General features: G+C 29.6%; 6 protein-coding genes and 1 pseudogene across 6 annotated transcripts; 4 read left to right on the top strand and 3 right to left on the bottom strand.

Moving 5' to 3' along the window:
- Positions 1-1,811: 1,811 nt before the first annotated feature.
- LOC148200860 (protein NUCLEAR FUSION DEFECTIVE 2-like) lies at positions 1,812-2,716 on the bottom strand. The gene is made up of 2 exons (XM_088112135.1): positions 2,519-2,716; positions 1,812-2,446 (listed from the first exon to the last, which is right to left on the bottom strand). Exons 1-2 carry the CDS (start codon positions 2,650-2,652, stop codon positions 2,041-2,043), a joined length of 540 nt encoding a protein of 179 aa, XP_087968261.1. The 5' UTR covers positions 2,653-2,716; the 3' UTR covers positions 1,812-2,040.
- Positions 2,717-11,286: 8,570 nt separating this feature from the next.
- On the top strand, positions 11,287-14,303 carry LOC124839473 (uncharacterized). Its single transcript, XM_088111998.1, has 4 exons — positions 11,287-11,657; positions 11,728-11,808; positions 13,617-13,756; positions 13,850-14,303. Exons 1-4 carry the CDS (start codon positions 11,340-11,342, stop codon positions 14,097-14,099), a joined length of 789 nt encoding a protein of 262 aa, XP_087968124.1. The 5' UTR covers positions 11,287-11,339; the 3' UTR covers positions 14,100-14,303.
- A 1,938-nt stretch (positions 14,304-16,241) lies between these two features.
- On the bottom strand, positions 16,242-19,035 carry LOC148200859 (spermidine synthase-like). The gene is made up of 9 exons (XM_088113298.1): positions 18,861-19,035; positions 18,248-18,324; positions 17,879-18,001; positions 17,645-17,749; positions 17,419-17,491; positions 17,119-17,190; positions 16,788-16,986; positions 16,563-16,689; positions 16,242-16,458 (listed from the first exon to the last, which is right to left on the bottom strand). The coding sequence occupies exons 1-9, from the start codon at positions 19,033-19,035 to the stop codon at positions 16,393-16,395; spliced, it is 1,017 nt and encodes a 338-aa protein (XP_087969424.1). The 3' UTR covers positions 16,242-16,392.
- Positions 19,036-28,790: 9,755 nt separating this feature from the next.
- Positions 28,791-32,884, top strand: LOC148200858 (aldehyde dehydrogenase family 2 member B4, mitochondrial-like). Its single transcript, XM_088112469.1, has 11 exons — positions 28,791-28,950; positions 29,247-29,381; positions 29,688-29,830; positions 29,911-30,064; positions 30,171-30,400; positions 31,020-31,109; positions 31,412-31,585; positions 31,674-31,811; positions 31,989-32,126; positions 32,216-32,277; positions 32,514-32,884. The coding sequence occupies exons 1-11, from the start codon at positions 28,863-28,865 to the stop codon at positions 32,785-32,787; spliced, it is 1,626 nt and encodes a 541-aa protein (XP_087968595.1). The 5' UTR covers positions 28,791-28,862; the 3' UTR covers positions 32,788-32,884.
- Positions 32,885-39,647: 6,763 nt separating this feature from the next.
- LOC148200857 (U-box domain-containing protein 19 pseudogene) lies at positions 39,648-42,089 on the top strand (annotated as a pseudogene).
- Positions 42,090-50,478: 8,389 nt separating this feature from the next.
- Positions 50,479-51,726, top strand: LOC124842145 (bidirectional sugar transporter SWEET5-like). The gene is made up of 6 exons (XM_047318571.2): positions 50,479-50,521; positions 50,691-50,727; positions 50,809-51,025; positions 51,108-51,269; positions 51,413-51,532; positions 51,616-51,726. Exons 1-6 carry the CDS (start codon positions 50,479-50,481, stop codon positions 51,724-51,726), a joined length of 690 nt encoding a protein of 229 aa, XP_047174527.2.
- A 3,543-nt stretch (positions 51,727-55,269) lies between these two features.
- On the bottom strand, positions 55,270-59,741 carry LOC148200856 (serine/threonine-protein kinase 52-like). The gene is made up of 6 exons (XM_088112944.1): positions 59,222-59,741; positions 58,568-58,689; positions 56,692-56,888; positions 56,423-56,597; positions 55,931-56,065; positions 55,270-55,820 (listed from the first exon to the last, which is right to left on the bottom strand). The coding sequence occupies exons 1-6, from the start codon at positions 59,544-59,546 to the stop codon at positions 55,614-55,616; spliced, it is 1,161 nt and encodes a 386-aa protein (XP_087969070.1). The 5' UTR covers positions 59,547-59,741; the 3' UTR covers positions 55,270-55,613.
- Positions 59,742-72,089: the final 12,348 nt, after the last annotated feature.

Genomic DNA, 72,089 nt, shown 5'->3' with positions numbered 1-72,089 from the left:
GATATAAGCTGAAACCATTTTTAACATTTTAGACTTAGAAACTTTTAACATATTTACACTATACTAAACACATGACGTAAACCTCAAAAGAACAAATTATAAATTAAGTAGCTTGATTAGCTTACTAATATCCATTCTCAAGACTTACTAATTATTATAACATATATTGAAGACCTATAACTATTTTTTCTGATTCTTGACTAGTTCTTTCTGGTACATGACATCCTTAATTATTATTTAATATGTTTTAGAATATAGTTTATGAGATTCTCTCAAAAATTTATAACTAACACGCATGTAAAACTAATGATGTGATATTTTTAGAATTGTGATTTCTTGCTGCTATATCTGTCAAGTATATATTAACTTTATAATCTGTTTTGAATAGCAATGAATACTAATGTGCAACATTCCAATTTTTATTAGTTTTGTCATGCACACTAATCATTATTGAATAAACTTTATATGGGTCTCACTAAATATTAATTGAATTTGTATGAAAATAACACGTGTATGATATGAATTTGGCAACAAACTATTTTGTTTAAAAATGTTATTTTAGAAAATATAGATTAATCCAATTATTTAGATCTGAATTAATGGGCACCCATGCTTTTTCAGATTTTATGTATCCTTCACATTAACTTATTTTCTCGAGCACCCTGTTAGTCATTATTCTTTCGTGTCATTATACAAATTTGTTTAAACTTAAAAAAGTATTTTTAAAATAATCACTTATTTAAGAAGAAGATGGACTTTACTTATTAAAATTTGACAAACACTTAAAAAATACTTTAAAAAAAGAACAAATAAAGTCATCCATTATCAAACTCATCTAATGACAGTTAACAAACCATAGTGGCGAGAACAATTTCAATTTCATGCAACGATTCTAATATGAAGGCATTGTCATCATATAATGTTACATTGGTATTTGAAAATAATCCACATCATTCCAAAAGCCATGAGGATCACACAGTCTTACTTCCCTTCTCCAACATTTAGCAGGTTTTAAGAGAGCTTTAACAAGCTTTAGTTCAACTTACATTAACATTTAAAATGAAAATTGAGGTTCGGCTATAACTACAGGCCTATTTTTAAGTTTATTTCAGTAAGATTCAAAGAGTAACTTACTGAATAATGCCTTATCGTATTCAACGCTTGTGACTTGAACTTTCTTGCATAATCACCTAATTATGTTATTTACCTTAACACACCCCTCAGAAGGTATTATTCAAAGATAAAAGGATAAGTAAGAAACATCGGTTCTGCACCACCTGCAGTTAGGTATCAGCTCCCAGAAAACGAGTTTAAAAACGGTGAAATGAAACAAGCATCAGCTTTTAGTGATAAATTTCACACATTACTCCTCCCAGCTTCATGAGAATTTACCGGATGTAAAAACTAAGGAAGATTTACCCAAAACAGACCAAGGCAATGATTAGGAAAAGAGACAATAACCTGGTTAAAATACTTAAACCAGTAACCCCAACTTTACATCAGAGTAGGTCCTGCAAACATTTCAAGCAACATTTTTGTCTTTCATGATGTAAAGAAAACATAAACATCAACTAAAAGACCAAATAGGTATTCAACTTCAAGGGTATTTCGAGGAAAAAAAGTAGATTGACACTCGAGAAAACTGACTTAAAACACCCTTTATTAGAGGACCAAATTCATGTCTTCACCCTTATCGCAGACCGATTTAATATCCTATGTGTAAGTCAATTTAAGCATTGAGTTTTACAATAACAGCATAAATGATTGACATTTGACCATAGCCAGACGACATGACAATTTCATAACAAAAAAAAAAAAAAAGCTACATAGCTTGCTTCATAACTCATTCTGTTAGCAAACAAGTAGTTATAGATCACACTAGATTATCATTCGCTGCTTCACAGCATAACTAGTGGTCCAACACTAATAACAGTAACTAGATTGTCTTAAAAAGAAGCTATAAACAACCAACACACAAGTCACTATGAAGTATCTTGAGCAGCAAACACAAACATAAGAAACTTAAAAACTAAACTTAGTTCAAAGAGCCACGGCAGATCCTAGGTCGCCGCCATGAAGGTTCCAGAAGACGTTACCTGCATCATCGGACTTGCCGGTGTCAATAGAAATGGCAGCGAAGATTGCTCGAAATGCGCCGCAAACGACGGCAGGGGCGGAGGAATTGGTTTTGGGCGAGACGCGAACGATCTTTTGCAAACCTAATCGAGTTCCGTCGACGGCGCAGGAAGAGTCGACGCTGGTGATTTGGGACAATCGACGGTTAAGCTCTTTAGGAGAAATATCAACGTCTTTAGATAGTAAGTGAAAAGAGACGGAAGTTTCGATGACGGCGGCGCCCAGAATGGCGAAAGCTTTGTTGTTTTCTTCGGAGAAGGAGGCGTGGGTCATGGCGCGACGGAGAAGATCAATGCTCTTAAAGGTGTAGCTGACGCAGAAAAAACAAAAACTTTGAGCAATGCTTGAACACAGAAAATGAGAGAAAAGGGAAAGGGTTTACCCGAGTTGTTTTTGGAGGGTTTCGAGGGCGGTTGAAAATGGAGAAGAGAGAAGCTTATGGGACGCTGCGTGTCCCTGAGAAAGGAGAAGTACCAGGGTGAATATGGTGAAGCATCGCATAGTAGAGGATCGCATTTTGGTAAAGAAACTATGGTGAAGACGGTTGCTTGTGCAGGACTTTCTACTTCTACTTAATCACAACCAACTTTACTTAGCTAGCAAGGACTTTCATCTTTTTTTCTCTACTAATAAAATAATTCTAAAATGATTTTTCTTTGAAAAATTAATACTTTCTTCATTATTTATAAGAATATATTATTATTATTATATTTATGATATATGTAAATTATTATAAAATGCTTATTAATTAGTTATAAAAAAAAGTTATCAAACTATTATTCAGTGTTCATATGAGGTGATTTGTGGGAGATGATTTGGGGAAGAGTAATTAAATGAATTTGAGAGTAATATTTTTGTTTTTTTAGTGGATTTGTGGATAATTGAGAATGAATTTGGAAGTAAAGTTTGTGAGAATTAGTGCATGATTTGATTGATGTAACAGATAAAAAAATGTGTTTAATTGGTAAAAATTGAAGATTACCCTAGTTATTAAAGTAATATAAAATTATAATTGTTAATGTTATATTTAATATTAAAAATATTTATAAAAAGTTAAAAATTAACATTAATTATTAAAATTAATTTTAATATTGTACAAAAATTATTTTAGTAAAATTAATTTATTTTTAATTTTAAAAATGTTTATAAAGAAAAAAAAATAAATTTAATTATTAAAATTAATTTTAAAAGTTTATAATTTAGTAAAATGAAATAAGAGAACAAAATTGATAAGCATAGAAGGAGACAGATGCTTGCTCTACAGGAGAAAAAACAATAATGATTCAGTAATGAATTATGTATGGTAAGATATCTGAATCGATAGACTGGCAACCCAAGCAATCACCAAGGATAAAATAACGAGCTGTCATATGACTGTTGTTGTAATAATGTTAGATTATTGCAAAAGAAAACGTTGGATTATAACGGTCAAAACTTTAATTGCCAACAACGTTCGTATTAATTTTATTAAGTGCTCCAACGGCAAAATATTTAATGGCTTTTATTGATTTTATTCTTTCCTAACTCTATAAATAGAGAGTTTTTCTCCCATTCCAAAATGATCCCAAGTCAGTCTTCTCTCCTTTTCCTTTCTTCTTTTCCTCTTCTAAAATTATTCTGGGTTTATCCTTATACTCTCTTTAGAGTTTCTTGCTAGTTCTGAGATCCTCAGATATTCTGAGAAGTTCCTGTTGTATCCTGGGGGACTTGCGCAATACACCGCGGATAAGTCCTTAAGGACAGTGACTCTACACGCCTCAGGAAATTTTGTTCGTGATTATATCAGTTTTTCCAACAATCTTAAGGACTTATGGCTGACATCAACAATTCAATCTTGGAGGTTCAAAACTTTGCTTCTAAACTGAAAGGTATTTGAGAAACCACTTTCATATATACAAGCTACTGTCAAAAGTAAAAAAGGTATGAAAGTTTACTTTTGTTTATTGTATGATGATGTTTGAATTTTTGAATGATACTTCTAATCAAAAATAAATGGAATTGATTATTGCGTATTAATATGTTAATATCATTTTGGATGATTGAATTCTATAATGAATTCTACAATTAAATTCACATAATTAAATTCTCGTAATTGAATTCCATAGTTGAATTCACGTGATTGAATTCACGTAATTGAACTCTGCAGCAGAATTTTGTAAATTGAGACTTCTTTATTTAGGATATAATAAAGTTAGGGTTTTGTTCAAATTAGAAAAAGGAAAAGAAAAAGAGAATTACGTTTGAAAGAGGTTGCAGCGTTTTAAGATAACCTTAGGTTATCTTCTTTTTGGGGCTTCAGATTGGGTTTGAAATGTGGAAATTTTTTTTCCTTTTTCCACTTGGTTTCTTTGCTTCTCTCACGATGGACCCGGCTTTGGGGGAGTCAGACCTAGCTATGAGGGGTCATTTTCTTTTTCTGGTATCGTACAAGTCTCGCGCAAGGAGAACTTTCTCCTCTCCTATGGTAACGCGGCGTCTCTTCGTGGCGGTAGGTGTGACCGCCACAGCATCGGGATCGTGGAGGCATGCTTCTTCAGAGAAAATCACGATGGTGATCGTGGCGTGTCGAGCGAATTGCGTGTTCCTCTTGCAAGCTTAGGTTTTCGATTTGTGGTTACATTTCGGGTTTCATTGTGGATTTTGGGTTTTCTCTGTTTTCATGTTCGATTCTGATCTTGGGGGTTTCGATTCCTGTGTGAAGAGCTCATGTTTTTGAATGCATGAAGATGGCGACGGCAGCGGCCCCCTGATAGGCGAAAGCAGCGGCGACGTCGAGTTTTGGGTTCATTTTCGTTCTCTGATCTTGGGGTTTCCTTCTTGGAATTTTTCATGGAGGAAAGACCAGGTTTGGTGGCACAGGTGCGACGTTCTCTCCGTAGCAGTGTGCGCCGCAATGGCGGCCCTCCGCGGGTTTGAGGACGCTCTTGTAACGGTGGGAATCGCGGAAACCCCTTGGTCCAGAACTGACGACGGGTTGAGTGCGTCAGTGTGGCGGCAACGACGTGAATCTCAGTTTCTGGGAATCTCGTGTTCTTGATCGTTTTGGGGGTTTCGTAACTTTGTGTATTTTGATTCGCGATTGGGGGTAAATTCTTTCCTGTTGATTCCTAGCGTGTTTTGGGGTCTGCGTTGATTAGCAGAGGGTCTTCCTTTCCTTACGGCGGTGAGAGTCCATGATGGCCACTGGCAACGTGAGGACTTTGGGTTGCTATAGGTTACACCTATCGGACTTAAAGGTCCAGTATCGAATTGGAACTACAAATTAATTTGGTTTAAAAGGGAAGGAATAAGAGTTTAAAGGAAAGTAATGAGATGATTAATTAAAGTAATAAATGATTTATTATTTTGAATTAATATTGAATTATATTTATTTATATTTTCTCATTATTGTTTGAGTATAATCTATTCATGATGTTATATTTTTGAATGAGATAACGGTGAATGAATAATGTTAGATAGAGAATGATAGAGAATGAGAATGATTCTTGTTAGAACTAAATAAACTTTGAAATGAAAGACATGGGTGAAGCCAATGTGTTTTTAGGTATTAGAATCATAAGGAATGAAGATAGTATATTACTATCCCAAGAATAATATATTGAGAAACTTCTTAAGAAGTTTAGGTTTTATGACCTCACCAGTGAGTACCCCTTATGATGCTAATGCTAAGTTAATGAAAAAAATAAAGGAGAATCATTATCTCAGCCTCAGTATGCCCAGATAATTGGGAGCTTACTGCACTTGATGAACTTTTCTAGACTTGATATTTCTTATGCAGTAGGTAGACTGAGTAGGTACACTCAATGTCGAAATCAGAACATTGGGATGCACTTGCTAGGCTTATGAGATACTTAAGAGGTTCAATGGATTATGCCATTGAATATAGTGGATTTCCCGCTGTACTAGAAGGGTATAGTGATGCTAACTGGATCTCTGATTCAGATGAGACAAAATCCACTAGTGGTTATGTATTCACTCTTGGGGGTGGTACGATTACATGGAGATCAGCCAGACAAACAATTATTGCAAGATCAATAATGGAATCTGAGTTTGTCGCTCTTGAGATGGTTGGTAGTGAGGCTGAGTGGTTGAAAAACTTCTTAGCAAACATTCCACTAGGAATGAAACCAACCCCATCTGTGTCAATACACTGTGATTGTCAATCGGCAATAGCTATAGCTAAAAACAAGAATTATAATGGAAAGAATAGAGACACAATTTGGTGAAGCAGCTGCTAAAGAGTGGAACTATTTCCATTGACTATGTGAAGTCAGAACGGGATCTAGCAGATCCTCTGACAAAACCCTGGGAAGACAAATGATATTAGAAACATCGAGGGGAATGAGACTTAAGCCACTTGCAAACAAACAAGTGATGGTAACCCAACCTTTGTGATTGGAGATCCCATGAATAAGGTTCATATGGGTAAAAACAAGTCACTTGTTAGTTCTGATAGCACTAAATTGATTTTAATCAATTATGTCCCTTCCTATGGTGTGTGTGAAAGTGCTAGAGACTGCAATATTGAGAGGTTAAACTTTGTCATTAAAATTCTATACGGTGATAGAATTTTGTCTTAAACAAAGTTTTTAATGATTTTTCATATCCCTTACGGGTGGTGTATGATTTGCAGCATACACTTGATGAAATCACCTATATGAGTGTCGAGTGGGGCCGCTTGCATGAGATCTTGGCATGATCTCTAGAGCACTCATGAATACCGGGCACGCGCATGGCCTAGTTAGCGCAACACAGCGATAACAGCAAGGATTGTGGGGGTGTATTGTGATTGATAAACCTCTAACACACGTCAAGTGTCTTTGGTTCATATAGCTTGCTATACCAACTACACTGTGTGTTAAGTATTTCAATCTAAGACTGGTTCATATAGCTTGCTATACCAGGTCTGATGCATTACATCCTATGAGACCCAGAATAAAAGTTTCTTGTTTTTTTCTTTCTTTTGCAATAAGTGGGGGATTGTTGTAATAATGTTAGATTATTGCAAAAGAAAACGTTGGATTATAACGGTCAAAACTTTAATTGCCAACAACGTTCGTATTAATTTTATTAAGTGCTCCAACGGCAAAATATTTAATGGCTTTTATTGATTTTATTCTTTCCTAACTCTATAAATAGAGAGTTTTTCTCCCATTCCAAAATGATCCCAAGTCAGTCTTCTCTCCTTTTCCTTTCTTCTTTTCCTCTTCTAAAATTATTCTGGGTTTATCCTTATACTCTCTTTAGAGTTTCTTGCTAGTTCTGAGATCCTCAGATATTCTGAGAAGTTCCTGTTGTATCCTGGGGGACTTGCGCAATACACCGCGGATAAGTCCTTAAGGACAGTGACTCTACACGCCTCAGGAAATTTTGTTCGTGATTATATCAGTTTTTCCAACAACTGTTACCGAACTATCGTTCACCCGCCAAAGCGAGCGATCGTTATATCCCATTTACCGATCGTCTTTTAGCGATCGTTTGTTAAACCCAGTCAAAGATAAAAGTCAACAAATGTTCGGTCAATTTTAGTCAAAACGGTTATAGACAAATGGCCATGACGTCGCAAATCATGGAACCAACTAACCCAATATCAAGTACGACTAAGCGGTTATATTTTCCAAGCAGTTAAGATCTCTAACCAACCGAATTTTCAGGTAAACAGTTTTATCTTACTGCTAGGTTAAATATGAAAAACCAGAAGGAAAAAAGGTATGTTTTTTCTGAATTAGAAGAGAGAGAAAAGATTATTTCTTTTATTATTTGAACTGAAAGAGTTTTACGATTTTCCTTTTTTCTGACTTGAGCGTCGGAGTGTCTTCGCAGGTACCCACCCCATTCTCCCTGGAGCGTTCTGAATAGGAAGAAGACGTGAAGATAACGACATTCTAAGAGGAAAGGACGTGACTCTTTGGATTCGCATCTCGGCCTCAACTATTGTACTGAAACAAATTACATAAACATAAAACTGGACAAAATATCTACAAGTTGAAATATTAGAAATGAATATATTAAAACACAATACGAAAATGAAAGTCCAATGATGAGATTCACACATTGGAACCGAATAAATGGCTTGAGAGACTTCCTGCATAATGGAGGAACTAGATATAGGGACATTGGAACCGAATACGAGTTCCTTTGCTTTTGTTCAGAAGCTTGGAACCAAATACATGCATTTTTTTAACCGAATATGTGAGTCAAATTTTATTTTTCTTCGTCTTCTTGAGTTTCAAACACTCGAATAACGCTAATATTATCGTGATATTTTACAAACAGGTGAGAACACATATGACATTTCAACTGTAAATCCGAACAACATAGCGAGATGGATAAAATCAGAATATCTCACAAATCAGTGCAATTCAGTCTTCACAAATCAATCCAAAGAAACAGAAATTAATCAACAATTCATCTACACAAACAATTGTAAATAAGTAAACACGGCCTTATTATTTCCTTTTTATGTAGTCTTCAACACTTTGCTAATCAACTTTATAAAAGTGTTAGAAATTATTAAGATAATTTTGTATAAGATATTAGTATTATGAAAATAAAAAAATATTTGCTATCTTAAAATATATATTTTTACCAATAATTAAATAAAACATGTCTTAACAATTAAAAAAAATCTTAAAAGTAATAAATGACATTAACATAAAAATTGAAGAAGAAAAACTGTAAAAGTGATAAATGACATAACACAAAGAAACTTACGAAAATAAGATTAAAATATTGTAGAATAACTTTGTAATTGATTAGTTGTTATTTGTTAAAATGTATTAAAAAAACTCAATACTTCCTTACTGTTTCCCTTTAATCAAACAAAGAATTAACTTATGTAAGAACAAAGTTAGAACTATATTTGTAATGAGACAGATAGAAAGTGTTTAAAAGATGCATTTATGTCGTTTACCTATTATTATGTGGAAAATGCAAAGCTACTCCTCGCAAAATAATGTTTTTTATTAAAAATCAAAAGAAATATTTAAGATGTTATGAAACGATTTCACCAATGTTTTATTATCATAAAAGGTTCAGTGGTTAATAAAATTTCAACTAATAAACATACATTAAGTGGTTAAAAATTCAATAGATATATTTATTTTCATAGAAAAATAGTAAATATGTTATTTATCTAATTTTCAATAAATTAGATGTCTAAAAACATATTAAATGAAGTGAATCCATATATTTAATTAGAAAACATATTTGCATTGTTTTTCTCATTAGACAATCAAAATAGTACAAAATTATTAAAATAATAATAATAATTAATATCTTAAAAACAAGTGTTAAAAGATGTATTATTTAGCAATTATTTTCTCTTAAAAAGACAATTTTCTATGTATAATGTATCACTCTTGATATGATAGTTTAAATGATGGTGCATGTAATATTCTAAAATTTTCTTATTTTTAACCAAAAACAAAATAAGGTCTTTATAAAAATTGAAACTAAGCTTTCTAGTATACGCTTTAGCTCCATTATTTTCTAGCACATGCTTACCCTTTGACTTTTTCTTAAACTCACACCATAAAGATGATTATTGAAAAAAAAAACAAGTGAAAAACCTTTCCATGACTCGACATTTGTACTAGATTGTAAAGAGTTGGTCAAATCTGAGTTTTTGATGTGATTGAGAAATATGTTATACTATTGTGTGATTAATCTTGTATGTTATATTTGATCTTACCATATGTAATTGTTTTACAATTAGTTTATCATTTTTATATGTTTCTTAGTTGTGTTGTTCTATGTGTTCTTTTCTTATGAAGATGATAATCTGGAGGGTGCGAGAGTTTAAGGAGGTGACGATTAAACAAACTTTAGGCGACAAGGGTTCCCGATGTTTAGTAGATATAATATTTTATTTTCTTTGGTTTTTATCTTTTATAGGTTGTTTTGGAGACACTATTTTGTAAAAGGTTCTGATATTTGTACTTGTTGAATATAAAGTTAGTTTTATAAATGGTTTATATTTTTTTTTCAACATGTTAACAAATCTATCTTATTGACTGTGTGATGTTTCTATTATGATTTCAATATTGTTTGTGGATGTTACAAATTCTATTTAAGTTAAACTTAATTTTTCTCTAGTTGTACCGTGTAATACCTTTTCAATATTTTTTTCTCTTTTAAATTTGTTTATCTATATGTATTTCTATTTAACAAATTTAACATTAGTTTTGTAATATACTTATTTTATATAAAATCACATTACGTAATATATTTATATTTTATTCTAACAACTATAGATAGATACGTATTTGAGTTTAATATAATATATAATTAAAAAATTTAATTATATATTTTAATCATACAACAAAATTGTTTACCACACGGTATTAAATAATCGTTGTATCAATTTTATAATTTAAATATACAAATTCATATTCAAATATTATTATTATTTGTGTTATTATTATTAGTATCGGTATTGTTATTATTTTTATTATTAAGTACTATTATTAGTATAATCCATTTAGTATTGATATTATTAATGGTACTTTCTATAATCTATTACATTACCTTAGAAAAATCAATGTTAAAATATTATTTATTTTTAATTAATGTCATAGAAAAATAAATACCTGTAATTAATTATTAATTTTTTTGTTATCAAACTCTATTTAATTATATATTTATGATTATATAATTATAACACTTAAATTTAATTATATAAATAAACTATTTTTTAAATATAATAATAATAAATTAATTTTCTTAACATAAATTAAAAAAAAACGAGTCTAACACTAGTTGTTATGATAGTGAATTAAAAGATAAAAAAGAAAAGTGTAAAAATACTTCATGGTCATTTAAAGATAGAATCTAATACATGAGAAGAAAAAATTAATTTCTTTTCAGAAACTTAAACTAAAATTTTGATGATTTATAAGATATTTAATTTAAAAAGATTTGGTTAGATATTTAAAATAAAATAATAACAGAATGGTAGTTAAAAGTTATTTAAAGTTAAATTATTTGAAAATGTTTGTATTATAAACAGAGACCTAGGTGGTTGGACTAATTGAGAAGCTTTGATGGTGTGGCTGATGTGGAAGCTGCAGGGTAAAAGTGGCAAAAAAAGAAACGGTATCAGTATCCAACATAACTAACAAAATGGGATTAGATTACTTATTGAAGCGGTTAGTTTTGTGGAATAACCAAAACCTGAACTAACAAAGTAAAACTAGGTTGCAATGCCAGGCCCTGGCCCTCACCTCATGTATGCCATGGCCTCTGCTTTAGCTCTCACTACCATCACCAATGGAAGGTTTAGTCCTCACCACACACTTACCTACACAGTAAACGCCTTCTTTGGCCCTGATATTGGTTCTTTCTCAGAGTGGCTTGCTTCACTTTCTGATGGCCCTGCTCAGTCTCTGGGATCCGCTCTTGCAAATCTCATCCATCATCCTTTCTACTACATACTTATTTTGGGTCTTCCTCTCTCTTTTCTCTATTCTCGGATATCCACCTATCTTCTTCGCACACACCTTCTTGATTCCGTCTCCAGGGTCAGTCTCACTCCTTTTCTTTCCTCCTTCAAAATTCATCATTTTCTACTTTATTAACCTCCGATTGCAGGTCCCCCTTACCAGGATGCAATGTTTTTTCTTGATATCTGCTGGCTCTTTTACCCACTTCTTTCTTGATCATCTGTTTGAGGTAACATGTCGGCACCTTTTATGTTGCCGGCCTTTTTGTGTTTGCTTTCCTACATCTCTGGTTTTCTATTATCTAATAAATTGGTAAGTTAACCCAAAAGCTTTAGTTCAAGCGGTATCAAGTCTTTAAGGATATTACTACGTCTTATACATCTTATGAAATCCATCCATCTTGCATAATCAGTGACTAGGGATGACTGAATCAGCGTCTCATGTTTTTGTTTCTTCTATGTGAAAAGGAATCGTTGTCTAAAGGGTTAGTGCTTGTTTATTGTATAAATATGATACATCCATTTTCCCTTTGATTTTTATGTTTTTGTAGTTGTGATGGTTTGTTTGAGCTTTTAGGTTCAAATTGTATAAAATCAAATGGGTTACATCAGTCATTCACAGACTCTTTAGATGCATTTGATGGAGATGAATTTAAGTGCATATTAACTCTGACTCTTTATCGTCTGTTTTTTACTACAATAGGTCCATGAGATTTATCATGAAACTTAAACAGATGAACTGCAAAATGTGGGAAAAATAAATAAAAGTTTTCCATCACATGTTAGACAATGTGGAATATAAATTCAATAACAAAGTGTATATTTATGTGTGTGTATATATATGTATCAGTTTTTCTTTTCTATCTCTCTTATTTCTAATAAGGTAAGCTTTCAATCAAGCCTTTAAACACTAAATTTTGTAATCAATCACACAAGGATGAATAATGTTTGGAATTCAATTACTTTCGCTTTAAATTATTAATATGGACATTTAAAGTAAAGAAACTAGATTTTCAGATTATAAATCCATAAAGAGCCTAACATCCCTCACGCTCTGCCGGTGTGGGATCATTGTGCACTTACCCTGATTGATACCAAATGATAACGAACAAACCTCAGTTCAACTCAAACAATGGAAACGCTGAGGAATTTGTTGAAATATCATTTAAGTAGGACTAAGGGTAATTTAAGATTAATATAAAAGTATAATATACAAGTTAATTACATTTCTTTGAATTACACCTTTCTGCTCTCCCACGGTAGAAGTAACCCCTAATTAGTCTTTGAAAGTGTATGAATTATACATTTCAATACCTGAGATATTATAAACTCTTGAACAGACCTGGACTTTACATTTTAGCCTTTTTCGGTACAAAATTGCTATAGATATTAAATATGTATAAATGATTTAAATTAATTGCCTTGAACTAACTTAGGAGATTTTAAAATCTTTATATTAGATATGTTAAGAAGTGAACTTTAACTCTAATTTAATTCCACAAAATCAGTTTGTAAAAATAGGTTTTAATACACATATATTCTAAATTGATTTTATCTATAGTCAATGTAGTTCTTTCAACACTCCTCACACATGATATATATAAATTTCATGCGTGAGACTAGATATTAATGAGTGGTTCAATAGCGAGTAGAATGATATGCCTAATAAATAACAAATTTCATTGGAGAGATTCTAAACTATACGAAAAATTGGACTTTATGTCTAACTAAATGTCTTATCTATTTAGTCTAAATTCTAAAAGGGTAATTTGAAAGTTTTGATTCCCGTGGCTGACTCTACTGAACTACTATTTGTCTTTTCTATTTATGATAGCATTTACAAATATAACGGTGTTAGCTATTTTTTTATATGGAAACAAAGGCAAACCTGGAATTGAGCTGAATTTGACAGTACTGCAAATTATGTAATGGTGTGCATAGAAAAGAAAAATGCTGCAATTTGACATAATTTGTCCTGAACCATTACTCTTGTACTACAATTGATTGACAAACATATATTATCTCCCAAATCATTCAGGAGAATGGGAAAACAACCACGTACACTTGGATTTTGAGCACGGGCTGGTGGCAAAGCAGAGCACCAGTCACCCCAGATGCTGTTCTTGTAGTTGGCTTCTTATGTGCTTGCTTAATCATCGGCTTTTTTTACATCAACAGGTTTCTAGTTTTTGCTACTTAGAACGTTAATCATCAACGTATATCATAAACACACAATGGTTTTAACTTTTGCTCTCCTAAATTTCCATGCAGAGCAAGTTCTTCAAACTCCATAAAGAAAAAGTCATATCAGTCGATGCTACTTATGATATGCATAGCTTTGTTGTACTGTTTTTGGTGTGCAGTCCAGATATACTGGATCAGTCCGCGTCGTCCAGCAGTTGGTGAAGAGGCTGATCTTGGTGTTCTTGTGTTTTTAGCTCTATACTTTTTCCTACCTTACGGTTTGTGCATAATGTCTATGTCCCCAAAAGATCCTGATACAAATCAAATTCCCCTTTAACAGTATTTATAGTACAATCAATCACCAGCAATATGTAAAATTCCCCATTCATTCCTTGTTTGGATCAGGATTCTTTTGACCCTGCGGTTTTTATTCCACTTACTTGTATAGAGTGTTCATTGTTATCTGTATCTTATTCCACTCTTCAACATGAACCTGTTGCAAAGTGATGGAATGTACAAGTTCCATTTTTTATTACTCTCATTATGAGTGATTCAGCTGTTCGAATAAAGGTTCTTGAAGGTGTTAACGTTAAATTTGTTTGGATGATTAAGAAATTCTACAATAAATATATACACACACACACTACACAAAGTCATGTTGACAGCTTTTTCGTGTTTAATCTGTATTCATGTTAAAATGAAGCAAATGTGGTTTTCTATATGGAACATGTTATAATAGGAAGTACAGGTTAAAAATCTAACTCAATTTAAAAGATGGGAATTTATATATTATCATTTAATTTTAACTTTAGTACGTAAGTAAAACACAAAATAATTAGTTCAGGCAGTTTCTAGTCTTAATTAAGTTGCTTCCTACTCCAATAAACTCCTCTCTCCATAAGTATTGTTCAAACTGAAACAATTTTCTTTGTCTATGATCCTAATAATTATAGTGTTGTAAAAATGAGTTATAACCTACGAGTCAACCCAATCCGACTCACCATGGGTTTGAGGTGAGTTGGGTTTAAAAAAAATCTAATTGTTTTATGTGGGTTAGTTTTCAACCCGGCTCATTTAGAACCCGGCTCACCGGGTTGAACCTGTGGTGAGTCGGGTTAGACCCACATAATTTAATTTAATTATTTATTATTTTTGTGTTTCAATATTATTAGTTAGCCTTTTTTTATTATATTGTAGACGATGACAAAGAAGATGTTTCAAGAAAGAAAAATATTATAAATTTATCTATTCAAGACTCTAATATTATAAATGAGAGTGATACAAAAATTATCAATATTCAACACGTGATGGGTCGGGTCATGTTCGAATTTTTTCAGCTTGCTAATAATTGAGCCGGGTTGGGTTAAGTGATCAACTCGTGGTGAACCAGACCGAATTACCCGTTTTGACAACTCTACATGTAGTCTTGTTTAAATTATCAAAGTACCCATGTTTTTACATTTATAACTATTCTTTTTTTTCTAGACATTTTAATTTTCTTTTTTTATTGTTTTGATTTATTTTATATTCATAAAATTAAATTTACTCATATCACTTTTTATTTTATCATAATTTTTATATTGTTATGTTTAAATAGTGTATTATTAATAATATTGAATCAAATAATTTTTATGTTTTACATTTAAATATTTATACTTTTTTTAATATTTTTATTTATTATCTTTTTTTCATCGTAAAATCTTATGTCTCTAAACACGTGGTGAAGCAAGATAACATGTACCCAATTAGAAACAATCAGTTAAAAAATATAAAAAATGAAAATTGAGTATATAGTATACAGAAACAATTGGAACTGACACTCAATTGAAAATAAAATAAAAATTACGAGTAAGTTAATATTGAAAATAATGAAACTCTTTACATTCTTTCACCTATTTTTATATATTTCTCAATTTTTTATTTTGATTTTCATTTCTCGTTTGTTAAATCAAACATTATTAATTTCTACTTTATCTCTTCTCGCATTCCAATCTACGAACTTATTTACATTTTATCTGTTTTTACTCATGATTGTAGATCTGATACTTCTACGCGTAGCTCAAAAGTTAAACTTTATATACATTCTTCAATTTTGCCTCACTTGTTCAGAGGGTTCTTTCTTGTCCATTCCCCCATTAACAAATGTCATTGTGCGACTTTTTAGCGGGTGGTGGTAGATGAATGTAGAGGATTAGTACAATTGACGGATAGATTCTTTGTTTTACAATTGTGTTTTGAATTCAGTTGTCTTTTTAGTGTTTTCATTACCGGACACTACGACCAGTGGCGGAGTTGCGGAGAAGCCTGTGACACTGACGGTGGTTTGTTGTTGCTTTTGGTGGAGGCTATAGAGTTGTGTTCAAGCATCAAACTACGTGATATTTGGTAGCGTGGGACTCGGCACAACTTGTCGCTAGAATCATAAATATCTAAGTTGAAGTAAGTGCATGAGTTGCATTATTCATCAATTGTATTTCTACTGATTGGAATCAGGAGTAATAATTAAGAAATAACACGGCGGCAAGTTATCAACTTCTCATTTTTATAAACTTTATGGTAGTTTTGCATGTGAAACCTACACAGTAGAAAGGGTTAACAACAATTCCTTATTTTTACTTTTGAGATTTTTATCAATATGTTTTTGGATCAACATCCTTGTCCACAAAAGAAGGAAGACAGAATGCAGCAGAATGGATCTGTCGTAAGAAAAATAAAAGGCCAAAGAGGAGTTAATTCTTAACTTGGAAAGAAAGAGAAAAAAAGCAAAGGAAATTGAACCGAAACCGTTTCAATGGACTACCTCTGAGTTATAGAACTTAGGAGGTCCCTTTGCGACCCCATTTTGCTTCGTGTTCAATGGATTTATTGGGTGTTTGAAGTTGACTGGGGGACCCTCTGTGGAGCAAAGCATGAACCCAATCACCCCACTGTGAAACAGAAACAAATAAATAAACACTTCTCACCAAAAGCTTCTCTTATAATATTAGAGTTCAGAGATGTAAATATGTAGTTATATAAGAAATGCCTTGCATATGTAGGAACTGTGGTCCAAGCATAGTTAACCGAGCCTTTGAATACATTCTTGCATTTTGCTATGGTATCTGCAACTACGAAATTCTTATGCCACAAGCTGTCTGCTGGAGCAGACAACACTCCACCAGGTCGAAGAGCCTTTGCTACTGAATCTAAGAAGCAGTTAGAAGCAAGAACTTCCGCTATAGGTCCTGCATCACATTGCGTTCCTTCAAGCCTTTAAACTACTTTCTGTTTGTTTTTAAGGTAACAAAGTCTATGTTCTTTTCTCACTTCAGCTCCAATTTTAAGTAAAAGAATTGAATGAAAGAAAGGTTTTATACCCATTGGTTGAAAAGCATCCAATATAATGACATCGTACGTGCCCTCAGGAACAGAATTGATGAATGCAATTCCTGCATATGTTTGTTACAAAATTCGTACAAGTATATTGAGTAATGTAGCTCATACAGCAATTTCTGTTGTTTCTGTTTCTCCCCAAGCAACTATCTTATTACACTTTTCTCTTCTCTCTTTTCCTGTTTTTCTTCCGTGTGCAGAAATTATTACAACATTTGTTCTATAAATAACAACATATATCATGTTTGTTCTGAAAGATTAAAACAAGTGGTTTAAATTTTTACCATCTCTGATGTGAACATGCACTCGGGGATCCTCGTAACCAACGGCTATATCTGGGAAAAACTTCTTATAAACCTATATAGGGTATAATAAAAAAGCATCAGAAATTAGCACGGTTGTAAGAATATTCAACAGAAGCAATGTCTTTGAGAGGGGTGTTTTTTATTTGTAGTTCATTTCAGTGAAAGTTCATTCAGAGTGGATCCAAGGAATGTTAAGAAGACTTACGTCAATCACCATTTTGTCTATTTCACATATATCAATGTGTTCGACAGATGCATGACGTGATATTTCCCTAAGAATTCCACCATCTCCCCCTCCAACTAACAGTACCTGTAATGTTCATCAACCCTTGTTTAACAAATTTGGTAATCACATCACGTTTTCCATTACACAGGCTTGAGGGATATTGAGTAATTGAAAGTTGATTTAAAAAGCAATAGTGGATGAAGAACAGAAAACCTTCTTTGGATTTGGAACGGAACAGAGTGCAAGGTGAGTGAGCATCTCTTGGTAAGCAAATTCGTCATTCTCTGTCAGCTGGATATACCCATCCAGAATTGCAACCTTGCCATGCCTGGATGACTACACAATTCACAACATCCCGTCAGTATTTTATTTTGTTCATAAGAAATACAGAAAAGTATGTTAAAGAAATTTGCAGAGCAAACTTTCAACATGCATCAGTGTGATGATATGGAAATCCCTACACTGTAGAGATGAGAACAAAATGGATTACGAAAAGTTGCATTAAAATCAAATAGTAACAAAGTTATAAAAAACAAATCGAACGATTATAAAGTATGGGACATGCTCACAAAGAATAGGTACCTCAAATACAAGAAGCTCTTGGAATTCTGATTTCCCTTGGAATATGATTTTCTCCATTTTATATATGTGTGCTTCTCCTGTACAGTTGTTGGTGTGGTTAATAGTTGAAAATGTTGCTAGTACAGATAGTAATGCCTCATTCTTGCTACACTTTTTACACAGTTCCTTCTTTTATAAAAAGTACCAAAAAATCATTCCAACACTTTTTATATTATTGTAAAAATTTGAAAACGACATGTCAGCATAGATACAAACACAAATCAATAATACATTTTTTCTGGTTTTGAAACTTATTTATACCTTTTAAACAACTTCACAAAATTAAGAAACTCAGTAAATTTTTTATCAATATGTGTGTTCTTTTAATATTATTAAGATACCATTTTTTACTTCTTTCCTCTCAGGAAACTACTTGTGCCAATTGATAGGTGTGACAAAGGCCCACTGAAAACTCAAAAAGTTAAACACCAAATTTAGAGCATTGACCAAAAAAAGGCAGCGAATTAAAATCTAGAATAAAGCATATATGAAATTATATGATATGATATATAAATAAATGAGTGAAGTAATTGAATTTGAAGGGTCATTAGAGATAGTAGGAAAGAAACAGTACCTGGCCAAGATACGTCAGCATACCACCCAGGAAGCGTAGGAGATGTGTCTTTAGGTGCTACATTACACTCCTTCTTTCCATTATTAGGTTCTGGTGTTACAACGTTTTCATCATCGAAATTCTTAACCTGAAGTTGTGTTTTGGTCGGATATTGACAGACAACGCTAGATGCCATGGGACTTTGCTTTCTATCTAAACTTGTTAGCTTCCCCTTTCAGTTTGGTATTCAATTCTATATTTTTATTTTCTCTGCCTTATAAAGTTTATGCAATATTCGTAGGGAAAACAAAGAAGGGAAAAGAGAGTGAATGTTCTAATGCGTTTCCTAGCCTTCACCTGGTTTAATATATATAGGTGGAAAACTATGGTGGATATGAAATCAAAAAGTGGGACATGTCATAACTAAAGGTATATACTTTTAAAACCATACTAAATTATGAAAATGTTTAATAAGTTTTTAATTTATTGATTAATATCTCTAATGGTATAAATTGAAAAAGAATATTACTCCAATCATAATTAATAATTAAAATTTAATTAGTAAGTATTTATTATTTAGCATGTTTATAGTCCTTTTGTTTTTATTTTAATCAATTTTTTTTAAAAAACATGCTGGCGAATTGGCTGAAAATACTAACTCACTCAACTAAATTGATAATATAGTGCTGATGAGTGTATAAAATATTTCATTGGCCATACCTGTTTAATCTCTTATTTACACTTATGTATATATTATATATGTAATGGGTATTCTTAACTTATATTATGATTTATGATGATAATATAGGTTATTAATTAAATTAGAATAATGATCATAAATCAAATAGTGTAGCAATTATATCATTGTTTACTAGAACTTCACACATGTAATAAACATTAATTAGTGATTATAGACCCAAAATGACAAATTGGGTGGGAGTAATTATTTTATTAGCTTATAATGTTAATTGTACAATATCTTTAGCTCTACAAGTCTTTTTATTTTATTTTTTTACAAGTTAATCTACGAGTTTCTTTATTTATCTTTTTACTTTTTCAAGCCCTTACTTATTTAGCTCTTTACGACTTTATTTACCACTATTTTTCTTTTTCTTTTTGTTCTTGCATTTACCCATTCTTACCTCCAATACAAAGTTAAAACAGAATTAATCTTCAAATAGACCCTTTCTAAAATTGCCCATTTTTCTTGCTGAAAAACAGTCTCTTAATTAGTTGAATTATTTAGTTGGCATCTAACATGAGTATATATTTTGTTACACCTACACCCAAACTTAAGTTTTGAACACATAAATTCATCAAAATTCTTGATACATTATAATTTCTTCTACATTTTAGAAAAACTAATTCTTTTATCTTCGTAATTTAATTTCATTTTTAATTATCCACTAGCTTTTTAAAAATAGGAATGCAGTGTTGTTAAATAAATTGTACTATACCCTGGTGATCAATCGGCTAAGGAGAATCTGAAGCCAAAACAGGCAACTGACCAACTGTCAGTCAAAGATTAATTAGGAAAGGTAAATATCATTAATGACCAATTATACATTTAATGACCATATTGAATGCGAATATACACTATTTACGAGTGATTGACATGTTGTATTATCTAAAAATATATTGCACGGTTAATCCATGGATTTGGCTGTCACAAGTCCTATAAATATACAGTTGGTATCCAGGTACAAGGATCTTGATCTATTATAATAAAATATAGATCTCTTTATCAAACATATCTAACCTGAGCGTCAGAGTGTCTTCTGCAGGTCAACAACCCATCGGAGTGGATTGCGTTCTCAGAGATGATTGAACGATCAAAAGAGAACAGAGTAAGGAAGAACGATCGATCCTCAGATCAATTCAACCGAAACATAAACAATATAGACAAGTTAGTGTCATAATTTGTTGAAACTTTAAAAAAGGCTTTAAAAGTGAATAAAAAACAAATATTATACTATAAAGAAAACTTTTTTTTAGTAAATACTAGAGGTAAGCTTAAGTAATATACAAATTTAAAAGTTGTAGCCAAAGGGGTGCCTCTAATATAAAGTTTGACTCTACAGGAATACGAAGAGGAATAACTTTACTCATTCAATATGTTTTGTTGTCATAACAAAGGTTAGCAATATGTTAAAATATATTGAATCTCATGTAATGATGCAAATTACTCCCCTTTTTTATTTAATAAACTTATTCATAAATTTCATTTAGATCAATTTAATTAATAACCAATACTTAAAACGTAATGGATTTTTTTTCTTATTTATTTATAACAAAAAAAAATGCAAAAAGAGATGCGGGTAACAAAGATACACTCCATTATTGAGTATCAACCTTTTTGTTGTCCGGGAATGTAAACATGAAAAGAGGATTCCTTTTGTGTTTAAAAAGGTTCACATGTCTCTTCATCGTCGGAACATGAACCTGAATAAATATGACATTCTTGTACTATTTGACTTTAATGTTTATGTTAGGATTTGCAACATTATTTATTTTTTTAAATGCGAAGGAAATTAATTTAGTACTCTAGTGTCTCATGAAATTTTGAGGGGGTCTATATACCATTGGAAACTGATAACTTTAATGAGCCAATAGAGTTGAATTGGTAGATACATTATGACTCACATTCCTGGATCTTAAATCTAATCATTCAGCATTATTAAAATGGATATTGTACCTAAAAAAGTGCAGGTATGTTAGATGGTCGGGTTAATGTTTAAAAAAAGAATAAAATGTTCTTAAATGTAAAAGAAATATATTTTTTAAATAATTATGATGGTTCAATGAGTTACAGTTATATAAAATATTTATATTTTTAACATGGGGCTTAACTAAATGTGTTACCAAAAAAATATAAAGAAAAACTTAAAATATTTTGGGTTAAGAAGCTTTTATAAAATAAATTAGGAGAATGTAAATTGATGCGGCAAATCTGATTCTGTCATGATCATATCTAATTCAAAAATATTAATGGCCACAGTATCTGCTGCACTAATTATTTTTATTGCACTTATATAGTTTTTTACAAATAATAGTATACATGTAGTCAGTAAGGTCCCAGATACAAATTACTTTGAGTATATCGAAAGAACATCACTGGATTCTTACGAATTGGTACCAACTATAACGAGAGAAACTAACCAATTAAGTGTAAGTGTTTGAAATTAATAAAAAGAGAAATAATTCAAAACCAACTAGGTTTGACTATATATATTGATTTGAATTTTGTGTGCATGCTTCAAGTTGTTTTTTTTTTTATGCAATTCCATTTGTGAAGGAGTATGTAACATTGTTATATTAAGAACTGTTTTGTTGAATTTTGTTAACGTTTATTGAGATTGGCAAGAACGTTGATAAACTTGGTCAGATATTGTTGAGTTAGATAAAAATATCGAATATTTAAGATAGTGTCACTTTTATCAAATATACCAAACTTTCAAATTTAACCATTGATCAACATTTTTCTGAATTGATTTTTTAAGAGACTTTTAATTACTTGTTAATAATTAAACTTACTCCAAACAATTTAATCAAAACCGTTATTCATATCATATTCTCATCTTAGTTTGTAAGTTATGTAGGTATAACTTCATTAAAATAGATCATTACCTTTATAAACTTCATTAAAATAGATCATTACCTTTATAAACTTCATCATAGGATTTTGAATTTAAAAAATAGTAAACAAATTATTTTTTAAGATACATGCATATTACAATTTTCTATTACTAAAGGTTTGAATTTTTTCATTGATGTTAAAAATTTTTCCTTTATTTTATTAAGAATGAAACTACAACGATATTAGAACTTTTTTTAATCAATGTTCCACTAGTAATAATTTTGAGTTTACAATTCAAACGTAGTAATAAGCAGATCATCCACCTCTAAAACTAAAAACAATTTATATCTCAATACAGTTCATTAGTCAACAAATATATATTCTAGTTGGATTCCTACATTTTTCATACTAAAATGTTCTAACTGGGTTCCTCCGTTCATCCACCAAAGAGAAAAAATCTAATAGAAATTAAAAGAAGACAGAGTCAGGTAAAGATTATATGAACCAATAAACCCAAAAGTTTAGAAAACCTAAAGTTCATCATCCATCACTTTTATTCTATTCCATTTTTCAACTTTTCATACTTCATTTTAAGTTTTGTAGTATATAGTATAATGTTACTTTTTTTCACACTTGTTAACTCTTCTAGTTATTACAAGCTAAACCATATGCTTATTAAACCTTTCAATTTGGTTAAGTGAAGAGGGTTTTACTTTGATTTATGTGAGTTGAAATATAAAAAAATATCATATAACAAGAAAAATTAGGTTCACATGACAAAGTTATAATAAAAGTTCCATGGATCAGAGTCAACTTGTGGATTAGTTTGTGTGAGTAGGTCACAAGCTAAGATAGACATGGTTTGATCATATTCATGTCAAGTAAGTTAAGATTGATAGGGTTCACATTGTGTTGAATTGAATTAAGTTCACATTAGACATAATCGAATTGAATCCGGTATATTTCGAGTTCAATTGAGTCTGGTACAACTCAAGCAGAATTGAGTCCAACCCACCTTAGGTTGAGGCAAGTCGAATTCGCATAAGGCTGAGTCGAGTCCAATCAAATCCAAGTCGTGATAAATTCATATTGGGGTTATGTTAGACCTACGTCGAACTGAATTACTTAGTCTAATTTAAGTCGAGTCAGATCAAACCCACCTCAAGCAATCAAGTTGGGCCACCATGGAATGAATTGTACCTAGTTTACCTTATGCAAAGTTGAGTCAAATCCACATTAAACTATGTAAATTTGGATTCGTCTCTAAACAAGTCAATTTGAGCTCACCTTTATCAGAATTGTAACGCAGAAAGAATTTTATCCTAACTATCAATTATACTTTTTTTTTTACCTAGTTATAATATTTTAATCCAAAATCATATTAAGATAAATCATTATTTCCTTCTTTTCAATTTGTTTATTTAATTCTCATTTTAATATTTTGTATTTATTTATTCTCATTTGATTAAAAGGTATCGGGAGTTTTCTTCCAAATCCTTCAAAAAGTTAATAAATTCTTTTAAATCTTAAGGAAAAATCTCTATATCTTATCCATTCCTTTGGGCTTAATTATTAAATATTACATCATATTTGAATCATTCTCATTGTATACATCTTTATTTGGCCACAATGGATCTCATTCCTTTAGGTAAAATTTTAGCAAATAATCCTTTTCTTTTTGACAAATTATTCATAAAGGTTAAAACTTAGTGCTGTAAATTGTGTACTCTAGACTCAATCATAAGAAAAAAGAAGTAAGTAATAGTAGTTTTACATTTATTAAGAATAATGGTCAAACTTCATTTGATATTCCTGTTTTTAAACAATAAAAGTATAATTATCTTCAGTTATATTCCTTTAAATTGATGTTTAAGTTTAAAGATAAAGTTTTTTTTAAAGTAACATTAAATAGAGTTCAGGGAATTGAAATTTACTTATTTATAAAGTCCAATGAACACTATTTTTTCCATATTTAAGTCATTAAGGGAAGAAAAAGTCAATACAATGCTCTCTATATGTGCTAAAAAGTGTATAATATGAATCCATGCAACTTTTTATTTTTCAAAAAATCACTTACTAATAACTTCTAAAACCTAAATGTTATTTTATTTTTTAAAAAATAACTTTCTAATGTGAAATAAAAAGCTAATGAACTCTATTGTAGCACTCGAGTTAATATCCATGTATTTATTTCTTTTCTTCTTTCTTTCATATGTTTTTTTTTTCGTAAAAGTTAACAGTGATATAATCATTTATTTTCCGTGTTTTTCGTGATTATATTATCTTTAAGATTTTGTTGAAAATCATGCATTTAGCGTCTAACTAGTTGCATGACATTTAATATTTTAATAAAATATAACAACAATACTAATGTGATCATTCTCATAACTTTCTTCATGTGGTGTAGGTATTTCAGCCTAAAAAAAGAAGGATAAACAATCTCCAACTTTAATAAGCAAAGAGGTTTAATCTCCAACTTTACACTAAAAGAAGTATCAATCTAAACCATAATGATAAACTTTTTATTTTATCCATTTTAGCAATTTATAATTCATAGTTTCTTGTGAAACAATATTCATTAGATTACAAAATTCATTGTAATCACAGACAAAATTTTATTGATAAAAAAAGTTTGTTAATAACAAATTTTATCCACAAATTTTAAAATATTTATTATTGATGAAATTTTTTATCAAAAAAATAATTCATTAGAAAAATTCATCAATAATTGAATGTTTTAGTAAGTTGTTGTTAAATTTTAACTTAATAAATCTTGTTGGTTATTATTCTTAAAATATAATAATAAATTTACTAAAATTTTCTTATTTTTTTCATATCATTTTTCAGAACGTGAATAATCTATATAATAAACTTTATTATCCTTTTAAACTCGATTTATTAGTTTATAATTATATTTTAAACAAATCAATCCAATACTTAGAAAGAGATACAGTAGAGGAATAAGTTAGACACTAACCTTGGTTATATGGTTGCTAAATGTTTTCATTTTATTTGATAGCACTTCTTTATAAATAAAATTAACTGTTACTATTTTTAAATTTAAAAATTTGAAATTACTTCAAGTGTTAGCGTATCTAGTAATAGTACTCTTTTAATGTGTAATTAGTAAAATAAATTATTTACGTGATATCATAAATATATCACAAGGTTTAAGGTAGTCTGTTTGTGCCATTGCTCACTAGAGTTGTGGGCTTCTTAATATGAAACCCATTTATATATGGGCCTCTTACTTAATTCATAAAGGCAATGGATGTTTCATCCTACACCTCCAACCCTTCTCTTTGCATCTTTAACTTTTTCAAAAATTCACTTTTCAACCTTAATAAATATCTTTTTAACTTTTTCTCTTTCTTATTAAAGTAATCTTGTACCTCCTTTAACTCTGCACTCTTAACAGAAAATTTTAAAATTTTGTTTCTTATTTATAATTTAATAACTATTTAATTTAATTTAAAATTTAATATTATTTAACATATTTTCATATTTTAATAATTATTAAAATATAATTTGTATTATTATAATAGTTATATTAAAAAAATTAAAATTAAAGTAATAATAATAAAAATAAAAAACAAAAATAATAAAAGTAATAAAAGTAATAATATGAAATCTAATTGAATATATATAAATATACTAAATTATATTAAAATATTAAATTAATGAAATAGGATTTTGAAATTTTTAGATTTCCTAATTTATATTATTTTTATTTTAATTTTTTTGATATTACTATTATAATAACATAAATTATATTTTAATAGTTATTTAAATATAAAATATATTAAATAATATCAAAGTTTTAAATTGAATTAAATAGTTAATAAATTATAAATCAAAATCAAAATTTTTAAAAACTTTCGGAATTGGAAATCCAATAATATACCAATATCCGATGATTGATTCTTTTTTTAATTTTATTTTCTATTTAAAATTTAAAAATAATTTAATTTAATTTAATATTTTAATATAATTTAATATATTTATATTTATTAAATCAGATTTTATATTATTATTTATGTTTATTATTTTTTATTTTTATTACTTTTATTTTAATTAGTATAATATAATTATTATAATAATACAAATTATTTTTTAATAATTATTAAAATATTAAATAATATTAGATTTAAATTAAATTAAATATTATTAAATTATAAATAAAAAACAAGTTTTAAAAATTTGTTAGAGGAGTGCAGAATTGAAAGAGTGTATAGGTATTTAATAAAAAAAGAGAAAATTTTTAAAAATACTTACTAACATTAAAAAATAATTATTAATTTAGATCTAAATGGATTAAATAGATAAACCACATGTTTAACGATAGTTTTAGTTTAAAACGATACACCCATTAGAATTAAGCAGACAAACACAGTCCGTTTGGGGGAAAAGTTTAGTTTAAATTTTTAATTCACAAAGTAATAAGATTCAATTGTACAACATACGGATATCAGTTCAGAAGACACGAGAGAGGAGGACACATGTACAAACAAAAGAAGCTTCATTGTATCCTCCGTCCTGGTCCTCTCATCCCGGTTCACCTAAACCGCTTCACCTTCACACAACTTTTATTGCCTAACAGAAATATAACCATTTTTTTGCATGACTTATCTCTAGACACAATTTATTACAAAATTTAAATAATACAAACAAATTCAATTAAAAACTTTGTTATTTCAAAACTTTCATGAACACAAATAAATACTCTTTGATGAGTATTATTTAAATTCAAGTTTAACCGTGGAACTGTTGTATTAATTAAATATGGATACCAGTAATATTTTATTTTTAAATTAAGTATATAAATAGTGCGAAAAGATACTCATTATTGTTTCTATATATTTTCTTTTAAATTATTGAATTATTAAAGTATTTTTAATGTATTAGGTACTATTTTAAAATTTATTTTTGTTTTTTTCTTAGTTCTTTTATTTTTTTTATGAATTTTTCTTTTGTTAAATAAATTTTTTTATGTTTTTTAATTATATAATGTCTAGCAAATTCATTTAGATTCTAAAAATATTTCTTTCTCATTACAACTTTAATTATATGTTTTATGTTTCGTTGTGTGAGATAGAAAACTGTAAACATAATTTTTACTAAATTAAATCATTTCTAGAAGAGTTGTCAAAATGGGTCATGACCCGCGGGTCAATCCGGCTCACCACGGGTTTGAGTCGAGTTGGGTTTGAAAAAATTGTATTTTTTTATGCAGGTCAGATTTCAACCCGACTCATTTAAACCTGATTCATGCGAGTTGAACCCATGGTGGGATAGGTTGACCCACCAACCCACCTGCCTAATTTTATTTTATTAAAATTTAATTTTAATTTTATAAAAAAATATTTATTATTTTGTTTTTGTTTGAAAAAATTATTTAAGTTTCTTATTTTCAAAATTAATTAAACATCGAGTGAAATTTGTTTAGATTTAAATTATAGAAAGTTTGTAATTTTTTTATTTAAAAAAAATTGTAATTAAGTGAGCTAGTGAATTAATTTAGCCACCAACCCGTGGTTAGTCGGTTCGAGTTCAAATTTTTTTGACTCGCTAATAAATGAACCGGGTTGGATTGAGTCATCAAGTGACTAACTCGTGGTGGGCCCATTTTAACAACTCTAATAAACTTAATAATTTTTACTTTATTATTATTTTTATTTGTTCTATAAAAATGTCTAGCTATTAATTTTCACAATTTAATGTATAAATCCTTAATTTATTAGATAATTTAAAAGAAAACATATATTCTCTCTCTTTTTATATCACAATCAACATTATAAAAAATAATAAATATCATAATTATTATGAGATTGCGTGTGATTTTTAATTTTTATAAAAAAGTATTTATTAATGTCAAAGATATTAAGATAGAGCCTGGATACAAGTATCGTTTTATCCACTATTCAATCCAATCATGACAAGATACAAATTTCATAATTAATAAATGAAAGAGAAGTAAATATAAACCTCTTAGAAAAGGACAGTGCTATTTGATATCAAAAAGTTTTTTACTCTTCGTTATTTTTCACTGCTTTATTTTAAATACAAAAATTCAGTTTTGTCAGAAAGAATTTTCAAATATAGTAAATGGTGCTCTGAAATAACTTTTATTTCCTGAACAGATATGATGAATCCCTCCCGCGCAAAAATCAAGACATTGATTGTATGTTACCATCAACTTAGTTCGGAAAGGCTAATGTAAACCAAGTATTTCAAATATCAATTATCCTTCTTGATAATGTTACACCTAAAATCAACACAGATAAAACCCGCAAGTGAAGCATTCACCACGTGACACTTCACGACAGCGATTGATGATGACAACTTCATCGTGAAACCATTCTTATCTTTGAAGAGTACCTTTTCATGATTCATAAGAGCAAGAAGCTGGAGGGTAAGTCGAAGAAGCATAAAAAATATCTTTGACTATGGCTGCTCGCAGACTTTCCTGGTTACTCTCTCGGTCTCTCTCTTCTTCTTCCCATTCTTCCGGAGCTTCTTTGTTTCACTCATTAGGTGACCAACTCAGTTTCACCCTCATCTTTTTCTTATGTTAATACTTAATTGGTTTCCTAATCCTTTACCAATATGCCCATGACTTTCCCAGATTTCAAAGCATATCAAAATTCACTTTTGTTTCGGAAGAACAAATATATAATTATATAATTGAAGGACATGTATATGTAATTTAAAATGGTGTACGGAGTAGTTAATATCAATATCAAATATAGCGATTCAAAGCTAGAAGATTATAAAGCATAGTTCAATTCGTTTGACGAAACTTAGCGCATGAATTTTTTTGTTTCCCCCAGGAAGAAACTCCGGAGGGTGGAGAAACATCAATAGATTTAGCACGTCTGCAGCAGTTGAGGACCTAATCACTCCACAAGTTCCAATACGTTATACACAGCACCTGATAAATGGACGATTTGTGGATGCTGCATCAGGTGTGTCTAGCTTGGAAAAAATGTTGTAGTAGCATGCTCGAATTCTTGTTTGAACACCCCACAGATAAGATCACGTTTAGAATAAAGTTGGGAAAGTATTCTTGCAAATTTTAATGCACAAATGAAGAAAGAATAATTTGTTGCTCGGAGAGTAAAAAATACTTCTGAACTCTCCCAACTGAAATTTGAACACGTACTACTAACGTGTTTAAGAATGAGTATTGGGAGTGGAAGTGAAAAGAATTTTGCTTATCCCACTTGCAAAATCATGTGATGGACCTTATCTTCGATTTCTCGTGGTTTCAGGGAAAACATTTCCAGCTTATGACCCGCGAACGGGAGAAGTGATTGCTAATGTTGCTGAAGGGGATGCTGAAGACATCAACCGTGCAGTATCAGCAGCTCGCAAGGCCTTTGATGAAGGGCCTTGGCCTAAAATGAGTGCATATGTAGGTATTTCCTGAGTATCCTCTTTTCTCGTTCAACCTTCAATTAATGTTTGATAATGATTTATGGATTACTCCTTCAGGAAAGAAGTCGAATATTGCTTCGCTTTGCTGATTTGGTTGAGAAACACAACGATGAGCTAGCTGCTCTGGAGACATGGAACAATGGAAAGCCTTATGAACAGGCTGCCAAGTCAGAAGTTCCATTGTTTGTGCGTTTATTTCACTATTATGCTGGTAATAACTGTAACAAGAGTTAGGCGTTTATTATGCTAGTCCATCTTTTTTTTTTTTTAAGAAATTTCTTGTTGATTCCCTCATCCTAACAAGTATTATTGTTCAGGTTGGGCGGATAAAATTCACGGGTTGACCGTCCCAGCTGATGGAGATTATCATGTTCAGACATTGCACGAACCGGTTGGTGTAGCAGGACAAATTATACCTTGGAACTTTCCTTTAATTATGTTTGCTTGGAAAGTTGGACCAGCTCTAGCATGTGGTAATACCATTGTCCTGAAGACCGCTGAGCAAACACCACTAACAGCTCTCTTTGTTGCAAAACTATTTCATGAGGTCAGCTCCTAACTAGAGCTGTGTTTTCCTGACTCTGAAGCATGGACACAGTCAAATATCTAGTCATGAAGACATAAACTGAACACTTGTTAGTTGAGCTTGTCATTGCTTATTCCCCTTTAACATTGCTCTAGCGGCACTTCATTGTACTTTTACCTGCCAACAAAATTGGAAAATTAATGATGCAAAGATCACGTTCTCTTAGTTGGGGAAACCACCCCTTCACCTTCATGGTCGGAACTTCATCCATGAACTACCCTTTTCTAATTAATAAATTCTACCTGGTTGTATATAGCCGATGAACTTAAAAATCTACTGGTAACCACAGTTTGTTTTGTCAACGTGTACTTAATATATGAAGTTTGTACAATGTTCATTTATGTCACAATCAGAACAAGTTTTCATGGATGTTTTTCTCTATAATTTGTCATGAGGTATTCATTATCTTAATAGATTTTGGAGTCATGTTACAGAAGCTATAAAGAAATACAGAATGTTTTGATATGATATGTCAATGGTCAATGAAGTACTATATTCTCTTTGGTTCTGATGGCCATTTCTGTTACATTTCTGCTTCTCGACATAATCTGTATTATGTAATTTTCACCCTTTTGGACAGGCTGGTCTTCCGGAAGGTGTTCTGAATGTAGTTTCTGGGTATGGTCCAACTGCTGGTGCAGCTCTTGCAAGTCATATGGACGTGGACAAGGTATTTTGGGAAAGAACCAAGCATCTTAGACTCTCTTATTGCTCTGTAAAGAATGAACCTGTCTTGGTGTTAAACATGCTTTTGTTCTAGTTGTAATCTTGAAATTCTAGATTGCTAAACGTGTTAAGGTTACAGTCTGTCATGGTGTATTATATTTGAGTACAGTCTGGTCTGAATCCCATGGAAATCTATTTCATAAGGTTAAACTTAAATTACGCTTTGCTTTGAACCTACTCTTTACATAGTGGTACGCAAACCATTTTTATCAACATATAAAGTTCAAAGATATTATAATTTTGCAGCTAGCATTTACTGGATCGACAGATACTGGAAAAGTTGTACTTGAATTGGCTGCAAGAAGCAATCTTAAGCCAGTGACATTGGAGCTTGGAGGGAAATCACCTTTCATAGTGTTCGACGATGCTGATGTTGACAAGGCTGTTGAACTTGCACACTTTGCTCTGTTCTTTAATCAGGTTTATTCAGTCAGACTCCATTGCTTCCTTGAACCTAAAATGCAAGTGTCAAGAAGAAAGCTTATGCCTAATGTTGGATTCTTTATAGGGGCAATGTTGTTGTGCTGGGTCTCGTACTTTTGTACATGAGCGTGTCTATGATGAGTTCTTGGAGAAATCAAAGAAACGAGCTTTGAGACGTGTTGTTGGAGATCCATTCAAGAAAGGTGTTGAACAAGGTCCTCAGGTAATTTTCTTTCGAAGTGACAAATGTCTTCTTGTATTTTCTTTCTTTCTTTTACCTTTTTTCCTCCTTGCAATCATGAGTGCATCCAAAAAGTTGACGTTTTATAGAACAGTACATAATTGATCATACTCTCTGGTGTAACTAAACACTATTTCACGGTTCATGCAAAATTCCCAGATTGATGGAGAACAATTTGAGAAAGTCCTTGGGTACATAAAGTCTGGGATTGAAAGCAATGCTACCCTTGAATGTGGGGGGGATAGATTGGGCTCGAAAGGATTCTTTATCCAGCCAACTGTCTTCTCAAATGTGCAGGTATTGATTATTTGTTACAAGTAATCTGCATAAATGGAGTAAGACAAGATTCTATACTGAAGCTTTTTCTAACACGTGCTAATAATTAGGATGACATGTTGATAGCACAAGACGAAATCTTTGGCCCAGTTCAGTCCATCTTGAAATTCAAGTGAGTGAAATTTGATTGTCCACTTTCTCATACTAAAACTTATTAATCAAATAAACTCCGCAACTATGTGGTGATACATCATCCTGGTATTGGTGGATTCTTCCAAATGTATTAATTTCATCACCATCGTCATCATCGTTCATTTTGTGAAATCCTAATGCAATACTACAAAAACCAAACATTGATTTTAATGTGGCATCTGGGTATTTTTTTTAATAAAATTTGACATACACTAGGGACACTGATGAAGTAATTGAACGGGCAAATAGAACACGTTATGGTCTAGCGGCAGGCGTGTTTACTAAGAACGTGGACACGGCCAACAAATTGATGCGGGCACTAAGAGCTGGAACTGTGTGGATCAATTGCTTTGATGTTTTTGATGCTGCGATTCCTTTTGGTGGGTACAAGATGAGTGGTATTGGCAGGGAGAAAGGAATCTATAGTCTTCACAACTACCTCCAGGTGAAAGCTGTTGTCACACCATTGAAGAATCCTGCTTGGATATAGATACTCTGTTTCTTCTGTTCCTTCCAGAATAAACTCTCTCACTGTATAAATACTTTGTTTCTTCTCAATAAATGATATAATGTCTTTTATGTTGCAACCATTGATGCCGATAAAGAAACAAAAAAAAAAAAAAAATCCAACAACTGATATCGAAACCTTAGATCCGAAGGGAGGGAGGGTTCCTACAACCAAGAAACTTTCTTGAAGAACTTATATAGTTATCTAAAAAGCATTTTTAATTTTTAATTAAGTTTGAATTTTGTTTTAATAAAATCTTATTCATTAACGTAGTGTTACAACTAATAATACAGATAATAAAGTAAATTTTTAATCCCATTAATTTTTAATTAGGTTTGTATATTTTTAATTGAATTAATCACTTATCAATAAAGGTGAACGAGTGGGCAATTCAAACAAAAACAATTATCCACAATTTACGACTTTATTTAACAATCTTAATAATTTTACTCTACCACAATCATATATAAGATGTAAATAAGATGTTACAGTTTTACAACTTTTAAATCTTGATTTTGAAACCAGGATTATAGTTTCAATAAAATCTATATCGGAAGAAACAAATTAAAGACATTATGAGTTTTCATTGTTTATGGAACTTCATTCAAGGTGGTTACGAGATTGTTAGAGTAATATAGCTCTGAACAGGGAGAACAAAAAAAAGAAAATTACAAGGCTTTGTTTATTCATGTTTGATATTTGAAAAAAGCTTCCTCTAGTTTCCACATTTTTTAATATAATTTTGTTTTATTTCAAAACGGTATTTAATAGCTCCTTTTTAATTACATTCAACGAAGATTTTAGTATAAATGTAAGAGGCCAGATATTTCCGTATTTTACTTCTTTGGGACATCTTTTAATCTGAAATAGGAAGGAAAACAGTCCAAGAAAATTTTAAAGTATAAAAAATAACCTTGATATAATTACAGATAAAATATATTTTGTTTCTCTATAAAATTTCTAAAATATCGAATTCGTTCTCATAAAATTTAATTATATTGAAAAGTTTATGTTAATAATGACGGCAAACATATTTTTAATTAAAAGTGTTTTCAGTTTAATTTAATTTGAGTAAAAAGATATTATTGTATTAGAACCGTGATGTAGATGAATATTTATGTATAGTTAAACTAAAGAATATATTAACAAAATTACTTTTAAATTTAAAGATACGAATAATTTTTTGAATATTTAATATCTTAATATTTTTAATGTACAACATTTTGTTTTGATCCCCATAAATATCTGGCACTTCTTCCATCACTTCAATTAGTCCAATTGTTTGCGTTTGTGGTTGAAGAAGCTACCTTCCTACCTTCTTCCTGCTTTGAAGTTTGACTTCCACCAAAAACAAAATCAAACCAATCAATGAGGTTCCCCAATAATCAATATCCACCTTACAACATCTCAATCACAATTATTCATTTCGAAGGCTGATGATGATGCACCTTAACAGCTCTCCGCGTTGCCCATTCAATATTTTTAAAATTTTCTTTTCATATATTTTTCCCTTTAATTGAATTTTCATCAAATTAAAAATCTAATAATTATCTATTCAAATGTAATTATACTATCTTAAACTTTATATTCATTATTAACTTCATCAATACTTATGAAAAATCTTACTAGTTGTTATTTTTTTTAACATACGTATTTCTAATGGTTTTTTCGAAGAAAAATTTATTGGAAATATATAATACTAATAAGACTTAAACTTAATTTATATAAAAAATATATATTTTTAACTCAATATTTTAAGACAATTAATGATATACAATTTTATCATTTTTATATAATATTGAACTTAGAATCATACTTAAACTTTTAATATATTTAATTCTTTTTAAGGATAACTAATACACTAATTGGAGTGCGTGAGTAATTCATACCAAGATTTCAAAAAATTACATTGTTAGTATTTAAATTCATTTTAATAATATTATGATAATTTCATATTTAAGTTTTTTTAAAAAAATAGAACTTCATTTTATTATTCATCATTTTCAGTCTCTTATCGTACCAATTAAAGTTGTTAAATGGGTCTATCCGTTCTGAGTGTAACACACCAAAAAGAAAAAGAAAATACATGACCTGAACTATTAGATGGTGTTAGGTGAGAGACAACGAAGGGGAATTAAATCAAAATGGCCATGAGACAATCCTAAAACAAACAAGATAGTGTTTTTGTTTTAAAATTTTACGTAAGTTGTTAATGCGCTCTAATTTTGATTTATTTTTTTTTAAACATTAGGCACCCACATAGTACCTGAACTCTAACAATCGTGATCAGTTCATACATTAATTTAAAAGTTTGGCTAAGTGTCTAAGTGTGAAATGGTAGTAGTTGTTTCTTCTAAATTATTATCCAATTTCGTGTCGTCGTGGCAACTCAAGAATCCAAGGCTGCAGTTACGTGTTATTATAATTATTATTAACGCGTAGATTATGCCTAATATATGAAAGCGACACAGTGCTTAGTGATTTCCTAAAAAAAAAAATCCTAAGTGATTTTCCAATTTCCAAGCATGAATGCAATAGCATGACAGCTCTCCCAGTGGACCGCTACAACAAATGCTTTGAAAGGACAAACATGGATTTACAAATAAACTACATACGTTGCCCAATTTCCATTTTGTCTAGCAACCTCCATCACATTTAGTTATTACCTTTCAAATCATACCGAATCACAATGTTTTTATTTGGTTTTCAGAAGATGAATAGAGAAAAAGAAAATTAAATTTTATTAATTTTAGTTGAAAGCGTTGTCATTTTCTCCACGATGACTTTTAACTTTCTCTCTTTATTTTAATTCAGATTTGCGATGCTAACACTTTTTCTTTCTCATACTGTACTTGGATCTTTTTATTATTATTTTTTCGTTTAATAATTGTGATAACGCGTTGTGTTAGGCATAGCGTGATTGGTCCACGTGCAGCCTGGATCGTTTTTTCACATATCGTAATTGGATTAGCGATTGAAGAAGCACTGCATGAATGTGTGACCAGAAATAATGTGTGGGAAAACAGAGGATTTGACATGGACAATCATATATGGATATGTGAAGCTATGCACGTAATAAGGACCCATTTGCATTAATTCATGTTTCATCATGCCGTACTGTTGAAGAAACACCATGTTCATGTTCGGCGAAGGAGATAGACAAAATTTGGTCTTTATAAAGATTTTGATTTCATCTTTAGGCATTTTCATTATAAGAATTTTAAGTATAATTTAATTTTATAAACTAATTTATAAAATGAAATTTACACTTATTTATATATTATAAATTTATTTTATTATTAGTTAATATGAATTTTTAATACATTTTCTCATGCTGAAGCATATACATGTCGAACCTAAGATTAAACATTAATGAATAATTCAATATTAAGGGATATAATAGGTTAAACAAATAACAAATCTTACTAAAATGATTCAAACTCATCACTCTAATATTATATTAAGAAATTGACTTTAAACATAATTTAATCTTACCAAATCCACTTATAAGATGAAGTTTGCACTTATTTTGTAAATCACTAGTAGAGAAAAGCTTTTTAAAACTACTTAAAAAATGATATTTAAACCGGCTTTCGAACAGGTATAGAAGCAGAGATATATAAAATATTAAACCTTTTTAAATCAGTTCGAGAATCTATTTAAAAAGTTCATTTGCTTGGAAAGTCAATTTAAAATGTTTACTTGGAAAACAAAATTTTATATGTATGACCCTAACTTTTTAAATAAGTTGTGACCTTAACCGATTTAAAAAGTCAACTTTCTATACCTACTTTACCAATCAGTTTAAAAATATTCACTTTCTATACCTGTTAGTGAATGAATCAATATAGAAAATCATGGATTTTTTAAAAAATGACAAATTTGTATTTGCTCCTTACCACATACAAACTTGCATACTATATAGTCCATAACAATAAGATAATGTATAATAATCCAAACTAATAGATTAGTTAGATGATTTTATGAGGTTAGGATTGTATTATCTTTTATATATGTATTACAACAATAATTATATATATATATATATATATATATATATATATATATATATATATATATATATATATATATATATATATATATATATATATATATACACACACGTATATATATATATATATACACACTTGTATATATATATATATATATATATATATATACACACACGTGTGCATATATATATATAATTATTGTTGTAATACATATATAAAAGATAATACAATTCTAACCTCATAAAATCATCTAACTAATCTATTATAAACACCTAAAAGGAACGAAGCTCATTACTCACAAACTTCCTTTAGGATCTCTTGCTCTAATAGAGACGTTTAATAAAAAACCTATTAGTGAAAAGTTTGAGTCAACTTATAGTGATAAATAGATGTAAGTTATAAATTTTACATGTTACCAAATCTCACGAGTTAACAATGCTTGTGGATATGATTTTAAATACAATGCTTGTGGATATTCCCCCTTGTGCTCTAACCTGGTATACATATTTAAAGACTTAAGTAAATTTAGTATACATTAAAAGAAAAAAGTGCATAGTTAAAACAACTAAAGATAAAGACCTACTTTACAATTGTTTTTTATAATCTAATTAATCAAAGGATAAAATTTTTAGGGACTTGCTTGTCTCAACCTCCTAAGTTGGTATAGGGACTTGAGCAATAACAACTTGTAGTTTGTATCAATAGTGGAAGAAGCCTCTTGAGGGGAAACATCACAACTCTCCTTTGTACTTATAAAAATAGGAGAAGGTTGTTAAGGAGATTCCTAGGTTGGCCTAAAGTAGAGACTAACTCTGCTTGCATGTCTACTAACAATTGTGCCCACATATCGAGTACTCCTTCTTCAACTATTCCTACATATCACAATACTCTTTAATGTCACTCATCTCCTCCCTTATCTCCTGTCTCATTTATTCTCTGATAGACATGAGGACTTCTTAAGTGACATGGGCTTTACGATGATGAGTTGATAGAGGATCAGAGAATTAATGGATGTCAACAAATTTTTCAACACCACAAACACGTCCAAGATGTTCTGGACGATCAATGACAATCACCAATATGTCCTCAAAATGATGGTATGCACTTTACTCCACCAACTCATCTTATAATTTAGATATTTGAAATTAAGATTATAAGATATGTTAATAATATGTTAGCATTAAGGTACTTACAATGCGTCTAAATATGTTCGTTGCTTTCTTAGATGTGTACTCCCCTAATGGTCTTTGGCGAGCTCTCTTCCATGTATGATAGAGGAGGATGAGCCATCATACTCATATCTAAGTCATCACTAGAATATAGAGATTGTTTCGTATATTTATTTTCAATTTTAAAAAATAAAATTTTAAGCTTTTTATACTTATTAAGCTCCACTCAATTTAAAAAATTATTGTTGATTATTACAAATTTGTCACTAAGTTTTTTTCTATACCTATTATATATAAAATAAGTATGAAATTGCCACCATACCTCTTATTATATCCAGTAGATTTGAACTAGTATAAAAAACTAAATATAAAAATGGTTTTTCACAAATGAATTGAACTTATCAACTTTCAAACACACTTTTCAACACTTCTTGGATGAGGTTAAAAATTAAATTCCTTAGAGTTCCTTCATCTTATCATCTCCTCATTGAGAGATTGTATATACTAAAAAAAAAGGATCTCAGTATGAGACATGTTTACTCTTTGGTGGATGTTGATATGTAAAGGTCAATTTCATCTAACACGATTCTCATATTACCCAGTCAAAACATTCAAATGTCAAAGTGTAAGTATTTGTTCTACGTCTGTGCGCTATGATTGATACCTATAGTCCTTTATAATGCACGAAACATATATCATTCCTTAGTAAAAGTTTCACTTTCTTAAGAATATATAGTAATACTTTTACATTTTAGATTTTTCAATTTTTTTTAATATTTTTGTGTTACCATTAGCTCTAATTCATGTACTCATGTAATTAACGATCAAATGAAAATTATTTTAAATTTAAAATAATTAAATTATTGGTAAGCGTATAATATAATTATGTAATTTATCTGATGTTATAGAATAAATAAATTTTTTACATATAATTTAATTTTAATATACTTATGAACAATATATTTTATTATTGTTCTTAAATTTTAATTTGAACGAGTTACTTTTCGACATTGTATTCTTAAAATATTATAACCTATAGACTTTAAAAGTAGTATGCCAAAATTAAATTACAAGCATTTAAGCAAATATTTTAAAAAATATCCGAATTAGTTGATAATAAGTTGTTTGAATTGTTAAAAACTTGAAGTTTTTGCAACAGAGAAAACAATTATCATTTAAACTAAAATGATATTCTCTTTCATAAAAAAAATATATGTATTTTATAAATGAAAAAAAGAAGACTATTATTATTCAGCGTAAAATAAAAATGAAGTTATTTGAAATTAAAGAATTGAACTGGTCAGCAAAAGAAACGATTTTGATTATTCTAGTCAGCAGCTTTAGATTTCTCCGGAGTACACGTCGGCGCATGGTTTATCCACCTGTCGGTCAGGTAAGGGCGGTTAGTGGGACCCACCACCCATCACTTCAAACTCACTACCAAATCTAAATACACTTACCCATTTGTTACTTTACCTTCACATTTCCAAGTTAAAAAAAAAAAATCAGTAATCTTACACTTCCACGTGTCCCAATTCCAATTAATAAAACGAATCTTCGTTCTTCCCTCCCAGTCCCAGACAAGTCTCACAATCCCTTCTTTGTTAGATACAACCACGTGTCCAGAAGATTCTCCATTCAGCACAACACAATCTCCTCCTCTTATAATAACTGCTTGCGCCAACTACCTACACCTGTGCCCATTCATTTCCAAATCCACATATCACAAACTTCCTTCTCTTCTCTTCTTTCATTCCTTCCAACCATCCAATGACTCCAAGGGATCGCCGCATCTTATCATTCCCGGCGGTTCACCCTTGCGGCGACATATCTCCGCCCACACTTCTCGCCTCTCTAATCACTCTCTCCCAGTCCGTATGCAACTTTCAACCCGAATTGTTCCCTACTCAACGTCGCAACGCACGAGAAACGATACGCCAAATCGGTATACTCTTAGTTCTCCTTCAAGAAATTCGAGACCGCGGTTTATCAATCCCTCACTCCACCATCCTCTGCCTCGCAGAACTCCACTTCGCCTTGCAAAAAATCAACTTCTTGATGCAAGATTGCACGCTCCAAGGCGCGCGCCTTTTAATGCTTTCCAAATCGCAACACGTCGCATCCCAGTTCCGCTGCCTCATTCTCGCCGTCGCCACCTCCCTCGACGTTTTGCCTCTTCAAGAGTTCGACGTGTGCGCTGAAGTCAGGGAATTGGCGGAGTTAGTAACGAGGCAAGCGCGGAAAGCCAAGTTCGAAGTGGACCCCAGCGACGCGCGAGCGTGCAAAACTCTCCACAATGTTCTTCGGCTGTTCGCGAGGGGAACGGAACCTGACCTCAGCTCCATGCAGGGAATCATCGACTACCTCCAAATTAGAACATGGATGGATTGCAATAAAGAGATTATTTTCCTAGAAGAAGAAATCAGCTTAGAGTGTCGCGATCGAGACGAGCGAGAGGTTCCGTTGCTCAGTAGCTTGGTAGGGTTCTTAAGTTACTGCAGAGGTGTCATTTTCGAAACTACGGAAGACATTAATCAATCTGAAGGAAGATGCAGTACCGAGATGACTCCGTTAACGTTAACATTATTAACGTCCGTTAATCCAGAAGATTTCCGCTGCCCGATTTCCCTCGAGTTGATGACGGATCCGGTGACGGTGTCAACGGGTCAAACCTACGACCGAGCCTCCATTCAGAAATGGCTCAAAGCTGGGAACACCACGTGTCCCAAAACAGGGGAGAAGCTAACCAACACAGAGTTGGTTCCGAACACAACTCTCAAGAGGCTCATCCAACAGTTCTGCTCCGACAACGGCATTTCACTCAACCGCCCATCTAACCGTAACCGCAACATCGTCGCAGGTAGTCCGGCGGCGGCGCACGCCGTGCAATTCTTGGCGTGGTTCCTTACGCGGAGGCTGGCGTTCGGAACGCATGAACAGCAGCAGAAGGCCGCTTACGAGATTCGCGTGCTTGCTAGAACCAGCATTTTCAATAGGTCTTGTTTGATTGAAGTGGGAGCAGTGCCTCCTCTACTAGAACTTTTAGCATCTGCGTCTAACGATAAACCCACTCAAGAGAACGCAATCTCCGCTCTATTGAAGCTCTCTAAACATCCGAATGGACCTAAAAATATCATAACCAGTGGGGGCCTAAACGTAATTCTCTCCGTGCTGAAGAACGGAGTTAGCCTCGAAATTCGTCAAGTAGCTGCTGCCATCATGTTTTATCTCTCTTCGGTGAAAGAGTACCGGAAAATAATAGGTGAGAACCCCGAGGTGATTCCGGCTTTAGTGGAGTTAGTTAAAGAAGGAACAACCTGCGGGAGAAAGAACGCCGTGGTTGCCATTTTCGGGTTGCTTTTGCTTCCTAGGAATCACCAAAGGGTGGTCGCGGCTGGAGCAGTTCCTGCGCTGCTTGACATTTTGGCTTCTTCAGATAAGGAGGAGCTTGTGACTGAAGCATTGGCGGTTCTTGCAGCGCTGGCTGAGAATGCTGACGGGGCGCGTGCGATATTGGAAGGTTCGGCGTTGGGGTTAATTACGGGAATGCTGCGATCTGTGACGTCAAACGTGGGGAAAGAGCACTCTGCTTCGATTTTGTTGTCGCTTTGCGTGAATATTGGGGCGGAGGTGGTGGCTGTTCTGGCGAAGGACCCTTCGGTGATGCCATCGCTTTATTCGCTTGTGACGGGTGGGAGTAGTCAGGGCGCAAAGAAAGCGCGGTTCCTGATTAAAGTTATACAGGACTTCCACGAGACTAGAACTTCTGGACTCAAGGGTTCCTCTCCTCCGCAGGAACGATCGCTTCACGTTTGGTGATCATTATTCTGATTCACGAGTTGCAAACTTCAATGGAACCAACCCCTTCTCCCTCTGTGAATACGCGTAAGCCTTTTTTCTGTAAATACTAAATACTGTAACATGTTACATTGGTTTTTGTCAGATTTTACATTTGTGAAATTAGCTCCATGCTCTTTTTTATGGCCCGTGAGCTAATTTCAATAAGCGAGCTTTTTGCTTAGCTCATATGAAAACTCGAATTTTTTTGTATATCTCTGGTTACGAATTGAAGTGTTGTGAAATTAGATGAGGAAGTTTTATCTCTGGATTTCTTCATTAAATTCTTTCTGTTTCTCCGACTCTGGTCTCTCTGTGGAGACATTCAAAGCTGTGAATCATTCACCAATCATAGAACGAGCGCATAGAGGTTCGAATGAATGAAAAGGGCAAATCAATTTGATATTTCAGTATCTACCTTTGCTAAAACGCACTTATAAAAACAACACATTTCTTTTATACAACATAAATATAAAATATTTTACAATCTTCCTCAATTAAGTATTGATGCATTATTTCAAAATGCAAGATATTTGGATATAATTGGACCACAAGGTTTCATGGTGAAGAAGAAGGAAAGAATGTTGAGAAAGAATTCTCCACTGTTGAACAACTACTAAACTCATTTACCATTGAATAAATATCTTTTTAGAATTAAATATGTATTTAGTTTTTGAATTTAAACGAGAAATTGAAATTGTTTCTTTTAAAAATTTGAACCAATTTCATTTCTTTACAATATTAATGTATGAGTTATATCATCGTGAGCCAAACGAAATTATGTATTTAGAAATAACAAACAATGTTGAACGATAATTATCCTAGATACGTGACACTCATTTCTTTCTCAACTTCACCGTTCCCTCCCCACCCTTACCCTTTGATGAAGTTATACATACACCATTTTGTAAATGCTTTTTTCCCCTTTGCCTCTCTCCGTTCCTTTTTCTACCTTCTAGATTTTGCAATTTTAGTTTCACTAAAGACGTTTAAGTCAAAAGGGTCATAAGAACTTGTTACTATAGACTTGTAGCCGGCCGATCGAATATGGTGGTGTATTGGCTTGAAAGGACCGAGCGGTCCACGTGCATGAAAGAGTCTCACAGTCACTTGGTCCCGACAACAGTTAAACAGAGTTAAAGTGCAATCAAGGCAGCAACAACTACGGATAAGTGGTTAAGGTTTGCATTAATGACCATTAAGTGGTAAATTAATTTGTCAGATTCTTATAAACTCTATAAATAGAAGTTTAATGTGAAGGTAAACTGACTTTTCATCATTGAATTACTTTAGACCTACAAAGAAAAATTCTGACTCGGACGTCAGAGTGTATTCTCCAGGGCACCTCCCATACACCGATTGGTCACACAAAGCAAAGAGTTGAGCGAACGTTCAACACAGAAAGGAGTAGCACACAAGCGTCGTCCTCGTCCCATTAAAGCATAAACATAACTCTATTTTGATTATTTAAAAATAAAATAAAATATTTTTTAAAAAATTAAAACACAATTGAAACTTAAAGAAAAAAAATGAATAATTAAACCTTTAAACATTAAGATTTTATTTTGGTTGGGATGATAAATGTTCACATTGATACTTAACATGTGAACATTTTAACAAAAATAAAAAAACATAATAACATTTTTAATAAAATAAATTGTTAAATAATTATTTTTGTTTAAAGAAAAGTGTTATTCTTCTTTGGAATTTCTATTTACTTTAGATTATTGTGTCTTATATCTGTAAAGGTTGATATCATGTCTTGTTGCATGGTGATCAAGATTTCATGTCATTATTTTTACACGGTAAGTAGAGGTGTCAAATGAGCCCCTTTAATAAGATTTGGCCCTAGCCCATGTGGGTTGGGGCCAAAAAAGCCCACAGGGCCAAAAAAAACTCTTTATTAAAAAAGCCCACAGGGCTAAAAGTCCCTAAAGCCCTATAGGCCAGGGCCAGCCCATGGGCTTTCCTTTTTACAAAATTTAATGTCCAGAAACATAATATTATCATACAAGTAATCACAAATCATGTGTATTTTTTATCCAGCTTTCATTTTATCTTTGTTAGTAATAACTTATAACTATAATTGATTCATGTGTAATTATATTTTTTTACCAATAAAATTAATTTTCTACTTCATAACTGTTTCTATATTAATTAGTTTAATAATAATGCTTTTATACAATTATTCCTTAATTTCCAAATTTTGTTTTGATAATTTTTTCATCTTAATTTTGGTTTGTAAATTTGACGGTTCAGAGATATCCACATAAAATAGGTTTAAAAGTTAAAAAATTTAATTTAATTTGTAAAATTTTGATGGACTAACGAATTTATTTATAGATGGTAATCTATTTTGTCACTAGTTTAAATCAATATCATTCGATTAAGATTTGTGATCAAAATTACATTATTTTTAATTGGTGTGAACATGTTAAAATTTTGACTTAATAACTTTTTAACTTTTTTAATTTTCCAAATTTAATAAAATTAATATTTATTATTTACAAAGCTATATAATTCTTTTAAAAAAAAATTTATGAAACGTATAATGTAGTCATTTACATCAATTTATATATTTTTATGTCTTTTTCATATATTTTATATTATATTAATTTGTCTTTTTTATTAGTTTCTTGTTAAGAGACATTGATGTAATTTATTTATTATTATAATTATTATAATTTTTATTTATTTTATATGTTAATAATTAAATACAATAATAATTTTAATTTTAGTATTATAAATTATAACATTATATTTATTTAAAAATATTGTATCTATTATTTAATTATTTTTTATTACAATCGACTCAATTATGATAAATAATTCAATAAAAACGATCTTTGTTGGATAAAGATAAGTATGATTTTAAAATATTAATTTAATCTAAAAGGTTAGAAAAAAAAATCTGATTTTATAACCACTAGGATTACATCTAGATCTTGTATACTAACATATATGATATTTATAAGAATTTTGTCTAACAAGGATTTTCACTAAAAAGTTAGTTCTTTTATTACGTGAAATTAATTTTAAACTTTACAAAGTTTTGTGGTTTAATTTTTTAATGTATATATATCTATACAAAACATTCAACAAAAGAATTTTATATGTTAAACTATAAAAAATAAAAATTTTACACCGATATTAAAAATTCATCCAATCAGTAGATTTGAATTTAAAATCTATCCATAATTAATATTTCAAATATTTATATAAATATCAGAATTCGATTATTGAAAAATCGAATTTTCAACTGTGTTACTTTTATAATTTCTGTTTTGAAACTTTTTTCATTTTCTTTTAAATAAAAATAATAATAATAATTTTTTTTAACTTTTCAAAATAATAAAATTATATATTTAAAATGTACTTATAATTAAAAAATTATTTTAAATAAGTTTTTATAAAATCAATATTTATACATTTATATTTAATTAAAAAAATATTAAATATCATGTAAATTTTGAAAATTATTGAACTTGTAAAGTAAATAAAAGAAATAACTAAAAAAACATTAAAAGTGAATTAATTTAGTTTGGGGGCTAGCCCCATCCTAACCCTACCCCAGCCCACTTTATGTGGGGCTTTAGGGGTTGGGGCTTTTAAAAAGCCCCCTATTAAGTGGGCTAGAAAATTGGGGCTTGATTTTGGAAGGGGTTAGGGTCAACCCATGGGCTAGGGGCTCAAATGACACCTCTAACGGTAAGATTAAGTCAATCTTAGTAAATCGATTTTATTACGGTATAAAAAGGATTTAAAAAACAATGTCAAGTTAATTCAATGTATAAAACAATGGCAGAGTGACCAATTCATTAGTTTGATGTATTTTATTAAGGAATTTATTGAATAAAATAAATAATGAAAATTTACAATTATCAATTCAAATATTTTTTTATTCTCCATCACGAAGATAAATGGGAAGCCGAGTTTGCTTAAATAAAAGAAATATTTTTCAAATATAAAATTTTACATAATAATAATAATAGTGACAATTATTTTGTAAATACTAAAATGTAAATTAATATTTTATTTTATTTTAGGTGGAACAAATATATTATAAGCACAACACATATTTTACACGTTATGCATTTTCTAACTGAAAATTCTAGTTTTACATGACACGTTTTTAATGATGTTTCCGATGTCTTTCTAATATATATGAATGATTGGTAAAATATGTCAAATATTCTATTAAAGGATATTAGGTAATCAAATATTATTTTACTTATAATTTAAATATTATTATAATTTGTGCAGATTTGTGCACTTGTCATTTCTTTAATAGATGAAGAATCATAGGATCCTTGAATGTATATATATGGTACTCTACTCTTTGAAATAATATATCAGAATTATTTTTTAAACCTTTTATTATGGTATCAAGAGCCCAACACTGATATCTTCTACAATATAGGAATCAGTGCTTTTTTTATTGAATATTTCTGATGGCTTCTTCCGATGACAATCAATCCGAGAAACATGATTCTGAAACTTCCGCTGCTTCCAAGAGTTATATTTCTACTGCTGTCGAATTTGTGACCAAGTCAGGTATATCTAACTCTGGCCTTAATCTTTCTGTTGTTACTAAGGGTAGTGATTGGATAATTGATTCGGGTGCTACTAATCATATGACTTGTGATCCTTATATATTTACTAATTTTTCCTCTAATTGTTCCAAAACTGTTATTATTAATGTCAATGGAGTCTCATCTCCTTATTAACTCCTGATGTTTTATTTGTTCTTACATTAAACTGTAATCTTATCTCCGTTAGCAAGTTAACCAAATCACATTCTTGTGTTGACTTATTTTACCCAATCCATTGTCTTTTTCAGAACATCCATTCCAAGGAGAAGATTGCTAGTGGTAGAGAGAGTGAATGACTGTATTATCTTGAAAATGTCTCACAATCAAACCATAAAAGAGGGTTGGCTTGTCTTGTGAACGATCACATACAAGCTAAAAACAAAAAAGAAATTTGGTTGTGGCATAGATGGTTGTAGCATAGACGGTTGGCTCAATCTTCTCCATAGGTTTAGCTTGACTCTTCAGAGGTACCTTCTGATCCTATCTCTGATAATACTAATTTTGATGAAATTGATCATGGAATTGATTCTTGTTTGCGTGAGACCACCAACCAAACACTGAGTCTACTACTGTTCAATATATTTTTCCACCCCATTCTAACTGTGGTCAACCTCCAGTTAAATATGAACCAGACCTCCAACCCAAAGTTAAATATCCCATTAGTAAATATGTGTCATCTCACAGGTTATCTCAGTCATATGCATAATTTGTATCTCAATTATCTTCAATTTCCATTCCTAGTAATGTACATGAAGCTTTGGCAGATCCTAGATGGACTGAAGCAATGGTTGACGAGATGACAGCTTTAGAAAAAAACAACACTTGGGATCTTGTGTCCTTACCAAGAGGGAAGAAAACTGTGAGCTACAAATGGGTCTTTACAATTAAGCATAAAGGTGATGAAACTATTGAGAGGTATAAAGTACGACTTGTGGCTAAAGGTTACACTCAGTCTTATGATGTAGATTACCAAGAGACGTTCACACCGGTAGCCAAGCTCAATACTGTGAGAATACTTTTGTCGCTAGCTGCAAACCAAGATTGGCCTCTTCTACAATTTGATGTGAAAAATGCTTTCCTACACGGAGAAATTTCAGAAGAAATTTATATGGATTCTCCACCAGGCATGACTGATTCAATTGGAATGAAGGTTTTCAAATTAAAGAAGGCTCTATGTAGATTAAAACAATCCCCAAGAGCATGGTTTAGAAGGCATACCAAGTCTATGGAGACTTTTGGCTATAGAGCAAGTAACTCTGATCACACCTTATTTTTTAAGAGAGGAAAAGGAAAAATTACAGCTTTGATTATATATGTAGATGACATGATTGTTACAGGAAATGACCAAGATGAGATTTCTAGTTTACAACAATACCTTGCATCTGAATTTGAGATGAAACAACTTGGAAACCTCAAATATTTTTTGGGTATTGAAGTAGCTAGATCAAAACATGGTATTTTTCTATGCCAAAGAAAATATACTATTGATTTACTATCGAAAATTGGGCTGCTTGGGAGTAAACCAGCTGATACACCAATTGAGCAAAATCATAAACTCTTTCAATGTCAAATTCAGCAAGCATAGACAGAGGAAGATACCGAAGGCTGGTAGGAAAATTAATTTATTTGTGTCATACACGTCTAGATATCACCTATGCAGTGAATGTTGTTAGTCAATTTATGCATGACCCACGAAAGCTTCATATGGATGTTGTTGAAAGGATTTTGAGATATTTGAAGTTCGCTCCTGGAAAATGAATTTTGTTCTCAAATCATGAAAACTTAAAGGTAGAAGGGTACAATGATGCAGATTGGGCAGGTTCAAAAGATGGTAGAAGATCTACCTCTGGATACTTTACTTTTGTAGGAGGGAATCTTGTAACTTTGAGGAGTAAAAAACAATCTATAGTACCAAGATCTAGTATTGAAGCAGAATTCAGAGGCATGATACTAGGTGTATGTGAACTTTTGTGGATTAAAAATGTGCTATCAGATTTGGGCTTTAAACAAAATGAAGCTATGATTTTGTACTGTGACAATACTTCGGCTATAGCAATTGCTCACAATCTTGTGCAACATTATAGAACAAAGCATGTGGAGATTAATAGACATTTCATCAAAGAGAAGCTTGAAGCTGAAATAATTTTGTTTCCTTTTGTAAGATCAGAATTGTAGTTGGCTGATGTTCTCACCAAAGGAGTGTCAAGAAGATTGTTTAATGAGTCTTTATTCAAGTTGGAAATGTGTGATATCCATGCACCAACTTGAGTGGGGTGTTAAGATAGACAAAATATTCTATTAAAGGATATTATTAGACAATCAAATATTATTTTAGTTATAATTTAGATATTATTATAATTTGTGCAGATTTGTGCACCTTGTCATTCCTTTAATAGATGAAGAATTATAGGATCCTTGAGTCTATATATATGGTACTCTACTCTTTGAAATAATACATCAGAATTATTCTTTAAACCTTTTATTAGTGATGACTTTTTTTTTTTTACCGACCATGATCCCAATTGTTATTAAGAGTGAAAACAAAAGTCGAGAGAGATTAATGTTGATCTATTTTCATGACTTACCCTCTGTTCGTTTGAGCGGATTTCCCTGTAGATGGGATTTAAGAAGATGGAAATGCGGGATTTTTTTTGTTCGCTTGAAAAGAAATGAGGGTGATACTGGGGATGGAAATGCGGGATTGTTTACCAACTCCCATCTCTCATGTTAGGAGAGATTTGAAGGGATTTGGTCTAATTTTATTATATTACCCTTATGGCTTTAATAATAATAATAATAATAAAATAATTATTATAATAATAATAATAAAATAATAATAATTATAATAATAATAATAATAAATAGTAATAATAATAATACATTTTTTTCATATTAAAAATTAATTTTTATTTTTTTCTTTTCTTATAATAATTTTTAGAATTATATATAATATTAATAATTATAATTTTATATTATTTTTACTATTAAATATATTTTAATAATCTTCAATTTTTATTAATTAAAATCTTTAATTTTTACTAATTATAATATTAATAATTATCATTTTATATTACTTTAATAATTAGGGGTATTTTGGTAATCTTTCATTTCTATTCATTAAACAATTTGTTTTATTTATAACATCAATCAAATCCTACACTGATTCTCATAAACTTTACTTCCAAATCCACTCTCAATTATCTCCAAATCCATTCAAACAAACAACAAAAAATTCACCTTCAAATCCTCTCAAATCCATCCACTCACTCTCCCCCAAATCCTCTCCTCCAAGTGAACACACCCTTAGTGTCCATATATAAGACTAAAATCCGTACATTCATATTTTAAACAAAAGTCTTCTTGTAAATTCATATTTTAAAAGAAAGAAAACTTATTAAAGGAAATTCAATTATATTAATTATGACAATTGATGTAAGTACGATTATTAATATTTATATTAACTTAGATTATAATTGTAGTTGTCAAGTACATTGTTGAATTTAATGTTACGACATTTGATTAGGGTTCCCATTTATTTTAAATATGAGTAAATGTTACAGTCACTGTTACAGTTATAATATGTATATATATAATAACAGTGATATACATAGCATAACCAGGCAGATCTGTGAGGTAAATTTGTGATGTGTATGGTCATATTTGAGGTGATTGTGTGAGGGTTATAAGTAATCTGACTTACCGTAAAAAGAAAGTCGTTCCTATTTTTTTTACTGTACAAATCCTATCATTCATTTAGAAATACAAATGTAAAACAAACTTTATCCGTAGAAATTCTCTAACTTCCTTTTTTAATGTTTGTGGTAAAATGCTGACAGTTAGTTAGTTGAAGAGAGAGTTCCATATAAAGAGTACATGTTTGTCGCTCGAACGCAAGTTGATAAATCAACACTTCAAACCTAGTTTCTTGGGTTCTGATAACTTATATATGGCCACAATTGTTACCTAAAAAAATGACAACAATTTCCATTCAATAAATCGGATTACTTTACTTTCGTAGTTTATTCTTCACCGTGATTAGTTTATTCTTTCCATATTGTAGCCATGGTTAACTCCGAAGCAGTAAGAACTGCAGTTGGAATAATTGGTTTGTTCTCCAAAATCTTACAATTTCATGTTTTTTTTAGTTTGTTTTCCTTTCCCATGAGCAGGTACTTTCTAAATGTTTTTCAAGTGGTCGTTTCATCTGATATAATTACGAAAAACAGAAAAAAGGACATAAAAAGTAACTAATATGGTTATTATTTGTTGCACAGGAAATGTCATTTCTTTTGGTTTATTCATGTCGCCAGTGTAATCTCTCTTTCTATATCCATTCTCAATTGATAATGATGGTGTGGGCATAACAACTGATATTGGAACTGTAATTTGCAGACCTACATTTATTTCGATATTTAAGGCAAAATCAGTACAAAATTTTAGGTCAGATCCATACATGGCAACCATATTGAACTGTGGTGTGTGGGCATTCTATGGACTGCCCTTCGTAACAAAAGATAACACTCTTGTCATCACAATTAATGGATTTGGCTTCTTCCTTGAAATCTTCTACGCTCTCGTCTTCTTTATTTACTCAACCTGGAGCAAGAGGGTGAGCAAAAAATACCAACTTTAAAAATGTAATAATATATTCTTAAGTCCCTAATTAATGGATGTTTTCTAAACAATTTCAGAGGAAGATCTTGCTCATCTTCCTTGGTGAAATCATCTTCCTTGCGTTACTGGTGTTTTTGGTGATGACCTTTGTTCACACCCCCAGCCGAAGAAAGGTGATTGTTGGACCTATCTGCATATTCTTCAACGTCCTTATGTATTTTGCACCCTTGACTGTAATGGTACGTACGTGTAATCATAACTCTGCAAATTTATTTCTTTTCTTAAATATTTATGCATATCTATCATAGTGGTTTGGTTTGGTTATCATCTATTTTTGGTTTCATTTGAAAACCAAAAAAATTAAAAAAAAAAAAATGAGCAGAGACAAGTGCTTCGAACCAAGAGCGTGAAATACATGCCTTTCTTACTTTCATTCGCCAACTTCGCCAATGGAATTGTGTGGACAACCTATGCCTTGCTTAAGTGGGATCCATTCATCGTGGTAATTATTATTTTTATGATTCCGTAATGAAAAAGGAAAAGGGTGAGAACTTGAAAAAACTAACTAAAGTTTTTAAATGGCAGATTCCAAATGGTTTGGGAACACTTTCTGGGCTGTTACAGCTCATCCTCTACGTTGTTTTTTATCGAACAACCAACTGGGATGAAGACGACGAACCCGCTAACATCATATGATTTGTGCTTGGAAACTCACAGAAGATACAAAGTCAAGGGACAAAAAGAATAAGAGTTTGTTTCAACATAAAGTTGGAAGTCTTTTTCAGAGCTTCTGACCGTATTTCTGTTTAAGAAAAAGGAAAAAAAAAGTTGTGTTTTTATAACCAAGTTCCCAACAAAACTCCTGGCTCGTATTGAAACATGCATTAATCAATGGTTGTAGTTTTTGAATAACAGCATTGATGTCTGGTAAAGAGCAATGTTGTTGGCTTTAAAGATGTATATGCTCATCTGAGCTCATGGGAATATTTTTTTGGCATGAATAATAGCGGGTGACAGCTGAGAAATTTCAAACATTATGAGTTATACTTCTCAACATTTTTTTAAACCATACTTGTTCTTTGTCATATCAAATTATGTTTTATAGTACTACGCGGAATCTTATATAGGATATATATATATAGATAAAAGGTAAAAGAAGCCATATTATTAATCATGAATGCATAAATGTGTGCTATTCTCACTTCTGAATGCACAAATTTAATATAAATCCTGCTCATAAATGAAATTTGTATTAAATGTACATCAAACATAAGCTTAAACTCATCCTATGAATTTGAACCTTATATACATATATAAATCAGACATCAAATCTATTATTAGCACGCCACACAATCCCACCAAATTAGTTTTCAGTAGTATTTTCACAGTTTTCTTTTATAGCACTTGAAACACTCCCCCAGTATTTTGGTTATACCATCGAGGAAGGAAAAAAAAAGTAATATATTACTGTATTAAAATTAGGAATTCTCGTGTCGTTTAAATTAATTTACTTTAATATTAATCTTTTTTTTAAATATATGTTCAATTTAATTATGATAACTAAAATCAACAGGTTAAATTAGAGTATAAATACACTAATTACATCAAAGGGACAGTATTTCATAGTTTATTTCAGGTAGATAAAAACGGCTTTTTTTTTTTTACAAATTTTGATGCATCTATAGTTTTCTCAATTTGATTTGCATATTATGAGTATATATATAACAGGTTTTTCTTCTCTATAAATGAATGAATCATCCTCTGTTACTAGACGAATTGAATATAGATGAAAAATAATCACTAACAATCATCTAATTCCACAACAATCATCTAGTTTATGATTTGTATGAATGATTGATTAGCTTGTATTTTTTATTGTTAGTTTCACTAGTATTTCATAGTTCATAACATATTTTTCTTAATAGTAACTCAAATTAATATGTCAAATTGTTTAATAGAATATATTAAATTTCATCAAACTGTTAAAAAGAAAAACAAATTTATATTGATATATTAAAGATAAAAAATCAACAAAAACAAAAATGATTATTTATAAAGAATATTATTTCATTCGTGATCAATTCAATAAATTTGTTCTGATCTAGTTGTCTGAATATTGAGAGACACAAGGAAAATTGGAAAAAGGAAGAACTTCGAAGAACGCAGGGGAGTTTTAAGTATAACTTCTCTTTTCTCTACACTTTCTTTATGTATTTGAAGATAACTCTTATTATTGTGAGCAACTAATCTTTCCTTTTTGAACTTAAAGTAATTCATTTAACTTATAATCCTTTGGATATAGATATGATATCCTATTAATAATGGTTTTTTATTCTATTTTTAACATTAAAGTGACTTGATTACTCATTATTTAATTTGTTTTTAGATTCTATATTTTTTATCAGCAAATAGATTGTGATTGTAAAGCATTTTTTTAACATATTCAAATCAAATAAGATTAATTTCAAAGATTAGGAATAGATTTGTAGTTATTAATTGAACAAGTTCTTAAAATTAATGCAATGCACTAATACACTGTGTGTCACATGTAAGTATTCAGTACATATTTTAGGATAAGATTAACTTACTGATACTTATCATTAAAGTTCAAAATATATGAAACATATACTTTTACAATGAGAATACTTTATAACTTAAAATGACACAATCCACCAAAGTTTCGTCTTGCCGAAGGCGAATCTGAAGCAGAACATTACCAGAAATCATCATGGTTGATGGTCGGAGGTCGTAGAGTAAAAAGTGTCTTACATTTGCGGGAAGAAGAACATGCAAAATATGAAAAATGGTATACCAAAAACCAAAAAGTAAAAACATGGGTATTGATGTTTCCGAGGCCAAAAATCATGAAAAGATATCTTCACTTACCTTTGACATTGTAAATGTTTTGTAAAAAACATTCTATGATAGAAGTGATGGATTACATGTGTTTGTTCAAAATCAAAGAGTACTCAATGCATAACAAAATAATAGAACCTTTACTGAAGTAGTCATGAAGGAGCTTCATGATGTAAAGTCATATCAAAAGTCAATTGATAACTTGAGGGTACATATATTTCAGAATGAACTAGATAATGATTTTGACCAAGTTCATGAATAAATAAGCTCAAGCAACAGTTGAGATCTTAGTATGGATGTAGGATATCCAGGGTTTACCAAGAGGATTACTTGGACAAAATTCTTTCTAAATTTGACATGGAAAAGGTAAAACCTATTACAATACCCATTGCAACTCATTTCCAAGTTATCATCAACCCAATTTTCAGATTGATGATGATAAGGAAAAAACTGTCACGGATACCATATGCTAGTGTCATTAGAAGCATAGTGTAAATTATGATCCGGATTTAGCTGAGTTAAGTTCATATGCAGATATTTATTAGGGACCAAAACCTTAAGGCTTGTGTACAGTACATTTGTTTAAGGAAATTGACCAATCAGAGTTTTATTGATTTAAATCAAACTCGGGAGACTTGACACGAGGAGATCAATGAAAAGGTATATTTTTACTTATTTGCGAATGCAATTAATTGAAAAACGCCATACTACACACTCTGCACATTCAACCACAGAGGACAAAGTACGTAACTGTCATAGAGGCGACTTTGTGGATTAAAGAGATTATCAATGTACTAGAAGTTGAGCATAAACATTGAAGTGCTATCCACTTGTGCAAGAACTGTATGTACCTTGAGCATACAAAACACAATGACATTACATTCCATTTTATTAGAGATGTAATCGATGATGAATCTTTAAAGTGGTAAAAATTCACACATTTGATAATCAAGCATGTATGATTACCAAAATAATTCATTGATGAAATTCAAGATGCGCCTTGACAAACTAAATATAAAGTCAGTTGGTGCTGATAGGAATAGAAGAAGTTGGCGAGGATTGGAAAACTTTGAGGTGGTACATCAAGGTGAAAAGTTTAGAGTATGGTTGGCATCAATTGTATTTCAAAGGTCGAACAATGGTGGAAGAAGGTAGTTTTCTTTTATTCATGCAAAAACTCATATTGCCTACGTAGAAACTCATTTTGCTTGAGTGAAAATTCAAGTTTTTTGTATACTTTTCTCTGATAATTATAACAAAAAGGAAGAATGCAATGGTTCTTTAACCTATTAAGAGATTTTTCTTTCAGAAGAACTTGTATTCAAGTGATCAAAGAGGTTTTACTTCTGGTTTAACAAAAGCAAGTATTGGTTTCAAAGCAAATGGATCCAACTTAATATCATCAATTATGATTGCGAGTATGTGATAGTATAATGAAGATCCTGCAAGTTACAAGTCAAATCCGGCAACATTGCCAAGCAGAAAGTAATACTCATACCCACAGAACCCAAACCAATGTGGGGAAAAAAGGTAAAAGAAAATCAGAGGTACAGTTTTACACACCCAACATATTGACATGTCACCAGCTCCTCCTACCTGTACCCCTTACTGTGTATTTGTCTCATCTAGTATCCAAATACTGCTTTCTCACTATAGATACAAATTGATTCTTCAAATAGTGAAAAATCACTATAACCAAATTGTCTGCAAGACTAATGAATAAACCTTCAAGGCCCTCTATGCTTGCGGAAGCAAAAACAACCCTGTTGCTGATCATGAGGGATCATACCTCCACCTTTGGTTGTGTCAATGGCTTCCAGCATGGAAACTACCTCATCCATCTCCGGTCGCTTATCTGGAGTGGCATCCCAGCATTTCTTCATGACATTTGCCAGAGAACTTGGGCAACATCTTGGCATTTCTGGTCTCAAATTCTAAAATTCCAACAGAACATAATAATCATAATGGATCCATAAACACAGAACAGTGATAAACAGTCACTGCTGAAGTGAGGAAATCAATCAAAACAGAGAAGAAAATATACCTGTCGAACAACGGCTGATGTAATCTCTGAGAAACTTAGGTCAGGATATGGCATGTCACAACAATATATTTCCCATAAACAGATGCCGAAACTGTACACATCACATTTCCTGTTATAGGGGTTGCCATTTAAAACCTGTACACCATCCCCGATGGGAAAACAAAAGTAAATATTCAATTACAAAGATTTTTCTCTGTGATCAATTAAATATTTTTTTCTCGTCTTTTTCTTCTCTTATTCACAGTTTCACAGTATATGATGCCACATGAAAGTCGTCATTTACCCTCATTGAATAGCTCTAATCTTGAAATGAAAATTGGAAACACCTATCCTCACTTGGATGAAATATTGGGACAGGATATGCTAATTCCCCATAACATGAAATATATTGGTACACAGCATGCCTTTTTGAACTAAGGCTTCCGATGTGTCACAAATACTAGTACAATAATATCTAATTTGTAAAGGATTGTTCAGGTATTGACTACTCACCTCTGGAGCCATATAACCAAGAGTACCAGTCTCCCCAGTCATATCGTTAGGATTTGATGCCTCAACACGTGCAACCCCAAAATCAGCAATTTTAACTGTGCGTGTCTTGTCCAACAGCATGTTTTCTGTCTTCACATCTCTATGGACAATCTTCTGAGAGTGAAGATAACTCAGCCTGTAAAACCAAGTGAATTCAGGTTGAGTAGTTGCACACAAAAATTACGATAATTATTGGCTCAACCGCTAAACAAGGTGGAAAAAATAGATACCCTCTTGCAAGATCAAGTGCCAGCTGAATGACAATCTTAAAAGCTAGCTTCCTCCTCCTGTTCTTTATTAGGTATGATTTCAGATTTCCTCCAGCAAGATACTCCACAACAACACAACAGAAATTGCTTGGCATGCCAATCAGACCATTATCAGTTTGTATCTGCAATTCTGAAGACCCCATTGTTGCCCCTATAAACTGAACATGGAATGTAAATGGTTAAAAAATATTGGGTAGAAAAATGTTTGCAGAAACATGTACAATGCCCTTTGGGAAAAGAGAAAAACAAATCATCTGCAAATATCTAAAGATTGAACAAGAAAGTGTCATGATGAGAAACCAAAACAAGCATTAGGGGGGCAAGAAGCTCATGCTCCACACCTAAATGCATCTTCTGTACCAGATGCGTAGGACAAATGGACAAAGTCCAGACTTGGGTGCCCCAACATACTGAATGAATTAAATTGAATCTAATGAAGATACAAGGTATCTTTCCTTGAGTTAGAAAAATTTGAAGTTCATTTTGAGGAGAACGTGTAATAGACAGATAAACTTTTCCGAAGAAAAGGTTGCCCATAAACAATAGAAACCGGAAGACTAGAAGTTTCATTGAAAGTAAATTTCAAAAATGCTGGCAGGCTGTCAAAACTTTATCTAAAATCTTTATGCAACAGAAACATGGATGCTGAACCAAATGGAAAAAGTCTATTCACATTTATTTTCACCCTCCATTGTGAAAAAGACTAGTTCGAGTTCAGAACACAGTAAATTTTCTATAATTAACATAGAATAAGCAGATGTCAAAACTGACTCCATTCTACGTGAAGATATTAGTATTCAATTTTAGATCAACAGAGTATAAAACAGATTAACAAGCTATAAACTAAGAGCCCCATACTTCAGCTAGAAAGGTTGTAGTTAAATTGTGTGTTCTATAATCAACTCATAAAGGATAGGCAATGTTACTGTCAACAGAGATCTCCTCAAAACTGCTTTTTAAAAAATGAAAATAATAAACTCCAAATATGTTAAAGTGCACTCAAGTAGAGATTATATTAAAACTTCTGGAATTCAAGCACTGTATCCCCGTTAATAAGGTTAGTATAATATGAGAATAATGCCACAAGTTAATGCAAGCAGTGTACCTCTGAATATTCTTTACCACCAATATCAGATTATAGACAGAGAAACAATATGAAAGAAAAACATATCTAGGACAGTTAAGCTCATATGTTGTGAAGAAACTTCAATTTTATACGAATAGTATATTTTCAGCTCCATATTATACTTGTATTTCTCATATTTCAGTATTTTTCCAATAAAGGTACAGTAGGCTAAATGCATACCTCATGTTCTTAAAACAAAGTGCATGGAAATTTCAAACAACAAGGATAATAGTAGTGGCCCTCATCCACACAAAAGCAAGTCCTTGTACAATTTCAAGCAAATTCTAGTTGAATGTAATGGAAGGAGAATATAGAAAGAAGGTGGAAAAGTGGGAAGATATAATTAAGAAGGAAATCCCTGAAACATGAAACCAGCAAAAATCTTGGTATCCTTGAGAATTAAAAGATTTTTATCAGAATACCTATCCACTTGAATACCTTGTATGACATTATTAATTCATTACATTTAAGTATGCTAAGGCATATTTAAAAAGGAGGACTGATTTGCATTCTATTGAAAATGAACGCTCACCTGATAACACAAATTCATAGGACCTAATATGGCAGAAAATTCTATGTTTGGATGGATCCCTCCACCCAAATAAAATCAAATAATATTAGCATACACAATTATGAAATAACAAGCTCAACATGTTATGATGACAATTGCACAAACAAGAATACACTGACGACAAAGAAATTAAAATCAACCTTTGTGACATTGGGATGATCAAGTTTATGCCAAACAACAACTTCCTGTGTAAAAGCTGCTCTCAGGGAGGCAATTTCTGCTTCTGTCCTTTGTCCTTCCTCACCCCAGTCCAACAATTTCACTGAACATTAAGTAACCACAATAACTAGGATCAGTAAAGGCAGAAAAAGGAAACACAAATTCTACTCAAAGAAGAAATAATCACTGAAACAAAAAACACCATGTTTATTCATTCTCCACACCAGAAAACCAAATCCACAATGGGGTCACTTAGAATTCTACATCACTAAAAGCCCAATCCCAAATTTTACTATTATTCCCGTAAATTCAACTCCACACTAAACCATTCTAAAAGTCAACTCTTTTCCAGAAAATCCTGCGAGCAAGGGAATTAATTCATTAACTGGAGTAATTTGCTACAAGTAATAATTTTGAAGATGAAACTAAGAGCTTTTAGAATTTCATCCATGGGTGTTTATTCATACAAATTAAACAGTTAACCCACTTGTTGAAACTAAAAATGATAATAACTTGAAGATCGCTAAAAAGGACATATGTGTAAATAAATTCCTCCCAGTTGAAGTTTGGTGATTGGGAGATTAGACATCTGAATCTGATAAGTAAAAATGGATCAGTTGAAAGGAACAACTAACCAGCAACATCTTGAGTATCATAAACACCACGATGAACAGTGCCAAAAGTGCCACGAGCTATGACACTTTTGATGATGAGTTTAGAAGGATCAATCTCCCAGTCCTGCTTTTGCTTCTTGAGACTTAGCCTAGCAGAGGCGGGTCTGAATTTGGGAGAGGCAGTGGCACTGGTGTGAACATGAACCTGATCAGCATCTTCGTCCTCATCAGAACGCTTTTTCTTATCTATGGTGAGCACCTTGTTGAGGTGCCTCTCCAACTGTTCATCTATGCTCTTCAGATCAATCTGATCCGCCCTCACAAACCCATCACTGCTTTCCTTCATCTTCTTCTTTTTCTGTGCCTCCCACACAATTAACAAAAAGAAGAAAAGAGGGAGAGAATTATGGGTCTAAGATGTTTCAGTTGTTGTTGGTGTGTTGCCTGATGATGGTGGTGGTGTTGATGATCTTGTTCTTCTTCTTCTTGCTCTTTCTCTTTCTCTCATCCATGTGGCCACATGGAACTGTCTGCTCATAACGTGTCTCTCTGACCCACTTTTAATAATAATAATAATAATAATAATTCACTCTTTTCTTTTATAATAAAAACAATAACTGTTATGTATTTTTTTTCTCTCTCTTTTACTCGTCACAGTCGGCTTCCTTACAGGGACAATAATAGGAGAGTGAAAAGTAAAAGTAACCATTAAAGTAAAAGTAACCATTAAAGTAAAAGAAAATAAGATTAACTCATTTTAATCTTATGTTCAAATAACAAAATATTGAATTCCTCTTAATCATTGTCTTTGTAATTAATTAAATTATCCCATTAATTTTTTATCTTTTAATTCGTTTAGATTTTTAGTTGTTAATATCTCTCTAACATATTTTAACTATTTTTTCAAAATTTCTATCATTTTATATTTTAGATAATCATTCTTTCAAATTCAAATAAGTATACACAAACAAAAGTCATCAGTATAATAACAAATTTATATGTTAAAAATTATAAAATGTTAAATTATAATAATTGTCTAAATTTTTAATTGATCCATTGTTTTGATATTGGCATGATATTTAGTAGTTAAAGAAATTTGTGGAATTAAAATGTTTGCTTAATTAGTAGTAAAGAAAGTTTATTAATTTTTGTAAGTTATAAATATTAACATGATTATTGGTCTTTGAGTTTATTGGATTTAATTAGTTATTAATTGTTCATGTTTTGATTATTGAATAGTTATTACTACAACTATAGAAGACTGTAAGTACATTATATGTAAATTTATTATTTATGTAATAATTTAAGTAGATTTAATATGTTAATTTGAGATATTACAATTATTCTCTCTACTGTTATGGGTAAGTAAGTTTTAGATTATACTTTGAAATCCAACATCTTATTCATGTAAAAGAATTAGAAAACAAAAAGTTAATGTTAATGTGGTTTTGGTCCGGTGTTTATGACAGTCAAAAACTGGATGCAGACAAATTGCCCATATAAAATTTTCAGAGTTTATTTTATTTTTTACCTGTTATGGATGATTGCCGACTGTAGGTCGGTCCAATTTTCAGAAAGAAAAAAATAACGGAAAATACATTTTTTTAAATAGATAAATATTAAATTTTATTCGTATAATTTAAAATAAAAATTCAATTAATTCTCTACAAAGTGTACATATAAATTATTTTAGGTTATTACATATTTATTTATAACATGTGTTATTAATTAATTATACTGACTACTTTAATATCCCGTATTTCTTCTCTAATATAAACTAATTTAATATTATATAATTAAATATTTTTATTTTTTTCTACCAGTTGTCTTGAAAATGTTTTAGGAAAGCGATAATATATTTTATATTATCTAATTATAAAATAACTGAAAGTGATATATCTTATTTTATTTTATTGATTATGAATAATATATTCTGTAACTGAGTTTACTAATCAGTCTTTTTCTAATATGGTATTCTATTTGTTTAATAAAATTAAACTAAAATTAAATAATAAGTTATCAAGTATCATGCACAAATTAATGCACAAATTAATGTACAAATTAATGTAGCAAAAAGTCTTTTCAAATATTAAAGTTTGTTTGTTTTTTTCTTAAAAACACAAGGTAAAACTATTAAATCACATGGGAATCGATATATCATATTCAGATTTTTTGCCCTTAAATAGTAATTATAAGGTTTGATATTGTTAATCTCAATTAGCACAAAGAAATATATTTGTTTGAACCAATCTTATTAAATGTATATGTTGTGCAATCTAATTATTGAATAAAGTTAAGACCAATTTTCAGGACATTTACTTCTTTAACTTTAATAGTAAGTAAAATATCATATAAAAAGTATGTGGCTAACAATCATAGGAGGAAAATTTTGAAAGCATAAAAATAAGGAATTTTTTAGACAGAAGAAGGTAGCTTTAGAAAAAAAATTCGGTTTTCAGTTTAAAAAACTTTTATTAAAATGCTATTAAGCTTTTTATTAAAAGGATCAACATATTTTTATAAAATAATAAAAATGTGTACATTTACAATGTACTCAATTAAGATTTTTGAATTTTTTTAGAAAATTTGATTCAATAAAAGTTAAATATATAGCATGAATTTTATTTTCACAATCTAATGCATTGGATGGCATAAGATGCTATTAACTGAGAAAAATATATGAGGCAATAAATTATGCTCTTAAGGTATGTATGAATATATTAAGCATAGTTATATTTGAAAGTTATCCGTTTAAAATAAAATTAAAAATAATTATATATTGAAAAATGTGTTATGATGTTCTTCCCATGCCTTTTGGAAATTTGAGTGGGGAACTCATCCACCTTGGCATTTAAAGTTGTCTCTTACCAATGAATTTCATTGAAAAATAAGAAGGAAAAGCTCTGATTGCTTCATCATCTATTGAAAAACATGATACAACAGACTCTTTATGCACCAAATCGGTTGACTTAATCTTAAATGCTAATTAAATGCAAAGTTGCCAATTGTGACAGCAAAATTATCAGTTCATATTTACATTTGTTCCAACATTTTCACTGATGTTGCTTTCGTATTAAAAGTGAAATAATTAACATATTTATTTATCTAAAACTTTAATTTCTATTTATCTAAAACTTTAATTTCACAATATTTCTTATCTACTTATTTTTATATTTTTAAATAAAATTATTTTATCTAAACAGAATTAGGTGTTGACATAACTTTATTAGACTGTATTCTTTTAGTATATCTATTAGGTCATATGGAAACTATTTTGTCTTCACCACCCCCATACATAACTTTTTCTCTAACGTTATGATTTTGCAATAAAATGGAGATGATTTTTTGTATGTTTGTCTGATAATACATATAAAAGAATTGAAAATTTAATAAAGAATTTTTCATTTTAATAGTCAGATAACTCAAACCTCCTAGCTATATGAATCCTAATTTAATCTCCTTCAGTCTATACCAACTTTCTACTACTTGAATGATGTGAGAAAATTAACTTTTATGAGAAGGTCTATTCCCTTAACAATATTCGATGTTATTATCTATACACGTCATCTTATGTTTAAATATTCTTTATTTATCCGATTATAACTATGTTTATATATTTTTTATTATCCGATTAAAACTAAGCTTATATAATTATCTTTTACTACCTACTCCCAATCAAGTTAGTTCATTCTTATATATCTTCAAGTTTAAAGAATACAATACGTTAGGGTCGATGCCTTATGCGTCCCCGTTAATGATTTTATTGTTCCAATGTTATACAATCAATGTTGCTATCCATACATCTTATCTTACATATATCTTCTATTCTATATTTTTTTATTGTTTGATTATAACTAAGTTTATATGTCTATGTATGATCACCTTTGAAAAAACTTTACATGAACCTATATTTAGTTGAGTTTACAAATGTACTCCCGAATTAAAAAAAGTTTGTAAGTCAAACCAATATATAATTAACATTTCTCCTATTCAACTATATTATATTATAATATATATATATATATATAATATATATATATATATATATATATATATATATATATATATATATTAAGTAGCTAAGTCATTTCTTCATTAGGCAGTAGGTGAACTTCGAAATTATGGCCAATGAAGAAAACAAGAGAGAAGAACGTTAGGTGTTGAATCACTACACTTGAAAAATCGAATATGAGAATCGATATATATATATATATATATATATATAAAAGCTTAATTAAATAATGCATTGTTAATTATGAACTTGATCTCCTCTGAATTTAAGCAAACTACACATAAGATTTATTCTAATGTTAAACAGTTGTCCAAAATAATCAATTTTCAAAATACAAGTAACAGGTTTTATATCATAAATGATTCTCCGTATATTTTAAAAAAATAATTGAGATTGTGAATATGATAAATATAAAAAGAAAATAATTTTAAGTTTCTTTAATCTTGGTGAATAGGAAATAATACTATTGTATTATTTTATCTTATATATTATATGAATAAGAATTCATTACTACGTGACAGTAATAATAATACGGTGAATTAGAGAAGACAACGAGTTGGTGGGTATGAGTTTGATTACTTTATATTGTTTTTCAATAAAACAATTATTTTCATTTTCAATATTATATTTAATGGTTACCAAATTTTTAGTTTCTTTACTAGTCGTATTCATATTTTAATTTAATATCTTTTATAAAAAAAATGAAAATTATAACAAATTTTCTTTTCTTTAACGTCAAATATAAAAAAATAAATTATAATAATATAAATATCAAAATAAGATTGTCAAATAACAATTAGATAAAGATCAAATAATTATAAAAATAATTTCATTTGTGTCATAACAATATTCTAATAATTTAAAACGGAGACAGGTATGTTTAAGGGTCAATTGTTTTAAAGATAAAAGGAGTAGTAGTTTTAAAGATAGCATTCCATTATTTTATTCAAAGTTCAACTATAGATAGATTTTATGTTAATAGAATTTCATTTTATAAAAATCACTATCTTTCTAGAAACATTTTTTTAAAGTTTTTTTTTATGTCTTCATTCTAACTTTCTTAGTCTTTTTCTTATCTGTTTGACAATTAGAGACACCAATAGATTTACGATAGAAATATCTACACTTCTAACTAATCATAATTTAAAATAGAGTAAGTTTAGTTTTATTTTTATTTTTATTTTTATTTTTTTTAGTTAGCTTAGCAATATTAGGCAAATGAGGCCCTAAGATCTATGCATGTGACTCAAAATACTTCAAACTGAATATTTGTTTAATTGTGATTGTTATAATATGTTAGATATGTGAATTAATGTTTGTGTAGGTAGTCAGAGCATCTTATGAGAACTATAGTTTTACGAGCAACATTGAGTCAAGAATTTCCTACACCAAGTATGAGAAACTAGTAAAATTGTTTATATACATGCTTTTACTTTGTTGGTATGATCTAGTTTGGTTGAAAACTAAAATCTATGATTTTTTTTGGATTAAGTAATTTTTCAATTGTTTTGTGATTTAATGATGCAAATGGTCTATTCTGCTTGTAATTTTGTGTTAAATCCTTGTGAAGGAAAATGGTAGCGATGATAAGGCAATGTAAAGGCATGTGATATTGAATTTTGTGTAAGTTGATTGAATTGTTATGATGATATATGGAACAAATTAGGAATCTCAAACTTGCATATAGTGTATCAAATTGACCCATTGATACTATCTTAGCAAATTTTAAACTAGATCTGATATAACTTTATGTAAGAAAAAGGTAAATAAAATAGCTCAGTTAAACTCAGTTGATCAATTTGATACGCATCTCAAATTCTGGTATTTTTCCTTATGAAAGATTGTAGTAACGTATGAATTGAATGTATAATGAGTGAATTTGCCATGTAATATATCAAATTGGTTAATTAAGGATTATTTTAGCTTAAGTTGAGGTAAACTAATATGCATATAACAAAAGAAAAGAGTAAAGTCTCTTTAAAAGACAACTTTCTTCTCATTCTAAAAACATAATTTTTTATACCTAAGGCTTTGTGAATATTTGAAGGTAAATTTTTTTGTTATTTATTTGAGTGGATTTGGGGGTAAGTGAAACTGGATTTGAAAGTAAAGTTTGTGAGAATTAGTGTAGGATTTGATTGATGTGACAGATTAAAAAAATTTACTTCCAAATTCACTCTCAGTTACCTCCAAATCCACTCAAATAAACAACAACAAAATTTACCTTCAAATCCTCTCAAATTCATTCAATTACTCTCCCTCAAATTCATTCAAGTGAACAAAGCCTAAGAGATAATACTATATTGTGAGATAGAGACATTCTTGAGTTCTTGAAGGAAGCGTTGTTGTTGGGTTTTCTAAAATTCGTCAAGAAGCAATCAAGATGAGTTTGGTTGTAGAACTTCTTACTTAGCAATAGGACTTTTTTTGTAACATCTACACTTTATGTCTACTTGTTTCATTTACTTAGTACTATTATCATTGTATAGGTAATAGTCTTGATGCAATTGTGTAACATTGTATTTAGATTGTTTTTCTTGATAAGTGTATAGTTCTTAATATTTTAGGGTTTAAAGTTATTAAGATATTACATTATATATCTACATGTTAAAGTATGTTCTTCCGTTAATTTCTCATCACTAACATCTTATATAGGTGTCAATACTTTGTACTAAAAACAAATATGACATTGCAAATGTGATAAAAATTCAAAAAGAATAATAATTATTTAATAAATTTTAAATCTCTTCACAATTTCACATTAATCATTTATACTTCATCTAAACTTAAATATTAATAGATAAAATTAATTTTCTATTACATTAACATAATATAATATATTAATCACATATAGCGTCATAAATATTACTTATAGAACTTAGGTGTATAGTGGAATTTTCCAATTTCACTAACAAATTGTACATTTTAATCTGAGGATCCTGTGATTTTGACAATTGCATCACTTAAAAAATTTGTTATAACTATTATTATTAGGATCTCAATACATCCGTAAAATTCACGATCACAATAATTATTTCAAAATCGAATTATATATACAGTGAAAACATATGTGATATGTTATTTCTTTATAATAATAAAAATAATAAAATTATCATTATAATTATAAAGTTTTTAATATAAATAATTTTATAATTGTATTATAAGTAATTTTTATTTATTTGATATGTAATTTTTTAATTAAAAATAATTAAGTTTAAAAATGATTAAATAAAAAATATTAAATTTAAACAAACGAGTCACTTGAAATATAATATTGATAAAGTAATTATTTTAATTTAAAAATTTATTTAAACAATAAAATTAAAAAATAAATGTCAATAAAAGAAATTTCCTTTATATTTATATAGTTTTACATAAAAACTAAATTTTGTAAACGCAAAACATACTTTAAATTAAAATACATTTAGATATGTGACAGTTCTGAAAACTATTTCGAATTAGAAAAATAACTAAATATTTTCATAAAGTTTTGTAGAATGGCCTAGGACATTCTAAATTTTCGTAACACCGTTAAAAATACTGTCAAAAAACACTTTTATGAATAATTATTTAAAGCTATGTATTTTAGTAATACTGAGGTGTGAATAACAATGGTCAGGCCATTTCTATTTTCTTTTTTAAATTAGAATGCCCTAGGCCCATTTTTTTATCCAACTTGTCCCTGCTTACTTCTTTTCTTTGTGTTTCATCTTACACCTCCTATATCTCATCTCATCATGTATTTCTAAAAATTTCAGTTTAATTTTCTAACATTTAAACCTACATCTTCAACATTTTCAAAATTTTTCTTTTTAACTTTAATAAATATATTATTATTTTTTTCTCTTTCTTAACGAAACACTCTAATAAATATCTTTTTATTTTTTTCTCTTTCTTGTACTCTGCATCACCTTAATAATAATATAATTTAATTTAATATTTAAATATTATTTAATATGGTTTTATATTTAATAATTATTAAAATATGATGTATATTATAATAAATGTTAAATTAAAAAATAAAAAACAAAAGTTATCATAAAAAAACTGAAATAATAATAATAATAATATAAAATTTGATTTGATATATTAAAATATTAAAATAAATTAAACAAACTATTAAATTTTAAATAAAAACAAAAATTTTAAATATGCTAACAGTTTTTTTATTTAAAATTTAACAAATATTTCATTTAATTGAAAATTACAATATTATTTATTATATTTTTATACTTTAATAATTATTAAAATATAATTTATATTTTTATAATAGTTTTATTAAAAAAATAAAAAAAAATAACTAAAATAAAAATAATAGTAATGAAAATAAAAATAATATTTAAAATCACATTTAATACATTAAATTAAATTAAATAATTATTAAAATTAAATAAAAACCAAAGTTTTAGAAAAAGATTTTAATCGGATATCATGTCCGTATTATATATTATCGGATTTCTATATCCAATTAACAAATTTTCTAAAACTTTGTTTTCTATTTAAATTTTAATAATTATTTAATTTAATTTAATATTTTAATATAATATTATCTATTTAAATATATTAAATTTAATTTTAAACATTATTTTTATTTTTATTATTATTACTTTTATTTTAGTTATTATTATTTTTACTTTTTTAATAAAACTATTATAAAAATATAAATCATATTTTAATAATTATTAAATTATAAAAATGTAATAAATTATATTATAATTTTTAATTAAATTAAATATTTATTAAATTTTAAATAAGAAACAAAACTGTTAAAGATATCCAATAAACAAGTTTTTTAACATTTTTGTTTTTATTTAAAATTTAATAACTGTTTGATTTATTTTAATATTTTAATATATTTGAATATATTAAATCAAATTTTATATTATTTTTATTATTATTTTATTATTTATTTTTATTTTTATTATTTTATTTTTATTTTTTAATATAACTATTATTATAATATAAATAATATTTTAATAATTATTAAAATATAAATTATATTAAATAATATTAAATAATATTTAAATTTTAAATTAAATTATATTATTATAAAAGGTGGTGCATAATCTCTTTAATATGAAAGAGAAAAGATAAAAAGATATTTGTTAAACTGTCTTTAAATAAAAAAAAAAAAAAAAAAAAAAAGGGTTTAAAAAAAAAAAAACAACAAAAAAATTTATTAAAGTTAAAAATGAAATGTTTAAAAAAATTAGAAATACAAATTTCTGAAGGTTAAAATTAGAATTTTTAGAAATATAGAATAAATGTTGGAAGTGTTAGATGAAACACCCTATTTTCTTTCTTGAAACAAATAAAAAAAACGATATTATTGTGTTCTTATATCCAAAAGAAATCTAAAAAATCTGTTTACAATATTAGTCGATATCATAACAGCAATATCCTACTTAAATATCCACAGAAAAAATATATAAATATTTAAATTCGAGACAGCACCAAAATGTATATTCCTAGATAACATCAAATTTGATATTTTATAATATTTAAAACTTAAACTTTAGGATAGTTTATTCTTGAGTATTTATATTTAAAACCGTTCTTAAAAGTAGCTTTTACTTCATGTATATATTTTAATATTTATGTCTTTTTAACAAAACTTTTGGGATGTAAATAAGAATATTTATAAAGAAAATTGTCAAATGATATTGGCTTAAAATATAATGTAATATGGGTTGAAAGTAACCATGTTCAGCATTAGAGAAAGAAAAATATTGATTGATTTTTGTACTATGTAAATCGACTGGCCTACGCATAATGATAAATTAATCACATGAGTGACTGAATGGTTTGTTACAGCGATCATAATAGTTCGACATAAAGACTAATCTTTTTTCTTAACAAAGTAAAAACATACTTAAGCAATAGTGGGTCGTGATTGGACCTACACTAATCCAAGACTTACTTAGAAATTTATAAATACAAAGATAAGGTAGAGACGTTGGTGGTGATATTTATTGAACATTTAAGATTTATCTATTTTAATCCATCAGTAATCTAAAGACTAACTTGAACATTGAAATATTTTTGACAGGTACCACAGCTTGAATTTGAATTATATCAAGACACAAATAACATACTCAAGAAAATTGACGTATTTAGGTAAAATAGGATATGATTAAATTGTAAAAGTGTATCTCTCAATCCTATACATTAAAACAACTTTTAAAAAAATTAACATTAGTTGTCAATTAAAAAATAGTCACAATAAATATGGGCAAAAAAAGTTATATCAATAAATGTCAATTAAAAAACAAAATTTGATGACATCGATAAAAGAAATAGTGTGAAAAACAGGATCTCAACAATGTCAATAAAATACAATTCCATCATGAAATGATTTTTCTTTTGGTTTTCATTGGTCAAATAATAGTTTCACTTACCACAATAAAAAAAACTTTGTTAACATCAACCAAAAAAATAACTTTTGTTAAATCAGAATTGACCAAAAAATAAAAAAGACCTATGTTGAAAAAAATCAAACCTTTGATTAATGTTGACAGAAAAACAATCCTAGTTATCATTACCAAAACAACAACTCTAGATGATGTCAATAAAAGAAAATCATGTTTGACATTAATTAGAAAATTAGTGTTGATGTTGAAGAAGGTTATTTTAAGTAACTTTAATTGAGAAATAACAGTGGTCTTCGTGGTGTTAATAGGAAAATAAGTTTGATTTAATGTTTCACGGTTACTATATAGACAATCTAAAATCAACAACGTGTTCACAATTATAATGGAGAAAAATCCGATAGTATCTTATATAATGTTTTGTAAATGCCTTCCCAAGAAGAAAAACATATAGACATTAGATGGGAAAAAAATAAAAAGTTCAGATTACTTTTTTTTTCATAAATTTAAGTTTGTATAGTTTCAAAAGATTAAATTATTTATAGACTTCTAAAATTGCCTTTTATTTAAAATATTTTATATAATCGCTTTGTTCTAAAACATATTTCAAATTATTTATATAAATAACATTAAAAGTTTTACATTAATTAAAATAAAATTAATTTATATTATACAAATGAATACAAACTCAATTTTACAAATTGATAAGATTAAATTAGACGTTTATTATTAAAATTTATTATTTATTAAATATATTATTTCACATAACATTAATATTATTTTATAAATTAATTTTATAAGATTAAATTAGATTTAAAATGTATTTCAAAAAAAATTATTCTTAAAAGGTCATTCTTTAAATTTTTCTATAAAACCATTTTAAAAAATAATTTTTGAATCTGTCATTTCATTTTCCAAAAGTTATCGTGTGAAAAGTTGCTGCCATCCAAGAAAATTTGGGTGTTAGCAACTTCAAACAGAAATTTTGAAATAAACTGAGACGTCATAGGAATAAAGCCATCCTTAAAAAAAATATCTTCACACAATCAAAAGACAACATAAAAACTTCCAACCTCAAAAAAATCTAAATTTTTTTCACACGTGAGAGAGAACTAGTACGTCAGTTCTCCATGAGCAACCGAAATCATAGCCCACGTTGCTAAGTTGATCCAATGGTATAAAGCCGACTTGATTCATCATTGTCCTCAGACAGTTGAAACGCAATCCTTAATGGGCCCTGTTTATTTTTTATCGGCACAAAACGATGAGAAGAGAAAAAAAAAGGCCATTCATTATATTCACACACCCTTTCAACACAAAATCAAAACGATTAATCTAAAATATAATTAATAAATAAGAGATCTTCTTTTATTGATTTAAATAATTTAAATTTATGAAACAATTTTACTTGAAGTAAAAAGCAACCCTTCTTTTCATATTTTAGATGTATGTTCACTTTGATAAAGCAGGTTAACAGAAATGTTTACGATAAGTACATTGCATGTCTTGAAATATATAATATATGTATGCATTATCTTATCATACATAACTGATAAAGCCAAAGCTCTTATTTCAGTTCCTACTTCATACTTTAACCTACTTTAAAATCAAATCGTATTTTCCTAACTCACTTAATAGAAGGTCTTTTAATTCAAATATTTTTACTTATTATTTATTTTTTGGTATTTAGGAATGTAAGACCTCTTAATTTATAATAGAACCAAATTTATTTGTTTACGATTTTATGACACCTACCTCATAATTCAATTTGTTTGATATAATTATTGTTGTTTCTCATTTTTTTTAAAAAAAACTCGTAAGATGTGATGATTTAACTTTTCTTTTCTAACCTTCTTACACGTGTTTAATTTTATTACCAGAATTTTCTAAAAATATTTTATTTAATATAATATAATAACTTATTGTTATTACTTTTTCTTTCTTATTACCATCCAAAATTGATTTAAATAGAAAAGATAAAAAATGTATTTATAAATAAACTTTAGTTATTCCTAATTAATTATTTTCTTTTTATGCAATTTTCTTCAAATGGTCTATTAAATATTCAAATATTTGTTAGCATAAAAAAGAAAATAAAGAGACAGGGGTGAATGTGAGTATACCATTACTTGATAAATATAAAAATGTGTAAAACCCATCTTCGTGCCACTACGTAGACATGTCTATATTAAAATTTATTAAAAGAAGAGAGTAAAATTAGTAAATTGACTTTATAAAAAGTTGAAAATCAAAATAAAAAATTATTTTAGAGGTAAGCCACAGATATATCGAATTAAGAATCATCAATAGTGAGTGTGCAACAATTTATTCCAAAAAAATCATAAATTTAAAATATATTCCTTTAATTCCAAAATGATTGACAATCAATGTTTTTTTACATGGATTAATTAATATATAACAATAATAAATAAGTCATTCAGGGAAAAAAATTTACTTACTCAAATAATTTTACTAAAATATTTTTACTCATACGAAACTCAACTATATG

Source organism: Vigna umbellata, chromosome 4, assembly GCF_029865625.1.
Source record: "Vigna umbellata cultivar VRB3 chromosome 4, Vumbellata_1.0, whole genome shotgun sequence".
Classification (NCBI taxonomy): domain Eukaryota; kingdom Viridiplantae; phylum Streptophyta; class Magnoliopsida; order Fabales; family Fabaceae; genus Vigna; species Vigna umbellata.
This window is presented reverse-complemented; position numbering and strand designations above follow the sequence as displayed.

Bases quoted from the DNA above. Each gene is read 5' to 3' on its own strand.
- LOC124842145 (XM_047318571.2), top strand. From the start codon at position 50,479: ATGGTTAACTCCGAAGCAGTAAGAACTGCAGTTGGAATAATTG. The intron at 50,728-50,808 runs GTAATCTCTCTT...TGTAATTTGCAG, and splicing joins GGTTTATTCATGTCGCCAGT to ACCTACATTTATTTCGATAT. The intron at 51,533-51,615 runs GTAATTATTATT...TTTAAATGGCAG, and splicing joins AGTGGGATCCATTCATCGTG to ATTCCAAATGGTTTGGGAAC.
- LOC124839473 (XM_088111998.1), top strand. From the start codon at position 11,340: ATGCCAGGCCCTGGCCCTCACCTCATGTATGCCATGGCCTCTGCTTTA. The intron at 11,658-11,727 runs GTCAGTCTCACT...CTCCGATTGCAG, and splicing joins TTCTTGATTCCGTCTCCAGG to GTCCCCCTTACCAGGATGCA. The intron at 13,757-13,849 runs GTTTCTAGTTTT...ATTTCCATGCAG, and splicing joins GGCTTTTTTTACATCAACAG to AGCAAGTTCTTCAAACTCCA.
- LOC148200860 (XM_088112135.1), bottom strand. From the start codon at position 2,652: ATGCGATCCTCTACTATGCGATGCTTCACCATATTCACCCTGGTACTT. The intron at 2,447-2,518 runs GTAAACCCTTTC...TTTCTGCGTCAG, and splicing joins ACCCTCCAAAAACAACTCGG to CTACACCTTTAAGAGCATTG.
- LOC148200858 (XM_088112469.1), top strand. From the start codon at position 28,863: ATGGCTGCTCGCAGACTTTCCTGGTTACTCTCTCGGTCTCTCTCTTCT. The intron at 31,586-31,673 runs GTTTATTCAGTC...GATTCTTTATAG, and splicing joins TTGCTCTGTTCTTTAATCAG to GGGCAATGTTGTTGTGCTGG. The intron at 32,127-32,215 runs GTATTGATTATT...GCTAATAATTAG, and splicing joins CTGTCTTCTCAAATGTGCAG to GATGACATGTTGATAGCACA.
- LOC148200856 (XM_088112944.1), bottom strand. From the start codon at position 59,546: ATGAAGGAAAGCAGTGATGGGTTTGTGAGGGCGGATCAGATTGATCTG. The intron at 58,690-59,221 runs GTTAGTTGTTCC...CTTAATGTTCAG, and splicing joins TGATACTCAAGATGTTGCTG to TGAAATTGTTGGACTGGGGT. The intron at 56,889-58,567 runs GTTGATTTTAAT...TTCCATGTTCAG, and splicing joins ATCATCCCAATGTCACAAAG to TTTATAGGGGCAACAATGGG.
- LOC148200859 (XM_088113298.1), bottom strand. From the start codon at position 19,035: ATGGCATCTAGCGTTGTCTGTCAATATCCGACCAAAACACAACTTCAG. The intron at 18,002-18,247 runs GTACCTATTCTT...TGAATTGTGTAG, and splicing joins AAGAGCTTCTTGTATTTGAG to TCATCCAGGCATGGCAAGGT. The intron at 17,191-17,418 runs GTAAAAATTTAA...AAACATATGCAG, and splicing joins GCATGTTCACATCAGAGATG to GAATTGCATTCATCAATTCT.